The 60,948-nt window shown below is 35.0% G+C and overlaps 1 protein-coding gene and 1 long non-coding RNA gene across 3 annotated transcripts; one reads left to right on the forward strand and one right to left on the reverse strand.

The window, feature by feature from the left end:
- Nucleotides 1-28,951: 28,951 nt before the first annotated feature.
- On the reverse strand, nt 28,952-29,732 carry LOC118679851 (uncharacterized). The gene is made up of 2 exons (XR_004975353.2): nt 29,318-29,732; nt 28,952-29,192 (listed from the first exon to the last, which is right to left on the reverse strand). It is a non-coding gene; the product is annotated as an uncharacterized lncRNA (long non-coding RNA).
- Nucleotides 29,733-42,155: 12,423 nt separating this feature from the next.
- Nucleotides 42,156-46,501, forward strand: LOC106622733 (metallothionein-4). 2 transcript variants are annotated; one of them, XR_011394972.1, is made up of 3 exons: nt 42,156-42,645; nt 43,124-46,407; nt 46,487-46,501. XR_011394972.1 is itself a non-coding variant. In XM_014242001.3 (2 exons), the coding sequence occupies exons 1-2, from the start codon at nt 42,621-42,623 to the stop codon at nt 43,225-43,227; spliced, it is 129 nt and encodes a 42-aa protein (XP_014097476.1). In that variant the 5' UTR covers nt 42,193-42,620; the 3' UTR covers nt 43,228-43,335. The 2 variants fall into 2 exon arrangements, 1 of the variants encoding a protein (XP_014097476.1); XM_014242001.3 differs by lacking the exon at nt 46,487-46,501 and having other exon boundaries at nt 42,193-42,645; nt 43,124-43,335.
- The last annotated feature ends 14,447 nt before the right edge of the window (nt 46,502-60,948 follow it).

Consider the following 60,948-nt stretch of genomic DNA (forward strand, 5'->3'; position numbering starts at 1 on the left):
TCAATCGATATAAGCGGCTCCAAAATGAACTATAGCATAGATTTGGAAGTTTTGGAAGAGAACCGCATTTTGGTAACCAAGCCAAGGCCCAGTATCAGATAAGCGAATAAGTTTCACATAATGAGACGTCGTAACTTGACCACATAAATTGATGAAAACAACAGAGCTGACGACTTGTCTTTATCGATTCGAACGAGAGATTGTACATTGAATGCTCCAAATAACCCAGAGAATGTTTCAGTTCATGTTCAAAGAGATAGAAGGTAGCACAAAAGAGATGGAATGTGTTACCAAGTGATAGCGCAAGTAGATTTCTCCAAGACTTGCCAAAGCAAACGTCTCGGCTTACTATACTTGTATTAAATATCAAGAAAAAATTTTTTAGAGACACATCCAGTTTGAAATTAAAAAAAAAAACAAAAAAATCTGCTCAAATCGAATTTTGACAGGCCAAAAATTACCAAAATGTTGGTTAAAATTCAACTTGTTTTTAAAAACTTCGCCATTCTATCAATTCTTGACCGAAGGCCATTGCTTTGTAGCGACAATCTTTTTTTTATGACTCTTCAACAGAGAAAAAGAGATCACTACAGCAGTAGAGGATCTTTTTTGAGCGCCATCGGAGATCTTGTGTAACTCAAAAAAAGTTTATATTTTTTTTTCTAAAATTTTACTGCTTATTTTATTTTATTTTTGGATACAGTATTTTTTCAATTTTTGTTTAAATGCTGTCACATTACGTAGGTGTGCTTGTTAATTGTAGAACCAGTTTTAACATTGTTTTAGAAGAGCTTGCAACCTCTACAATAATAATCGGTGCGAAAAAGCATAATTCAAGGGAATAGGAAAACTTCTATTAATTTTCTTGGTGAAGAACACACTATGGTGAACATCTTAAATTATACTTTTTTATATCATAAATTACTGAATTCACAATTTTTCACAAACAACATTATAAACATTAAAGGTTTTAAAAAAACAACTAATCCAATTAAATGTAGAGACAGACTTTTTCAGAGTGTGGAATTTTTCTCTACATGCTCTCAGTGATGCTGTCCACCCATAAGCGCTATGTTGAGGTATAAAATGTTTTTGGTGAATCAAATATATTCATTATATTCAAAAGATGATAAAATTATCAAGCGTTTTTTTTCAAGAATTAAACTAAATTATTTTAATATTTTTCTATAAATTTGCTAAATAAAATGAGTAAAAGCTAAATCAGATTTAATTCAAAAAATTTTATTCTAACACTCCTGTTCATTAAAGTGAATGTCTTTTTCCATTTACACCGTACCGCATTTGTCCATATGAGGACACCACTAAAATATCTTAAACCAGTTTTCAACTACTTCTAAATACACTCGCAGTTAATTCCTATAAAACTATTGATGCGAAATAAACACACACACAGCAGATGCAAAGAGCCACAAAGCTAATGAGTGACCTCGACAGCTCAATTTTCAAGAATATCGATGAAAACAGTATCTAAATATTTTGCAATACCTATGCTAGAAACACAAACACGCACATACTTTACATATACCATGACAATATGTCTAAAATACACCAACACAAAGCAGAAAAAGTGACGGACACTTAGCACAGGACACACACCCACGCATATCAATTTGGCTGTCAAAAGGGACATTCACCCGAATAAGAGTGAAAAGGGTCGAACTTATGCATACATATACAATACATACACACAAGTATACTTGAATATCATGTTTGATAGAGTTGATGTCTGCGTTGATGTGAGGCGGAAGACTCAAGCCCATTTCGGAAATTTAGCTGTGACGCGGCATTTCATTGTTGGCTAAAATAGCGCACACACAAACTAACGAAAATGCCGCCAGCGCATAAATATTTAACAATATACTGTGTTTGTTTGTGTTACACCCTCCCTCCCTTGTTTGCATGTGTATCGACTTTGGTGTGACCCATTTTCGAAGCTTGTGAGCGTTTGTTATGAAATTGGCTTAACCGGTCGCTTGTGCAGTTTGTCAATCGATAGTTTGTTGTTGGTTTTGTATTTTGTGTTTGATTTTAGCGACAACTTTTAAATTTGCCAGCTTTTAACGGTGCAACTATGCGGCTTTACTTTTAAATCCTTTTATAACGCCCATCATAACGGCTTTGTTGTAGGCACCTTTTGTGTAGCCCTCATCGGGTTTTTAAGCTGTAAATGCATTAGTTTGTTATGGTATTTATCACAAGTTTTTGTTATTTGTGTGGTTTTAAAAAAAGTGTGTACAAAATGTGTTGACAGTGAAGGAATAGCGAAAATTGACGTAAACACGCGGTCAATAAATCTTATTTTGTGGTGTATGATGTATTACACTTAGATAGGATTAGACATGTCGACTTAAAAAATAAATCCTTTTAAACAAGACTTTAATTTATCTTTCATTAATTGCTAATTTTGATTTTATTTAGTTGTAATTTTAAGATATAAACCGGTTACTCGATCGTTATCAAATCAAGATTTTCATATCAATAGCTCTTATTGGTCTTAAATTAAAAGAACTGACAGAAATCCGTGTACTTGTTATAACGTGTGATAGAAGTAAAGGTACTTTTTTCAACAGCCTTTTTAGCGGCCGTAGCTGAGAGGGTACACGAAGATCGTGTAGAGTCGATTCGGCGCCGTTCCCACCAACTCTGACTGATGTTTGGAATGACTTGGCGCATCTTAAATTGAAGGCGTGCAAAATACAGCTTGTGCAAAAACTGATGCCGCTTGACCTTCTCAAGCGACATCGCTTTCGGGGCTCTTGAAAAGTTCCAATAAGATCCGACGTTTTTGAGCCAAAGTTTGTTCAGCATTGAGGCCCATTTCTTCTTGCTTAGAGGGAATATAAACAAGCAAAATTTCCGCATTTGGACAAAGAACAACCTGAAGAGATTTAATAGTTGCCAGTCCCTCCAGAAAAAAACGGGTTGGTGTGGTTTGTGGGCCGGTGGAATCATCGGCATCATCGTAACCAGCAATGGCAACCGTTATCGCTCCATGATAACAGACTATTTGCTGTCTTAAATTGCAGCTCGATCAGTTTTGGCTATGTCTTTTGGTTCACCGAAGGTATGATTACCGTGATGTTTTAGCCTCGGTATTGGAAAGGCTGGACAATGGACAAGATTTTTAGTCTTACCGCATGAATGCCTATTGGAAGGTGTCCAGTAAGAACTCCTACGATTGCGGCAAGATGAACTTTGCTCAATGCAAGCAGTTTAGTATATCCCCAGCGTTCTACTCTGGGCCAGAAGGAACTCGCAGTCACACAGGAGCTAAAACGCTCCAACTCGGTCCCATATCGATGTGAGCGGGGCAAGGTTGCCCCCTCTGGCTAACTTATGGAGTTGATATATTTTTGCACCCTGAATTGAGTTGATATACTCTTTGTACACGATGTTAGTAACACCCAGAAGGAAATGCCGGTAACCCTATAATATATTATATATAGCATGACGAGCTGGGTCGATTTAGTAATGTCCGTCTGTCCGTCTGTATATATAATATATACGCGAACTAGTCCCTCAGTTTTTGAAATACCGATTTGCACACGATTTTTCTCTCCAAGAAGCTGCTCATTTGTCGGAACTACCGATATCCGATCACTATAGCATATAGCTGTCATACAAACTGAACGATCGGGATCAAGTGCTTGTATGGAAAACATTTCCATTTGATGAGATATCTTCACCAAATTTGGCATGGATTATTGTTCAAGGAAAATGTGCAATATCCGAAGAAATTGTTCAAATCGAATCATTATAGCATAAAGCTGCCATACACACTGGCCGATGAAAATCAATTTTTTATACGGAATCTTTTGTATTTGTGAAGGCTTTTACAGCAGCAACCAAAGTTCAAATTTTTTTTATTTTGCTTTGCTTTGAATAGATTTAAAATTTCTCTATGATTTAATAATATGTTCTTGTTTAATATATAGTTGCTCTGCATTTTTGATTGATATTTTTTCGACTACAAACACTCATTTGAACTAATAAAATGTTGTATGATTTGTATATGGTAGAACTACCCATGTATATATTATCTCCTGTATTTAAACGAATGAAAACGAAATCGCCTTGGCAAAGCTTGAATTTACATATGTGGAATATATATACAGTCAATTTACCTAAATGTATCAACAACGCTCAACTAAACATATGTAAATGCTTACAAGTATAATAAGAACCAGCGAATCATAGCATGAAATATATATTATGCAAACACTCTCAGGTACGGAGCCAACTTCCGCATATACATATATATATATGTACATACATATATAGTATATTTAGTTATGTTTATGACAGCGTCATGGTGCTTGAAAGTGAAATGAGGACACGACTGTCATGCGGTCGATATGAAGACGCCATATTGACTACTACATTTTGAGTAAAAAGCCACTTTAGCCATTCACGCAGAAAAAGCAATTCAGTCGCACACATACACAAACGCAAACATAACAAGCCAAAATAAGCCCTCAGAAAAACACCATTATGACCACACCCACTAACACGCATTTACGGTCGCAGCATCAGACAGGAAGCACAGCAGAAAATGTAAACAATACCAAAGTCTCTGTGTGTATGTATGTGTGTTTGTGCATATGTTTGTTGCTTTCAATACAAAGCAGACAAGTAAAACAAACATTTAGTTCAGCCAAGATTGAACCCGCACAGTTTCAATGGCAATGCAATTTACTTTATGGACTTATCTCTTAAAAACAGCAATTTCACTAACATTTAAGCATAATTTTATTACATCACTCTTGTCATGTATGTGTGGTTCTGTGCGCGCTAAATGACCCGTTTGCTTGAAGGATCATTATGATTTTTTGTTGTTGTGCTTTATTAAGTACATCTGTATAAACGCAGATATTATTTTAGTAGATGCTTAAGTGTACGCTAAAGTTATTATTTTTAGTAAGGAAAAATATGCAAACATTTTTTCAGAACTATCTGAAATCTTTCTTTCTTTAATTTTGAGGACATTTTTGTTCCTCGCATGCCCGTAGGTAATTTTTCTGGGTAAAATTTTACCCAGACTGACCAATGCTTAATACAATTTTCATACACTTGATTTAAGAATCGGCTGTGAGCGCCTTCAGCACTTTCAACGAATTTTATCGGGATTTCGGCTCAGTTTTGGGGCGCTATTTGCTAGATTAATGCACAATTTCGAAGTTGTATTCATGAACCCACGTCTCGTTACCAATAATGATGCGTTTAATTAATATAGAGTTCTAGGTCTATGTTGTCAAGTATCTATTTTGCGACCTTTACTCGACGTCGTTTTTTAAAATACTAAGGTTTTTTAGTACGCGCCCGGCATTGACACGCTTCATACCCAAAACATTAACCAAAATGGTTGAGTCGATTCAAAAGATATGTTGAAATCCTCTGCTAACTCTCTGATGCCAGCAGCACAATCCAAGCACTGTTATTGTCATTAACAGAGGTGGATACACGACTGCCAAGAGACGAGTTTTTGATTACTTCACGACCTTCACTAAATGCTTTGTGACACTTACATACTTTGCCACCATGTTTGGAATAGCCAGCGAAAAACGTCCGAGATCCTATAAAGTATATAAATAAAAGTGATCAGCATGATGAGCTGAGTCGGTTTAGCCATGCCCGTCTGTTTGTCTGAATATATCTCGAGCCCCTCAGTTTTTCAGATATCGATCAAAAATTTTGCACACGTCGTTTTATCCCCAAAAAGCTGCTCATTTGTCAACACCGTCATTCGTAGACTATACTTACCATACAAACTGATTTTTTTTATTTAACAAGATATCTTAATTAATTTTGGCATAGATTATTGCCCAAGACAATGCTACAATCTTCGAACAACAACTGTTCAGATCGGACTACTTGGCATAAAGCTGACCGAGTTTTTGTATGGAAAGGTTTTTATTTTACAAGATATTTTCACAAAATTACGCATAGTTTGAAGTTTCACATTAATCAACTTAAATTTTTATAAGAATCGGTATTTTTTCATCACTTTGTTTCTTAAATTTTTTTAAATTCCATCAGAAGCTTTCCGTCCGCATTGTGTCAACGCTCCTCGAAATATTTACTCATTATGCACCTGCTAACCGAGAAATAACTCGCTGTAATTCTATAATTTCTATACAAACTACAAAAAATAATCGTTCGCCACATTCAATCTCGCTTTTGTTGCAAATTGTTATTGTTGCAAGGTATTTGTGTGGCATTCGCAATTGCAACGTGGCCAGACGATTTTTATGGCCGCCAGAGAAACCTCAAAATGCAAGTTCCATTTTATGCAGCAAAATACATATTCTTGCAAGGAAAATTGTTTCTTTATTGCGTTGTTATTGCTGCTATTGTTGTTGTTCTGATTATACCTTTTGTTACGGCTGTGAATATCCTTTGTACATTATTTTGTTGCTTTGCCATTAAATTACATATTCTTAGACATTATGGTCGTTGGATCTGTTGTTAACTTACGCAGCTGCGGTTGAAGTGTGGCAGACGGTTGCCAGATTGTGCTAAGTTTAAGGTCTCTGAAAATTAGAGAAAGGGAATGGAGGATGTAGTTTGCAGTGTTAGAAGTGAATTTGCTCTACTCGAATGAAAAATTGTCTTAAAAATTACTGAATGTTTTTAAAGAAATCTAATGTATAGTACACATTAGTCAAATCAATATCAAAATGTTGTCAAAAATCGCTTTGCATCAGCAATCTGACATAGCCACCGTCATAAATGCTACAGAAGTAATAGCGGCGCTTTTCAAAATACCGACTAAAGAAAACTCCAAATAATATTGTAATAAAAGGGAAATATTTTACAACATCGTCAACGATGCAATAAAATCGCTCATTAAACATAACCTCAAAAGCACATGCCGCACAAATCTGAAATAAAAATAACCACAAAACAAAAGCAACACAAAATAAAAATGAAAAGCGAAAATTGCAAATTGTGAACGGCGAACAGCGAAATACGTAATGTTTCAATGGGTAAAAAGGTAAAATGTGAACTGCAGTAATATTTGTAATCACATTCAGTCGCAGAGGTCGTAATAATCAAATCGTAAAAATAAACAAATCCATTTTCGCGGTTCACTGAGCAGACAAAAACAAAATCGACATTTCGCCAAAGCCAAAGCCGAACGCAAACGCGGCACAAAAGAGCAGGATTTACCCAGCTGAATGGCTGTATTACACACCTTTTTGCTTATTTTGTTTATTTCTTTTTTTTCGCACATAATTGTGGGTAGCAGAAGCCTGCTAAAACGATCCGATTCCTCCGAATGCAATCAGACGAAGCAACTCGTGTGGTGGCAAAGAATCTGCGAACAAGTGTCGGTATCATCATCAAAGGCATCATCAACGGCAGTAATAATAGTAAAATTCAGATACCAGTAGAAAAATCACATTGAAATCAGCGTGTGAGGTAGATGAAAATTTGAATGCGCCCATAAAACAATCAGATATTTTTATGGTTGCGAACGAATGGCATTGATTTGATGATCAGCTAAAGCGCATTCATTGTCCTTGAATATGAAGTTATGGAAAATACCTTCACGTAACCGAGGGAATTAAATGGTTTAGTTTATTTTAATGATTTTATTGTGTAGCGGGTTCAAATAACGACAAAGTTGAATTTCAAAATTAAAATAATTTTCCTTAATTATTGTGGCTAATTGATAGGAAAATACAAAACCCAGAGTCCGTTCGCATGATGGTCTACATCAACGGGACGGTTTCAGATTTTTATTCTGGCACGTAAGAGTGTTCCTCAAAAATGTTTCAGGAAATATTTTTTGCAGATACAATATCAAAAAAACAAGATTCAAAGTATTATTTATAAGAACACGCACTAATTAAATTCATTTGTCATTTCACGGCAGATACACTTTACAAAGTCAGATATACTGAAATACGTGATGTAAATTACACACGTAAACCGGGTATGAATCGTAAAACTTTGGAGCAGGAAACTTGATTTTCTCTACTGAATAGCTTGATCGAACTGAAAGACACCACAAATATTTTAACCGAAGTGAAAACTGAAAAGTTTCAAACTTTAAAGGTTCCTTTTAGCCAGTTTTAAGAAACTACCAAAACTTTTTTAATATTTCTGAGATTTAGAATCGATAACAAAATTGTTACGGTCTCTAAAGGGAATAGGGAGAAATTTAACAAGTACAAATATGGTCAATAATAAATTTATATTGAACTTTTGAAATAAACATCTGGATTAGTGTTCCATGAACACAGGTTTTAGGTGAGTAACGTTTTCCGCTTTCACACCTGTAATGTAAAATATCAATGACGACTTGATAAAAAACATACCCTTGTCTTGGACGATTGTTTCAATTAAAATATTTTATGAAATGAGATTTTTAGTTATTAAAACGTTGAATCGAAACGGTTCAGAAAGAACAACAAACAATTTGACGGGCCAATCTACAAGTGCAAATGGGTTTCGGCTACTAAAACGAAGCGACTAATTTTTTAATAAATGCCTGATGAGTGTATGACTCAAGATCAAATGTGATCCAGACAAATTTTTGGCGTCGTGAAGAAAGGCTCTAATTTACCTATGGAAATCAGACTTCACACGAATATAAATTATGTTGTATGGATCTAGGGAAAAAAAAGATTTATTGGTTCGTTTTGCAGTTGCAGTTGATACAGTTTATGTTGGCCAGACCGGGCTAAAGTTGGTCTTGAGTATATATTATATATGATATGTATATTAGGGTATTATTTTTCACTCCACCCTAATGTATATCAGTATATCTGTGAAGGGTTTAAAGTCCTAGCTGCTGCTTAGCATTTTTGCTTTCTGCACTTCCGCAGTTTGACAACTTAACGGGGTACTTTATGTCTTTAACGAAAAATTGGAATATATTGCTCAGTTATTTCTTTGTATTTTATTGATGACAGCGGAGTCATCTGTTTGTGGTTTAGATATAGATCTATCTATAGCTGCTATACAAACTAAACGATCGGAATGAAGTTCTTGTAAGGAACATTTTGTAATTGTGAAGATTATTATAGCTTCAGTGCAACCGAAGTTAACGGTTTTTCTTGCTTTTGACTCAACTCACTATTGTTGCTGTTTAAATGAGCTAAGCCTCGTATACTACACACCACTCTACCCGGCAAAAACTGGCACACCCTATTACACTTAGCAAAACGGTATTTTCTCATCCCCCTTACACCCAATTTGATTACTCACTTGGATGCCGTTCTGCAACCTCTCACGAGGTTGCTCCTGAGCAGCACCTTACTTTTCCATTTGTATCGATTCATCAGCACATTTTTCGAGATCACTCGTTCTGGATATACATCGACATACCTTTCTATAGCCTTATCTAGTTTAGGCCTAAATTTGTAAAATTAAGTAATAGTATAGATATTTGTATTTCAATCAAATTCGGACAGTTTGTTCAAAGTTACAAGTGCATTTCTTCATGCTATTTTATTCAGTGCATTAGTTCGTATATATTTATTCAACATCAGCTCAAAAACGTATAAACAAGTAAGTTACAGCTAAACTCAAACTAAAATTATTCTACTTTCAATAATATGCTTAAATATAAAAATTGTCATTAAATTTTAGTACATTCCTCAGCGCTTACAGTTATCTTTATATAGCTATCTTTACACACTAACGTTTAACAACTTTAAACCGTATGCCACTCGAGAGCCATAAACTTAATTGAAACGGTTAATTACATAAGCACTCAGAGGTGGCTAAATGTTTTGTAATCAAATCACTTAAATATGCGCATCAAGTGACATCAACATCAACAACAACAACTTATAGACATAAATTAACAACTCGTTCGAGAGTAGCTCACAAAGATGGAATGTGTTTATAATTTTATTAACACGCTCATTACCGCACTTCTTTAACCAAATAAGGGACTTGACTGCCAACCATTACACTTTTACGACCAGTCAACAAACACATGTGTGTTTTGGTGTATAAGTGTGCGTGTGGCCCACCGCCCAAAGAATGACCTCTTTAACAACTTTCATGCGATTATATTTCGGTTCACAAGTGAGATATATCCTTTTGTCATTTGACGCATTAAATGAAAATAAACTGCAGCTTAAAATGTTTACGACTCTTGATGAGCTGCTGATGCTGTCGATGTGCATGTTGAAGCACACTCCCACCACCGGCAACAACAGCACACCGTCAACCAAACGGGAGACGACACTAGCCGTGGCTGCGTCATAGACATCTATAAAAATGTATTATTTTGTGAGTACTGCGCGTCCATCTGTTTTGTTGTTGCTGTTATATGTATGGTGTGTTTTACAGTTAGTTTGTGTAAACAAAAGCCAGCGGCGCAAACACGCCAAGGCGGCAGACAGCAGGCGAACCAACTTTTTATAGTATTTTTATGTGTTTTTTATGTTTCATTCTAACCTCAATTTAATTGTTTATCCGGTGACAATCATTTTATTACACCAACACACCACCACACGCACACACACACACACAAACATCCACAAGCGTATGTTTTGCAAATGACGAGCGAATTTTACGATCCAAAGGAGCAAAGTCCGCACGCTCGTCTTCACCCCGTCGCTAGTCGCTGGTCGCATGCTGACTCGAGCGCACCACTCACTTTGAAGTGCCACTGTTACCACTCGCATTACTGGTGCTCGAGTTGTCAGTGTCGATGAGTGGTGTGCGTGTGTCACGCGTTTTGTGTCAACTGTCAAATTGACAGTTGTAAAAATTGACACATCCACATCCGGCGCGAGTGCCACACTACCAACACTAACAACAGTAAAACCAATACCAACTAAAACTACCGACCAACAACAACTAAGAGCATCCTATAATAACAATAATAATAATAAAAACACAAAACAACAACGAATTAGAGTTTATAGCTCCGCTGTGTGGTATAGCCGTACTTCCCGACTTTAACAACACCACCAACACCTCGATGAACATTTCACCGAAAAGTTCGTGGGCAAGTTGTAAAAATCTGGCTAAGTGTGTGCGAAAAACTACTAAAGCTCTTCATTTGCTCTTCCGGTGCAAATTTACGAGCGTAGCGCTATGTCAGCAGCTCAGAGCGATTGCCCTTCATTTTACGATTATGATGACGCTGATGATGCTGCTGATGGTGTCGTTGATGACTATGGCAATAGTTGTGTTTTGGCGTTAGCCCTATTTTTCGTTAAGAGAGTTGTCGTGGCTGTCACTCTTGTTGTTGTTGTGTTGTCTGTTTATGATGATGCTTGATGTTGGTTGTTTCAGGTTTTATGCCGCAGAGGATTTGTGCACTCTTGCTCGTAATGTCGACAGTGATGTGAATTTTAGTGTTGTTGCATGCTTGCGGAAAATTGATGCGCTTGGATTTCACATGCTCTTTTCATGGTATTTTTAATTTATTATAATATATTTTTACGATTGGTTTATTGGCATGCCATTCGGTTGTGGTGCGCTTGAGTTGCTTGATGGCAGGACCGAGATTGAATTATGAAGTATTTACCAAAAGATTGCACTTGAGATTACGGTATTAATTTTATGGTAATGGGTGCGATTTGTAGAATTCGATAATACAAAGGTGGTATGAAATTGTCGTTAAAGGATTTGCGCTGATACTTATGGATATGGCAATGTAGGAAAGGCTGTTTGCTGATGAAACCATAAAGATATGTTGTAATGCTTCGAAACGGCATGAATTATTTATAACAGTATTGAACATTAAATTTATTTGAAGATGCACTCCATGAGTTTTAGGTTGTGTAAACTTATTTAAACAGAAATAACAATAAATTAATTACTATACTCGTAAGTTCCACGATTCGATATATCAAACAAAGAATTACAATAAAAATTTGTCATTTAGTTTCTGTTTTATGGTGTTAGGTTTAGTCAGAGACAAGAAAAATTAAAATTTTAAATAGTTTTTTTTTTTTTGTTGGCCAGTAAATTATTATATTTTATAAAATTAAAAACATAGAATCATCAAGAAAAATATCGCCTTGATAGAAATTTGATAAAAATAATAACTTTAAAAGTAATGGCTATTTCTGTTGAGACTAATTTAAAACTGTTAGAGATTAATTTAAAATCAATCGGACAAAAAATAGTTTTAATAATAGATAATATAGTGCCTGAGCCGATGAAATACCTTCAGGTGGATAAGGTTTGTTATATGGGGTCTAGGGCAAGTTTGCATCCAATTTTATCCATTTTGGGCACAAAGATGCACCGTTATTAGAGACACACGCTCGCTCAATTTTATTAAGACTACTCGATATGCGCTATAAAGTCAGCCGGAAGTTCCAAAACCTTATTTGCAAGCGGGGCCACGCCCACTTTTAAAAATTTTGTAATTATAGGTGCTTCTTTTTAATGCAGTTTGTTAATGGCGTTTTGTGGGAAATGGTCCGATTCCACCCATCTGCAATACCAACCCTGCTTGGATGCCAAGACACATGTAATCGTTTGCGCAGATGGTCAGACGGACGGACAGTCACTCGAAACTCAACTCGTCCCGTCATCCTGATCATTTATATATTTATAACTCCATATATATCCCGATTAGTTGTAGGTGATTTCAACAACCGTTAGATAAACAAAGCTATTATACTCTGTAGCAACATGTTGCAAGAGTATAAGAACGACCTGGATGTTAAAACCAGGTGAAATCCGGATGTGCGGGGTGAAATGGAAGTACAATCAATATATTACAATTTAAATTTCTTATGATTCTTTACAGTATATAAATCAATTATATTGAGTCTATGTTATGCCATCTGATGCTAATAATCGAAATCGGACAAATACCAAAAAATTTAAAGTGACAACAGCTATAAATCTGTGACATATATTATATTATTGAAATTTAGAGAGCATCCCTTTCTCTAAATAATATTTCGTGATATCCAAAAGCGATAAAATCGAAAAAATACCACACCTAGCACCCATATACCTACTATAACGATTTTCAAACTTCCGGTTACTTTATACCGTATATATCGGTTAGATTGTGAGATATTTTAATGAAATATGATACTTGTCTAGTAATTATACGGCGTGACACTTCTACAACCGCTAGCCACCATTTACCAAATATACGAATTGTTTCAAAGTTAAAGTTTTGGCGTATAAGGTATTTCTATCATTTCCGTAAATGTTTGAAATCGGTCTACGCATCACCCCAACCCTCACATACTATATATATAATGTTTTTTGTTATGTTATATGAGAGTTTTCCTTCTCGAATTTGTACCTAGTTATTGTTTCGTGTAAAACAAGTGGAAGTGAAATGTTTGAACTTCTTTTTTTGTGGTTCGAACCAATTGAACCTTAAACACTATTCGCAAACATTTCCGCAGAAATTCTCTCAAAAACAAAAAAAAATGTTAAGTGAAATAGATATATTATATCAAGACTTATTCAAGATCACCACCAAATAAAACTGACCTATTAATCGGTCAACTGGTCATCTGGATGTTTGAAGCAATTTATTCTCAACAGATGCAAGCGGCTTCTTCAGTGATACGCGGTCAACGGCCATTAAAGTATCGTTTTTTCAGTAAAAATATATTCACTGTTGAATTAGTTTTTAATATGCGAAACGGCAAAATCTTTCAAGGACGCAAAAAATGTTATTCCAAGGATTCAACGTGGTCATCATCCAGCTGCTATTCTTTTCACTTATGTGAAAAAGAGGTTAAAACTGGGTTAAAAGTGTATCAGCAGGATATTTTAGAAGGCGTGGTAAGCAGTTTAACAATACTATAGACGTTGGAAAGCATAAGATCTTAATAATAATAATCTTTCTGGAAGAGATTTTGCTTCACCACACAAAGCAAAAACCACCAGCAGTAGCTTAAAGGCAATATTATTGCTTTCATAGCTGCAGAACTTAGTAAGCAAAAGTATGGAAGAAGGAAGAAGGCAATATTGTAAGTAAGGATGGGAATGTCTTGAAAACTATTTAGTATAATGAAAGAAGCGAAACAAGTTATAATTGAACAGGAGTTTTATAGGGCGATATTTCACGATAATTTGTATATCATTTTTTTTTTTATGGAATGGTGAAATTTTTTGATAACCACAATACTGAGTACAATAGCAAAAGAAAGGAGGAAATGATTATAGAATTAAATAATTTCGATTTTAATGATTACAACTAGAACTGAATTCATGACATCAATTATATACCATTGGCAGACCATTGCTTGAATTCACGCAGTCATACAATTTAACTTGAGATTAAAAAATATTTATACCAATTTTATTACAGCCTTTATCAGAATAAATTTATATTGAGTGACAATTTATCCCGTTTTTTATTATATGCAATATAAACAACGTTCAAACCAACTTCGTTCCAAGGACTCTCAAGCCATGTCATTTTTATTATGAATGCTAACCTTTAACAAATTTAATCAAGAAAACTCTTAGTCATTCAACAAAGTTATAATAGTAATTGGTTCTATTCAGGAGGCACAAAATTCCAAATGGATTTCGCTCAACATTAACAAGGCAAACCAATCGAAAAGTATGCGATTAGCAGGATTATGTATTATTTAAGCCTAAATGTGTACTCCATACCATAAACAGAAAACATCAAGCAGGGGAAATCAGAACTAAAATGTTCCCTTAGTGTTTGGAAAATATTTCCGAAAGCCAACATTGAATTCATGAAAATATGTGCTCATCTCCGAATAATAAAACAATTTTAATTAGCACAAGACTATAAAGAGAATCGTTGCATACATTTTGGGATCTAATTAGTTATGATGGAAATTCCAATGCGTAGCAAGTACTATGGCATTTCCTAAGTATGACAACAAGCGGAGGAGTGCTAGAGGGGAAGAACCCAGGCTTTACGCCTAAATCCAAATGTTAGCAAGGTATGAGAAAGCTGAAAATACCACAAACTCCTCCAAAGTCAGCTCGTAATGAAATTGACGCCAAATAAGCGCCTAAATGCATGCAAAACCATTTGCGACTATGAAGGCGCGAATCTAATTTCAATACTGCAAATAATGAGACTCTGCGAAAAACAAATTTCTACCACTAATACCACCCTTAGGCGAAAACAACTTGCCATTTCATGGCATAATGTCAATTTTAATAGACCGCGAAATAAATAGAGAAGGAGTGGATGGATGGAAAGAAAAGGCAAAATCTTACGTCACAGTAACTGTTTGGAGCCAATTAAAGTGTTTGTATCTAAACAGAAGGGTGCACAATTTGTAGCTAACGGTTGTTAAACAGTAAAAAGTGAATGCACGAAAGGATTAACAACAAAAAAGGCAGAGACTTAAACAAAAATCTAAGAGCATCAGAGTTTGCATAAAGTACAGCATTTGCTTAGTTGTTCCTTTATGTCTTTTGCTTATAAACCAATCAGCTTATTACCTGTTTGCTCTGTGCGTGTCATAAAATGTTTGCAGAATATGAGATAAAATGTCCGCCGTGGGCAATTCCAATGAAAAATGAGTTAATTAAGATGAAGATCTGCCAAGCACGTGGAGTGGAGTGAGGCTTGTGTGTTGTTGCTCCGCAAATACGAACATTACGAAGTCATTGAATGTGCGCGGCGAATGAAAAGTGAAACTTTGCGCAGATACACGAAAGGATTATGCAGCCAATCGCCCTTTCACTACCTTCAGCAAACATACACCGCATTTCAAATTTGTCTTAAAAGCGTTCACTTTCATTGCTGCGAACACGAAGCTTGGCATTATTTGCTTATGATTTTAATGCTGGTATTTAAGTTACGCACCAAAGTTTTAACGCAAGGATTTCGATTCTGACATGCCGATAAAGTTACACGCTTACGCTACAGCACGCTTACGCTGATGCAACGGTGTGGTATATTGAGTAGAGAGTTGGGCATGGGGTTTAACTTTTATTAAATCAAGTTAATAACTTTTCTGGCGGTAATAAAACTGTCACAAAGATAACATTAAGAAATTCTAAGCAGCTACAAAGCTGCATATTTATGTATGTTCAGTAACCTGGTCAATCTAGCGCTCAAATTCTACCGCTCTTCAGTTCAATATTCGTTTACGTCCAACACGGTGGAAGCGGCCGCCCTCTCATTGAACAGAATGTAGAAACATTCGTTGGTGCGGAAAATGTAATTAAAATTTAAATTACCTTTAAAACAAGATTTGTATATATTTGGGGCAAACAGTTAGCGAGATAAGCGTTTATTTTTCTTATTTTGTTGGGAGTTGCAATTAAGCTCTTCAAATGAATTACACAGCAATTGCGAAACTTTAAATGTAATTTTTGAATCGCTAGGTTAGCAGTAAAGATCAGTTGTGAATAGCAGTAGATCCTTATCTTTCTATAAAACAATAAAAACTCGTTAGACTGAAGTATTTCTCACTAAAAGCTCTTTGCTACAAAAAATTTCTTTAAAAAAAGCATTCGTAAGATCACTTGTTATCAGAACAACAGTCTTCCATAAAAAAATTTGATTTTTATCGGCAGTTTGTATGGCAGCTACCACCACTACTTATAACATAGGTCCGATTCGAACAATTTGCTCGCAGATTGTACCGTTGCCTTGGACAATAATTTATGCCAAATGTCGTGAAGACAAAATAAAAGAGTTTAACCATATTTTGATCTTGATCTTGGAAAATAAACGTGAAAATATATATAATAGATATCTCAAAAACTGAGGTACGATAAACGTATCTGCAGAAAGACGGACATGGCTAAACGACTCAGCTTGCCATGTTGATATTTATATAATATATATACTTATAGGGTCTCTGACTTTTTGGTTTGGGTGTTACAAACTTCTTGGCAAACTTATACCCTTATTACGGGTTTTAACTCCACTCGGTTGAATTAAAGTTGAACAAATTTAACTTCAGATCAACCTAAACCTAACTCTTTTTGGTATTACGATTCTCAACTATTTCCAATCGAAGGTTGATTGGTATTGCCAACCTAATAAATGAAGATTTGACAGATAATTAAACAGCTAAAAATTCTGATTTAAATAGCTTGAAATTATATATAAAATAGTTCTTTTTACCCCAATGTTTAACTACAACTGCTTGTTAGCAGTTGAATTGTTTTGTTACTCTAGTCAACCCCAGTGGCACAGAGTTGAAAAAGGTAATACCAAAAAGGTCAAAGTTTGACAAGACTTCAACCGAAATTCTTTTTTGACGGGCTGAGTGAAAAACCATAATAACGAATTTCAAAACTTCAACCAAAATGTAGTTGAATTGAAAACTGTAATATGGGCCTTAACATACTCTGTTCAGGTTAAAAAAAAGACCGTGGTCTAAACAAATGAAAAGAAGGCATTAGACTGAGCGTTTTCCTGCATACAAAACATTCTATAATAAGGCTATCAGTTTGATTATCGGTTCTCCATAAAATTGTATGGGAGAACTCAATCTGACAATAACACGCTACTATTCTATTACGGTCAGTTAAATATATACTGAATATTCTTGACTTCTAATGCCCGATATTTTACCGTAGGGATTAGTTCTTAGTTGCAAAATAAACATTAAAGCATTAAATTGACGAACTATCATTTAGATCCGAAATGAGATGTTCGAGCAACTAAATGCAGACAGCATTTTTTAATCGGAAGTGTTGGATTAATTCACACAAAGCGAATAACGACAGTAATCTCCACAGCCACTAAAAGCTGTAAACGAAATCCATTACATTGGAGAAATAGAAATTCGTGACAGAGTTAAATGTAGACCAATCGATTATATAGCGCCGACTGTCATGTAAACGGGATATCACAATGTTTGCGTTCCCGACTAAAAGAAACTCAGTTTCTTATATAGCTGAGGAGTACCAAACGGAGACCATAATCTTGAAGCAAACTGCAATATATTTTAGGAAATCCTTGCCTTTAAAAAAAAAAAAATTTTAATCTGGATTATTTCTTTTAAGCTTGAAGAAATTAAAATTCTCCTTAAATGAGAAAATATGGTTCTTAAAGCAGTCTCAAAGCTGTTGCACTCAATTGACGATCTTGGGATCACATTTAGTTACTACAATATTTTAAAGTCCTCTAAGTTTTTAGTTCCTAGGTTTCAAGTCTGGAAAACATATATTTTGGAAAATAGGCTCAAGTAGATCTTCGGACACTAGTTCGTTGGTTATACTTATATAGATAAACATTTGGGTGTGACCTATGGTTAACAGTTTTACTGACTACGACATTTAAACTCCACGCAAAGCTTTACTATACACAAAACGTTGTATACACATACACATGTAGATAAACATTTAGTACATATGTAATACACACCCACTAGCTCAGTGTCATTCATTCGTTACAGTTTTGTCGTTTCCGTTGTTTCATTACATTTCATTTCCGCTTTTTCTGCTTCTTCAACCTTTCACCCTCAATATGTACCCACTTTCTTTATCTGACTTCTCCTTCTTCTTCTTCTTCTTCTTCCAGCATGCTGTGCTTATCTTTCGCAATTTTCAACTAAGTACCGACCTCCTGCAACTGCTTATGTAGCATATCAGCCCATATCAGTTTGTCTGTCTGTCTGTCTATAATTTTTTCATATTTCCTAGACGTGTGTATGATTGTACCATATATATGAACCGAGGCATGTGTAAATGTTTTCATGTCATTAATCACACGATTTCATGAATACATCAACCACCAACAACCATCCATCGACACCAACATACCGACCAAGTTGTAGATATAAGAGCTACAACTAGATTCGCATACATTTCACAACGGCTGGAGATAACGCAAGAGCTACATATAAGAGCAACGACAGTCGTTTCAAATTATAACAACAAAATGAAACTACAAAATGACACAAAATCTTATTTTCCCCAATTCTCTTCCCGTTTGTCGATTTTTTCAGCCTCTTACGTAATTTTTACCATTGCTCCGTGTTACTTGTTCCTTTATTGCAAAAAAAAGCAAAACTGTCAAATGTCAATACCAAAAAGTGTGAGACATCGCATTAATGATGCTGGCAGTTATACTCTTCAAGTTGTAAGACACGCGAAGGAAGGGTGCGCAAGTGAGACTGGCAAGGAATGCAGTAAAATGCATAAAAAACTATGCGACAGTTCGAGCTCGCGTTGTAATTGCGTAGTGTCAGCAGAATGCGATGGAACTCAACCAAGTTCATCACTGAAAAAATACATTGTGGATACCATAATATGAGATATATGATTTCAACATTTTCCGAAGATATCCAAAGAAAATATCGCTGAAGAACTTGAATGTATAACTCTAATACTTATAAAACCATCTACATTTTAGAAGATAAGAAGAAACAATGGAGAAAGCAAGTCACTATTTTGAACGAAAGACGAACTACTGCATTAGATGTTTAGTGTGTACACTTTATTACAATATGGCTTGCTGAAGCATAGATAGCTTATATTTAGCTAATTGTTGGAGTTGCCTATCGTAACTTGCTCTCGATTTCGACTATTCGTCGATTATTAGAAGAAATTCCTGATTATTCAGCAGCACACATGAAAGGCCTTTAAACATGATTGGCAGAACTAAGTTCTGTACTATTTAAATACTTATAGCAACTAGTTTTCAAGATAATCTAAGCTCAGTCTACACAGCTAGATAGCTTACTCTAATGCTTTACTTTTAGGGATGTCTTGAAGCACGAGTTTAATTATTAATGAATCATCCAATTTTGACAGCGACGCCTTAAAGCCTTCATCTATCATTTTGGGATGTAAAATTTTATTTATTAATTGGTTAATCGCACTCTTAGTAGTTTTTAACAAAAACGTTATATGGGGAGTGGGCGGGGAATTCTTACACTAATATTTTCGGTTACTTAGACAAATGATAGATGCAGTTGTGTAACGATTTCAATACTGTTGACTCCACCTTTCGCATCTCACAATAAAAGTTGTTATTAGCAGAGAAAATCTTTATATTGTTCGTATTCCTATTTTTGAGATAATCTTAAGGAAACTAAGGAAAGCGTAATTAAAACAAAGATGTTCAGAAACATTTCCGTAATTTTTCCAGATACTTCTTCAAATAGTCAATATAGAGAGAGCTTGTGTTATAAGTAAAATTGAAAATTTATCGCGACCTTCAGGAAATTTGTTGGCAACATTTAAAATTGTATTAACTAACCTTAAAGAAGATTCATAGTTAACGTCTGCGCTACAACTGATCGCTTTTTCTATATTCCACCGTTTACATGGATTACGAAATTTAGTCTGCCAAAAACAACATAGTAATCGCTTCAAACAACAAAAACCTCCATTGTAGCTGAAAATTCCTTCAAAACAAAAACAAATCAACCTCTATTTGGTATAAAGGAATCACAACTCTATCCTCACACTTGCACACCGTATCACACCACTTTTTCTGTTGTCGTACCAGCACATGTGTCCGTCCATTCATATCTCGGAAAATAAATCGCAACTGATGCTTTCTAATTCCGTTTATTCTGCGGCATTCAACATTCTGTCAAGCGGGCACAACCCACATTATGCGATTTTTGGTCTTTTCGACTTTTGTTTATAACCCGACGGCTACATTGTTGCTGCTGCCGTTGTTATTGTTATTTTATATTTCGTATAAGTTCTGGCATACAAGAATCAAGTCTGCTGTAAATTACGCCTCATTCAACGCTATCGTTTCGCATTGTAGTGAAACGAAACCCTTCAGTCACTTCCTTGCGAAGGCTTCATCATCTTTCACCCTCAACAAGCAACGGTCGACAAATATTCCGTCTGTCATTTGTGTTGCTCGAATGAGGGATTGCTATCTGCGTGTTATTCATTTGCCACATTGCCCGAAGAGGCATAGCAAAGCACAAAATTCACGAAAAGTAGATAGTATTAGACACACAGATACTCACATATACTCATATAAGTAGTGGCTTGTATGCATGCCTTTTACCCCCTCACCGCCACTTGTGCTGTAATGTGGTGTTTTTCTAAATTTCAATTCATCGCCTGCATTAAACGACCGCCAGCGTCGGCGCTGCCACCAACATCAACGACATTTTTGTTTCATTACATTTGATGTTGGTCCTTGGTGTTGCTTTCATAGTCGACTTTTAGGCGTAGCGGCGGCTAAATGAGTGGAACTCTTTAGATAAGAAGTTACATTTATGTCAGCCGGCAGTGGACTAATACGACATACTTTTGTTGTTGTTGCTCTAGTGCGACTGCTTATGATTATTCCGTTGTTGTTGTATTTGTTGTTTTTGTTGATATGTTTGCATTGCACGTATTATTTGACATTAGATTATTTTCATGACAAATTACTTCGAATTATTCAAACAAACAAACGCACACAGACACACACATATATCCATACAAACATATATATAGAATGCGTATTTACATATATTTAGCGTATATATGTATATATATTAAAAGGCTTACATGCATATATAAGCTCACTACCCGCATTAGTGCCAGCTAAACGCATACTTAGAAGCGAGAAGCTTTCAAATAAGCGAAAATTTCGTAGTACCCAAAGCCGTAAAATCCGTTATATAGGCAATGTTGCAGCGAAGAAAGCATTTCCTTACACATATTTTGCTTTCAAACCAAAATTTTTGCATTTTATTGTTCGCACAATACAGTTTGGCATCATTTACATGTTTTAATGCGTTTACACACATTTTTACAGTTTTTTATGCAGTCAACGGCAGAAACTTTCATCAGCTTTCGACTTAATTAAACATTAATTTCAACTTTTGCCACCACGACGTGCGCGACTTATTTCCGCCAACAACGCGCTGTCTGCCACCTGCTTGAGTTCCTTATTGCATACGACGGCGGTCCGATAAGAACCTAAGCTAACTATTGCAAGAGAAATTTAGTAGTAGCATATTCTCGTATAGGGCTACTGTAAAAATTTGGGTTGCATCGTGGCATTGTTTTAGCCGAGTGTGGAAGAGGTTGTGTCCGCGAACTTTAAGAAAGCGAAAAAAATCTATATCAGGCGGTAATTCGATTGTTGATGTTGAATGCTAGAGACGGTGAATGTTCTCCTTCGATAGCGAATGTCAAATTAGCCGCACGACGGGTCTTAATGAGCGACGCTCAGTTGCTTCAAATGTGGAGACAACGTCATAAAAGTTTACCATCCATTATGCGCGAGCTAGTTCAGACAATACGAATCTCAAAAGACTGCATGGGTCTTATCCTGCACGACATGTTGGACATGCGATAGTTGTGCTTAGACCACTTCACAGTACTGATATTCTAAGCGCAATCCGAAGCAATTCCTATGACGTTTTAGTGTTTGGTGAAACATAAACGCACTGGTACACAACAGAGACCAAGGAACACTCCAAATGGTGGACCGCATACGGCTAACCTAACCCAAAGAAGGCGCAGGCTGCCCTAACGGAAAAGTGATGATCTGCGACTTGAAAGGTGTGATGTTTCGATGAAATATGCACGTACTGGTATACAGCAAGACTAAGGAACGGTCGAAATGGTGCACTTCATGCGGCTTACCTGCTGTCCTAATAGAAAGGTGATTGTCACCTTCTTCTGGGATTTTTAATGTGTGATCTACATCAACTATTCTACATGCAGAGGGACAATATTCAATACCAAATTTGCAAGTGCATTTCCATCATTGGCCCCTAACGACTACTTTTTGTTACCCAACTTGAAAAAGTCACACGACTAATAGAAATTTTAATGACGAGATTATCGCCGCCACGTAGACCTACATTCCAAATCTCCAGAAAATATATTTGGCGCCACTGAGTAAAGTGTATCAAGCTAAAAGGCGTCCATATCGTAAGAAAACCAGAAACCAAGATATCCACAGTTTTTCAAAAATTTTCTTTTTCTTTTATCTGTGCAAGTAAAATAGTTATCGGACCGCCCTTGTACAGACTTTTGTTCGATGTGCGCATTTGGCTATTTCTTAATTATGCGCACAAAAGTTTTTAGCAACTTTTGTGTTTAACCCGTAAAAGTCATATGTGAAATTAAAAAACAAAAAACTCGTGTATGCTTTTATGAGTATTACCCACGGTGTACCCGTTACTATTTTGACTGTTTTACAGCAAGTTTATTACTCACAATTTTGTTGTTTTCGTGGGCAAAAGTTTTGAAGATTTCATTCCTGTTTTCTTTGTTGTACTTTTTTAGCTCGACTAGCTGTCTACTTAGTACAATAAGAGCAGCAGAGGCAAACTCGTATTTTGTTGAAAATATATTGGATACACTGGAGTATGAATATTTATTCCCTGCACTGTTGCAGACACAGATGAGTTTCGAACTTTCCGTAAGCCGCCAAACAAACGCGTGTGCTGACGTTTTTATGCAGCAATAGTTATGTTATGTTATGTAAGTCATACGTAGTCAACACTTTTCCTCACACATATCAAAGGTAAATTGAAAAACTTTCGTACATATTTCCACGTTTTTACAGGGTGCTATTTATTTATGAAGTTTCAGATATTTGTTCGCGTATGTTTACACCGGAATCTTTTGAAAGACCCGTTGTATATGAAGTATTTTATTCATTAGGAAAGCTTAAGTAATATTTTTCGAACTATTTTTTCCCCATTCCGCCATACCGATATATTTATCTACTGATTTGGTGTTCACGGAATTTAAAATTGGAACCAGAGTTAGGATATAAATTATGCCTATATTAAGAGAAGCAAAAAAAGCAGGGAAATGGCATAGTTTTTTTTTACTAAATGATTCAATAATAGATATGTGGCCTTTAAACTGATAAAATTAGCTGTTTGCCGGATACTTAAACTTTCGTAAACAACATTTGGAAAGAAGTGCCGAAGACCAGCATAAATGATTTAAATTCAAATAATTTTACTAGCATCAAAGCTCTCCGTGAACTAGAGTCCTACAAGTATACGTATTTTTATTGAAGACTGTCACTAGGATAAGATTTGGTTCGAGGCTTTTTTTTTCTAGGGTTGCCTTTCAAAATATTCTCCATTAAGATCTATACACTATTCATGCAATATTGAATGTATTCTGGTCCCACTATTCCTATAGTTCTCTCAATCTCAGGATAGGTCAAATGCCGATCTTGCAATAGCAGTTAGCGCACATCATCAATAGTTTTCGGAACACAACTGATTTTGGACGACCTGCACGAAATTCGTCTTGGAGTCATCTACGACCTCAATTGAAGTCACCATACCATCGATAAACACTGGTGCTTGATGGAGCTTCATCGCAAAATCTAGAATTAAGTTCATCGATGCACTGTTGCCGCGTTAATCCACGTCGAAGTTGTAAAAAATTATAGTGAGAAAATGTTCGCGGTTCAATTCCATTTTTTGGCCGAGATGAATAGTTTAAGTTACTATAAACAATCAAATAGCGCTCATATTAAAATGTTCTGAGTATGTATAACATAGAAAATGTCAAACTTTACGAAAAAATTGTTAGATGTCAGATTGCAACACTAAGGTTGCCAAATCCTGAAATATAAAAGGTAACCTACGTATAGACTTTTTAAGCGATTGCAAAAAGAACACAGAGCTGTATTCAGATTTACTGGAAAGTATTCTGCAGCACTGAGAGTTCATATAATTACCGAAAAAATATGTTGATTGTTTAGAAAACTTCAAAGCGAATCACAACCAAATAAGCTAAACTCGATTATTTAGTAATAGTTAATTAATTGAAAATTGTACATGCGACTGAAATGGATTGCGCTCAATAGCAGAGAGGAAACTCTCCCCAGTGCACCTAAAAAAATGTTAGTTGTTTGAATATGTGTGAAAGGTCGTATCTGTAGTATTTTTCAAAAATCCATTTACAACGAAGCTGTTTTCTTCGTTACAAGTTTAGAAAATTCTAAGTTTTTAATCAAACTCTCTGAACTTTGTAAAATAATCGAGTTTGAGCTGGTGCAATAAGGAGCTTTCGTTTTTACCGTTTATTATATTGTCACCCGCCTACAAGAGTGTAGCTTAAGTTGCAGTCTCAACTATGCAAGGTAAATAAAATTGATCTTGACTTCCTCTAAAAACAAGTGATCAGCAAAGGTAAACGAGGTACCAAATTTAACGAAGTTTTATTCAATCATTTGGACTATGGGTTAATAAATCACTGCTAGTTTCGTATAATACTATTTGATGGAAATGCACGGGTTTCAGTGTTTAAAAACACCTATGATTTGATCTTCACTCTTCGGAGTTCCAAAGAGCACGCGAACCTATATACAGCAAGACATCGCGAAATCAACTCTTCTTTTTCAATAATATTGTATGTACTTATTGTATTATTTCGAGATTATTACACTATTACAAGACTATTACTCTTGGAGTAACATGAAGAGCTGGAATAATGAGATCTATGCGCATATAATTATATTTACCAAATTGTAAATAAATAAAACTAACAGTATATAAAGTGCAAAACAAAGTGCATAGTCATTTACTTGTATATCTAGAAGCATATGTAAGTATATGTGATATAACACCAACTGTGTCAATTCCGGGCAGGTGAAGCGAGGAAATGAAAACTAAAAATGCATAATTTCAAAAATTTCGTACAAACTAGTTTCATTTCCGCACACAACAACGAAACTCAAGCAACAAAATAAAAATACCAAATAAGTGAAATATGTAAAAAAAAAGAAATAAACACTTTAAACACACACACATTGTAGTTGTTGCACAGTAGAATTTAATGCGGCAACTTTATAGCAAAACAAAATGCATAGAATTTTCTAAAATTTGTGCCGAAACTTTTGCCGCTGCAGGTAACTGTCAAAATTGATTTTACTTAGCACACTTGCACTCGCCTCTCTGAGTGCACGCCTGCCATGGCTGAAATTAATACCGTAATTGTGAATGTTGCTTTTATGTAGGCTATGTTATGTTATGCTATATATGAGTACAGTTGTTTGCGCCGCTGAACTTCCTCGCGTGTGCATAAATAAGAACAACTTTTTGGCCTACGCTGCTGGAGCCAAAAATTCACAGGTGGCAGCGCTTTCGTGCGGCCAACAAACAGAAATTCCAAATTGCATGTATGTATGTATGTATGTAAGTGCGGGTGGTTATAGTATACCGCTACTGCACACTCTACCTAGAAAAGTGGCTAGAACTGTGCGATGAGCCACACACCAACTAGCTTGGCTTATGCAACTTTGCCTAATTAAAAATCACAAACCGTTAGTGACAGCATTCATTGCAGACGTTCCGCTCCGGCGCTGATGCGGAGGAGTGGTTAGTGGAATTGAGCCAACGTTGCGGCTAAATTTCAATTTTTATTTCAATTATAATTTTTCAGCTGCTCAGCGTAAAAAAAACTTAATGGATTTCTTCTCGCTCTCTAAGAAAGGATTATGGTCTCGAACTACGAAGTTGGCTGGCATTGGTGTGTTTTACTGTAAAATTTTGTAAGTTAGCTGCACAACTTTCTTGTAGAAGTCAATCAAATACTTTTTTCAGCATAGTAAGTTTCAACTACAGTCTGCTTTGCCATCATTCCTTTCGGCGCTCGTAGAACTGTCATAATTTTTGGTTCTTCAAAATTTCGTTGGATGGAAATTTTGTTCGTAGTTTGTAACAGTCATTTTGTTCTTCATTTCATTATTGTTTTTGTTTTCTTTTCCACATCCATTGAGCTGTTATGCTGCATTCGGTTTATTAAGAACTTTTCGCCGAAAAAGCCAATTAAGTTGTCAGTCAAAGAGTTGTGAAAATTTTAATTTTTCTAATTATCGCTAGAATGTTTAACCCGAAAGCCACATGTTGCAGAGCTAGATGACGCTATATTCAAATAACTTTTTCGTGTTTGGCAGTATAGAACATAGATATTGATATACACTCTGTTGCAAAATTATAAGTATAATAAAATTATGGATGTCAAGTCTAACCGGTAAGTTTTTTGAAAAAAAAATTTCAGCTATTCAACTTGTATATTGTCAACTCTAATAAATCGGAAACAGTTTTAATAACATAGCTGTACAACAACAACAACAACAAAGATGTCAACGCAGGATACGACAAAATATGTTTCGTACTTTCTACCCTTGGTAACATTAAAGCGTCTCACCAAACAGCATAGAGAACCTTAAAATACTGTATGAACCTAAGAGAGGACAAAATGAATCAACTGCCACTTCTGCTACTCCGCACCAAGACCGCATGGAGGAATTTATACGAGCGCAACACCTCAACCAATTCAGCCTCCGTAAGCGATATTGTTATTTCATGAAAATTACAAAACTGGCAATGAAAATGTACTTCCATATGATATTTTTGAATGAAAAGAGTTTAACTTTGATTGCCCAGGAGGCTTTAATGGATACTGGCATGATATTCGAAAATAACCGCTTCAAGTTTCAAAACGAAATTTTTGCGGAGAGAGCGTAATTATTCCGGGAGCGATGGCCTACACGAAAAAGTTATAACTGCAGTTTCGTTCTCAGTGAATGAATAGCCATGATTACATAGCATTTTTCAAAGCAATCTTGTTCTCCTCTTAACTTTCAACAAAGAAAAAATTTAATATTTCAAGTAAGTAGGCAAACTAACTATTGGATGATCTAAGGACCGACGTGCTCGCAAAAATCATTTAAATTGAGAAGATCTGGGGGACATCAGTTGGACTTTTATTTGCTAAACCAAAAAAAAAATAATAACTTAACATAACGCTTTTCCCTAAGCATTTTAAATAAAAAATTATTAACGACATTTCTTTCTAGAGCATTGAAATTAAAAAAAAATCATAAAAGCCCGCAAAACAGAAGTAGTAGTGATCTTACAGTTATGCAACAAGTACAGGTTGGTTAAAAAGATTCTGCGCTCGAAATGAAAAAATATTGTTTTTGATACAAAATATATTTGTTATTCAATATAAGCTCCCTTAACTTAAATACACTTATTTCAATGATCCTGCAATAATTTTATGTCATCCCTCTAATGACTTTCCAGAAGTTCTGCAAAGTATCCGTCTACGACTGTAATAGTTTCTTCATTCGACGAAAAACGACGAAAAACAAGAACTTGATTCCGAACGTTCAATTTGTAAAATCAACATGCTCATAAAATATGTATACATTTTATAGGGTCTCCGATGTTTACTTCTGGGTGTTAAAAACTTCGTCGTAAACTCAATATACCCTGTTCAGGGTATAAAAATTTACAGCTGATAATGCTATTTTTTGGTAATTTTGACTCAAATGAACACTACTATCATCAGGAAAATATATATCTCAGGCATCAGTAAAGCTATATTTTCGGTAAAAAAAAAATTAGCTATTAGCTATATATTCGGTATCTGCGGTCTTCAACAGTTATGGTCCGATTTCAACAATTTTTAGCGTGAGATGGAATACCTCAAAGGCGCCATTTAAGCAAAATCTTGTTTCAATAACGTCGTTGACTCTGAAATTAAATTTAAAATTGTTATATATGGGAAATCGGTGTGGTTGTCGTCCGATGCCGTTCATTTTCGCTCTTTAGTATAAGAACAATATGGTTAAAATTGAAATTGAATAGTGACTGAGAAATACGACTTCAACTAGAAATGCACGTGAGAGTTCACATTGTCCAATTTTGATACCAGCTTTTATAAAGCACTCTGTACCATCTCTGGTGTAAAATTTAATGCAATTTTATTATTATTCATTGCAATTAACAACACAACAATTTCGAATTTGATGTCGGCATCAAAATGACAAATTGGTCGTATAAATGTAGTTCACCAGAAGCAACCATGTTTACTTCAAACATTAAACTTTCTGTTTCTGTTTCTTTCTCTCATTCAGCATTATTTAATACAAGGGAAGAGCTAGGGTAAATGTTTGTAAACAATTAGCAATCTGTTGCTTATGTCTCTATGTAATGCTTTTCATGAACTTTTTTTTAATGTTTAGAGTTTCGGTAGTCGATACGTGTTAGCGTTCTTCTAGGTTAATCCAAAAACATGTACTATATGTATAAGCGTTATGATATCATAGAAAATACATGTTTTTAATAAATAAATACAATATACAATACGTTTATTTTTTAGCTTGAGCTAATTCTTAACACAGAAATATTCCGAAATTTGGCATATAACTTAATTGAGCCCAATTTGAAAGGATATCATTCACTTTTTGCTAGCGCAACATGTCTTCCTGATGCCAACAGTACAGCAACGGTTGCCACTCGGCGTGCAGATCTGGCAACATTTGACGCAGGTTTTGCAAATGTTACATTTCGAAGCTGAAAAAATGTTAGGAATTTGTGTAAAAATGTCAGGCATATATTGTATTAAACATGTATTGTATTAAAAACAGTGGAATTTGTTTCAAGACTTATTTTTTTGCAAGTATTTAGAAATTACTTACCGTTAATACACTGCTGACAGACCATTTTGTACTTAAAAGATTTTGTTCACTGACTATGTTTTCGTATATTGTTTAATCAAAATGTGATGAGTGACTGCTGTGCGATGATAATACAAAACTCTTTTATACAACAGGTGCGCGCACCAATTAGCTTAATAATGTTAATTCAAATTGGGAATGTTTTTGCAATGACGTGCGCAAATTAATTACGATATTTGTAGTCTTATCAATAGGTAAGCACTTTAATACGCATTTTGCGCTCAGCTCTATGGTATGGTATTATTTTACTTCAGCGATAACAAAAACAAAACACGTTTTCTCTTAACAGTTGGGAATAATTATTTAGGTAATCGCACTTTCTTTTATCTATAATGAATCGTGGTAGACATAGTCACACACTTTCCTATATTTAACACTTCCAATAAAAACCAGACAGTATGTATAATATATAGTTTTTTATTCGAGAGCATTAGGATTTATCGATATATCGATCACTTGATATTTTATAATTATAATTTTTTAATAAAAATCAACATAACACTCAAAATGGATTATAAAACATATAATGGAAATTATAATTACCTGAATTATTTTTATCAGAATAATAAGCACTAATTTCAATACTTGGGTGTTTTCAATAATTGCAGTGAAGAATTTAGTGTACTCGTATTCATGATGAAATTGCTATTGTTGTTAGAGCTACTACTCACACTGCTACTCAGAAATTGGGTTAGGTCGCCGAAATGACAGCCCTGGTAATATACAATGATTGCTCAAGCCCGGTCTAAGTTATTTATGATACTCTTTTTATATACATAAAATAACCATATCCATATGTTACGCACTGAATATCTTCGGGAAACCAAAGAAAAATTCCAGGGCTAACCGGGCATCTCGACAAGCAATTTATGATTACTAAAAATCTGTATTGCTAAAAACATGCTGTATTGGAGACTGCACATTGCTAAGGTTTAGCAATTGATGTCTCAATATATTTGATTCCATCCATTGCTAGCATTAACTGTAGAAAATGTCATTTTGGAGGTTTGACAGAGCTGTTTTAATTTTCACACACATATTGAAGAGTCAACATGTACAAGCATAGTTTCAGTATAATGATGCCAGCAAAGCTGACATGCTAATGCCCCGTGTTTTACGTTTTGTTGCGTAAGCTGCAATTTAGCAAAATATAACTTTTAAACAAAGATGGAAAATAGTATTATATATATACATACCGAAACCATTCGGGAATGATTATTTTATAATAGCAAATGCTCACATAAGAACATTGCCAAACACAATGGCAATGTATTTGACAGATGGTGAGCAATGTACATTGCCTGAGAAGATGCGGCGTAAGACAAGTGCTAACCAAAAGTCAGTCAGTTCTAGGGCCATACATCGATTATAGCAATATTATTATACATCATTTCACGAATCATTTTGAAGTTTTCTTCAGAGGTAAGGCCTTATCTCGGCGATTATAACGATTCAATATCATTAAATTTCATTCCAGAAAACGTTCGCTTGAGGTTTGCCATCGTTTTAATTAATTTGTGATCCTGATGAAACAGCACTTGCTTCTTTTTGAAATTGGTCGTTTCGCGACCTCAAAGCTATATAATAGTCCTTTTTGATAGTTTTTTCTCTTTCAAGGTAGTCGAATACCATTACTTATCAAAGCACTCTTTGATATCAGTTGCACAACGTTACTCATAATGTTATGTTTCACGACCCAATTTTTAGGCAACTGTGAAATCGAGGGTAGGTCCAACTATAAAACATACGGAACCCTACAGTGGCCACCTTTAACTTTTTTTAGCTTACCTGTAACGGCGAATTAAACTGGAAAGATACTAGAAACTTACTTTTCTTAATTCCCGAAATCCAAAATACAAAGAAAATGCCTCTATTATAAATCACATTCGCGTCTTACATTCCTTGACATAATGGTCTGCATATTTTTGGTTCACTTTCTCAAAGAATAAAAATTGCAAATATGTGGCAAATGTAATTGGAAATTACAGTTGTACGAGTACAAGTAATGGACGCCATTCTTTTACTTTAACAATCGCAGCACAGTTTTCGCGTCAGCCTCAATGTTCGGTTGGTCTCTTCCTTTAAAACGACAAATACAGAGAAAAATACACAATTTATACCATCTCCTCTGCTCTTCAAAACCATAGCCTGCGTTCGTGGCCCATGCTTTACGCAACGCGTTTTCATTCGTGTAAATCTGTAGACACTGGCGCAAGTTGTTAGACCTCCACAAGCGTACTCACATACTGTAAGTATGTGCGCTAGAGTTACGATGTTTGGAAGCAACGCTGTGCAAAAGAGAATTTAGCGCGCAGTGTCATGCCGTGCCGCCTGGACCACCACCAACAATACAGCGCACAGCGGCAATTTTATTTCGCATTAAGAGATTAAAATCGAAATTAAAAATTTAAATTAAACGTTTGCGCGCAAAATCATTTCAATCCTCGAAAATGTATGCTGTGTGGGAGACGCCAACGGCAGCTGCCGACTGGCTGAAGCGACGCTGGTCATGGTGTAAATTACATGACATTCTTGATATGGCAAAATGCTTTTTTATCCACTTTTTAAATAGTATATGAATAGTTTCAGCAGAAGTAATGGTTAATTAAAGTATAACGGTGGAAAAAATTATTGTATTTACGAGAGTGTTTTTAGGTGAAGATATTTAAAAGACAAACTTAAAGCAGCGAAGAAACCATGAAAGGTAGAAATATTTATATAAAGTGTCCTGATAATACAAATAAAACATATGGATACGAATACTTAAGACCCAGACGCGTGATGAGACAGGTTGTGATGGGAGCAAAGCGATTACTTTAGCTCGTCAACTATATGAATTTTATATGTCTCGTGTTTTCTTCAGACACCTTATTTGTGCTCCCCTAAGAATCATCCAGAAAAACTATCTAACCGAATCCATGTAAGGATTTCACACTTTAGTAAACAATAAAAACGTTTACGATTTTGAAAACCATATCATGCCTCTCCAGTAATTCCAATATCGCTTAAGCATGTAACTATTGAAGAAATGCATAAAACTATCTACAAATTAAATAATGCCTCAGTGGAAATAGAACTGTCCTCCAAGCTCTCTGTTAAGTTTACTAAAAATGCCTTTCTCTACTTACATTCTATAATAATTAGAGCCAGATCTAATGTACCGCTTTTAAATTAAGCTACTTTTAAGCAAGGCATCGAAAAATTCAATCTACGAAATACTTTTTATATGTTTTGATCGGGTCTTTAGTTTCTTCAACGAACTTCTTTTCATAGCTTCAAGAGGCTTGTACTCCGAAGAACATATTTGCATTTTGGCAAGAGCAAAAGTTACAAAGACCCAATACGAACAAAAAAAATTGCCTGAGCATTGATTTTTTTCTGGGTTTTGTAAGCAAATACTTGATTTGTAACTTCTACTTAGTTTTTTTTTTGAAAATTAGTCGAATGTTTATGAAAAAAATCATAATCTATACTTAAAATGATTGTTGAGCAGAGGTGCTTTGCACTATGATCTCATTAATAGGTTTTCCCTCAGGTACTTGTTTTTTCGATAAAAATAGACAGCGCTTTGAAAAGGTCTCGATATCGGTGTCTTTTATCGAAAACATAAAAATTCGAGAATAAATTACAATATTTTCGAAATAAAAAATAATCACAACAACAGACACTCGTACAGACAAGTATTTCAAAATAAGCAGAAAAAAATTACTTGGTATAATTCCAGTGGTTCAGTCTATTCACACTAGGGTATATGCCAATAGATAAGGCCGTAACGATGTTAAAATTTTCTAACGATGTAAAAATTTTTTATCAATTCTTGGTTATGATTCTGATCAAGCAGAAACCAAGAGCGTCCCGCAGATACAAAATATTAAATTGCGACTTCGGGTTTTGATGTGCAAAAAAAATAATGGATCTAACATCTGAATACTTCTTTTAACAATTTAATGCGTCCCTCTTCCAACTTGTCTCTCTGACAAACAACTGCCTTAATAATACCCTAAAAAGGGTTTATTAAGTTCGCCACGATGTTAGTAACACCCGAAAGGAAGCGCCAGAGACCCTATCAATGATCAGCGTGATTTAGCCATGTTTGTCTGTCCGTCCGTCTCTCCGACTGTATATATACGAACTAGTCTCTTAGTTTTTGAGATTTTGGTCTGAAATTTTGTGCCCGTTCTTTTCTCCCCAAGAAATTACTATTTGTCGAAACGTTCGATATCGTACCACTATAGCTTATAGCTGCCATACGAACTGAACGATCATAATCAATTGCTTGTATCGTATCATTTGACGAGATATCACGTCATAGGTAATTGCCTAAAACGATGATGCAATCTCCGAAAAAATTGTTCAGATGAGATCACTATAGCATATACATATGTAGAGGTCATACAAACTGACCGATGAAAGTTCTTGTAATGAATATTTGGTATTTGGCTTCAGTGCAACCGAAGTTAAAGTTTGTTCTTATTTTTGATTTGCTTTGAAAGGACGATTGGAAAAACCTTGAATGGAAAAACTGTTCCATGTGAGTAATAAAAGGCGAACTCAACCGGACTCGTCCGTTATAACTGCGACAGAAATCTCAACTTGAAAATAATTGAATTGATACTAAGTCAATATTTTGGGTTGGACCTTACGATAGGTCTAATTTTCGAGTAGATCAACTAAACAGTAGTCTTAATTAACAACTTAAACCGCCCAGCCAAACTTCTTTTAGGAAGAAAATGAAGCAACTTGCCAACCAAACCAAGCGATGAACCGTTAAAGATAACAAATATTATTCCTGGTGCACATACTTATATATTTGACGCACTGACAGCCCTATCACCTTTTCCTGAGAAATTTCGTGCATTTTAATTACGAAAACACCGCCCATTGTTGTTAATATTTTTTGAAACACCCATTATTCCTGCACAACCAGCTATGATTATTTTGACTTTTTTCTAGCATTAGTTGTAGCATTAAACTCTCATTTTTTTTTTTGGTATTTTTTCACTTTCCAAAGATTTAACATTAATTTCACAAAAAATAAACAAATTTCACAAACATATAAAAACCATGTATATATGTAGGTATACAATATACTTTACATTGTTTTGAAATGAATTTTTTGTTTTAATTTGAAATTCAAAACCTTTCCATTGTTCTGCAGTCGAGCTTTTGTTTGGCTTTTAACAACAAAACAACACAAAATAACAGAAAACGCTAGACAAAACAATTGGCGCATGAGCAGATGCATGCGGGAGGTGTCGACTGAAATAGCGGTAATCGTATCATACTAGTATCAGTATCAGTCCTATCCTGTTCAACACCCTGTACATGGCTATTGTGCACGGTAGCCGGAACGAATTGTGCGGACGACTAACGGATGGATGGACTGGCAGGCTACATCTGCTTATTTTTGCTCGCTTCCATATTGTTTCACGTTTTGCTCGGTTTTGTTTTGTTTTCATTGGATAAATTTGTTGTATTTGTTATGGCGTCTATTGTTCGCTATTATCGTATACTATTTATTTATAGTACATATACATATGCTTATACAAATATATACAGCTATATGTATGTACATACCGACATAGTTCCATTACTTTGTTTTGCTGTTGCTGTTTAATTAAACGCAGACTATTTTTAGAAGAGTTTTTCTCTCTTAATTGGAAGAATGAGTTTGTTATTATTATCTCGTTCTGCTTTGAATATAGAGTAGTATGCACTTGAAAAAATAAATTACTATATACAATATTACTTTTGTATACTGGAAAGAGGAAAAAACAGAAGAAATTTAAAGTGGTATTATTTAGGAAATAGGCGTGGTTACTGTGCGATTTCGCTCATTTTTACATGGGAATGTCAAAATAATCTTCTGTACCAAATTTTAAAATTTGCTCCTATAAAGCCTTTTTGTGTCATCTCGGATGTCAAATTTAAGGTGTCTGATGCATTTCCTTATTGATTTAACGCAGTTTTAGTAGTTTGTAACAAAACCGTTATTGCGATTCTTTGAACCAAACTACGATTTTGTATCGGCTTAGTTATGGCAATTTATAGGTTTTCAATTAATGGCGCTTGGTGGGCGTGGCCGACATACCCCGTACGTGGTCCGATTACGTCCATCTACCTACTTTTTTCCCAAAGTTTCATCAATATATCACTCTCGAATTTTCATATTTCACCTAAAGAAAATGTGTCTAACTACCCTAAAAACAATTTAATGCAAAAATAATCGATTTCTTTTTACTTTATACTTTCCAACGAAATACTTAATAGACCTACAAATATTATGTTTACTTTTGGACATCTAAACATCTTTGATCATTCACATTACGACGATTTTTTTCCAGTGTATTCGTATATCTAGGCATTTGAATTTATTTTATATTTTGATCTACAATACCCACACACAGATTAGCAGACATATAAACTAACACAAATGCACCGGTAGGAGCATGGCTCATGCATAGCTATTGTTTCGAGTTAACGCACAGATTAGGCTTTTCATTATAGGCGCTCACAACAGCTTTTGTATGCCATTTTACTCATTTTCATATAAAAGCAGCACACACAGACAAATACATACAAGCATTTAAAAATTGGAAACCAGAGAAAATAGTTAGTAAAAACTACGGCTGTGCTGGCATACGTACATATATTCTATGTATGTATGGTATGCCATAATAAAAGTGTACGTACTCTTATTGGTTGCTATTGTTGTTGTGTACTGTTTGTTCGCAACAAAAATTGTTTAAGTAGCTTAAGGCGGGTAGCAAGTTAATCATAGTCATAATATACTAAGCAAGTGGACTAATGGAGCTTTAAATGGAAATAGTTTGACTGAGACTTAAAGTTACGTATACGCGGTGGCAGCAATGAGCAAATGGGTGTGATATTAATGTTGCGTATACGCAGTGGAAGTGAAGCAAGGTTTAGAGCTGTAAAACAGCTGGATGAATAACTGAAATTACAGAAAATAATTTGTTCAGCTCCAATATGGCATAGAAGATAATAAATTTATGCGCAGATAGAAGCAGAGGTTCATTTTCGTTTTATACAAATTAAGACTGAACTATGTATTTATTTTATTTCTTTTTAAAAATAATTTGTGGATTTTTGGATATGGACAAGTTAAATATTTATTTTAAAAACATTTCCAAGCAAACATTTTTTTTATGGCATTTGTACACTCAGAAGTTGGATATTTCTGTTTTTACGAATTCAATACTCATTATTCTTATAAACAGTGCATGGATTGCAATCAAATTTGTTATCTTATTCACTTATGTATATAATAAGTCGTAGACTCACTTAGTCTCGTTATTATATTTTGCCTCGGGTACGAGGTATTAAGTAAAAATCAACGTACTTAACTAAAATGCGATAAGATAAATTTAATATAGTGCGTATAGAATTTAAAGTTACACCACATTATGTTTAGGAATACGTGTTCATTTATTGACCAACCTAAACGGTTTAAAGGCAAGTCGTGGCTAGGTCTGGACTGATTGCATTACTCAAGTACACTAAATTTAATATATTTGGCACATAAGAAAAAAGTCAACCTAGCAATTTCATAAGCGAGAATAACAAAAATAATTATATGGGAGTTGGATTATTTTGTGGACACACGATTTCTCATATTTTCTGCATTTACCATTACTAAAATTGTGGCAAGTTTGGTTCACAAAGGTTTTTGAGGTATGTAAATTAAGCACGTTTAATATGTGTTAAACTGCAGACGCCCTTTTATTCTTCGATGAGCCATTTAAAGTGGCTTTACGGTTGTTCGTGAACGTGAAAATGGTCCAACTTACACTGCTTTTGAGCCTTTGTTTTATCGATACACAGTGTCGCACTCAATCTGATCGGTTCTGACGCCTATAACGAAAAGGTATTGCTAAATTTGTGTTCGAGCCGATCGTTGTCGGCACGAGGTTGTAGTTCAGAATTGGAGCTTATTGAAAGGATGTAATACACGGATGATTACAATTCAATACTAATCGGATGTGCATTATATTCTGCTATATATTTGCTTAATATTCTTAATACAATATACATACTAGCTATATATAGAGTGAGACAGATATTTACCTAAACTATTCAAACCCCGTTCAATATTCCAGCAGCATTTATACCATTTGCTGATAATTTAAACTTGGCTGCAGTTTCTAATTTCCGGCCAAATAAATGAACTTTCGTTATTGGCAACTTTCACTTTTACTCAACTTGCATGTGCAGTGCCACACACACACAAACATGAACACACCAAGCATGTTTTGGCTTTTAAATTTGTAACCGTAGTTGTTGTTGGCCTCAAAATGCGCCATTTTCACTCGCAGCAGACACACAATTTCCAAAGCGTTTTAGGTGCACAGGCACACACACACACACACATACATATACACACAAAGACACCCAGTGCACGCAAGTAGCGGAAATTGTAATTGTGCCACCATAGAAGTGGCCGCCCACCGCAAACTACCTATTATGTTGGCATAATGTGCAGCCAAATGGCTTAGTGCCCAAATGAAAATTGGTAGTTTTGAGGCGTTCGGGTTTAGCCCATAAAAGCCGGCGGCCAACGACCAGAAAAGAAGTAAGGCAGTCAACAGTGGTTCGGTGGTAAGCAGACGAAACATAAAATTTATGCACTGTTTATGCGTTTTTCAATGAGTTTGTATATGTGCGCTGCCATTTCCATGTTCCACATCGTATTTAACGCGGCAAAGAGGGAGGGGCATGCCCTACGCGCCAGTATGCATAAGCGTGAGCGCCACGAATGCCGCGACTGGGTAGTTGAAGTGTGGTAATTTTGCTCATAAACATTTTGTTGTAGACGCCGCTGCGATTTGCCTTACCACCAATACCATTGTTGTTATTATTATGAAGGTAGTTTGCATGCGCACACATACATACATACAAATGCCATTCCGTATATGTGAATTTGCACACGCTCGCGTTAACGACACTATTGAGAGCAATTCCCGTTATAGTAGTCGTCGCCGCATGGAAATGCGCAAAAAAGAATTGAAAAGTGCGTGTCTACAACAGCTCCACATACACACATACATATAGAGGAACAGAACTTTGCTCAGTGAGCGCAACTTTTCCTTTTGATATCCGTTCACAACCTTCAAAGTTCCGTTATATGTTGAATGTATGTGCGTTTTACCGTTATTATGTGCGATGTTTGGGGAATTTCTTGAACAGAAATTGAAATTGAAATTGTCGCGGAAATAAAAATTTGCATATTTTAAGTAGCATTGATTTTCGCGCGTGACTTTCCGCACGCTTAACGCGCCGGCGATTGGCTGTCAACAGGGGAGTTCTAACTTTGGCTCACCGACAATTTCGCGCCAACGAGCATGTAATTATTTTTCAATGTGTAGCAATGCCGGGGCCCTCAACAGGGCGGCGGAGACATAAGGTTGTCATTTAAATTATTTCATAGAGTTGTGAACATTGTGGGAACACTTTTGAGAGCAGCGAAGCATTTAACAAGCAAATTATAATGCGACACGGAAGGATGCAAGTCTTTTTTGGATATTTGTAGATATTAATTTTTCTTTTTGAGAGTAAAATAGATACGTTATCTGGAAAGGTAAATTGTTTTAAAAGACCCCGTTGGCTCAGCGCTCTAGTATCGACTGAGACTATAGCTCAAATGAAGCGAAAAGTTTTTGTAGTACACATGCAGGAGCTAAACAAGCCCTTGATTTGGAAACGCCTTTCATGCAAATCAGCGAATCGGAGGCGCATGTAGAAACATCCAGTTCCCGATTCAGGGGCACCCCTCATGTATGTGCGGACATTATTTAGAGAAAACTGGTTCACGAAATGTGTTAAAATTTTGAGGATATATTTAAATGTACATAATTAATAAATACATGCAAAAACTAAAAAAAAAACATGTACTTTTAGCGAGTTTTTTGGTATTTCTCAAGTTACTTAGAAAGAAAATAACAATTTTCATCTGGATTAAAAACAGAAATGAAAAAAGATTATGAATCTGTGAATTGCGATTGCTAACGAAAAAATCTCGTTTAAAACAAGTAAAGAAGGCCAAGATGTAGTGTAAGCGAACATTTCATACTCTTGCAACTTCCAAGGATCAAAGCCGGTGAAGTACCTTCAGGTTTATGCTAAACTGTATTATATTAATAAATGTTGCCAAAAGGCTCAACTTTATTGTTCGACAAAATGATGAATGAATTAAAATCAAATTTGGTATCATATTAACTTATTTTGAAGATCATAGACTCATTTAGTTTTATTACTATATATTTTCCCGTAAGCGAAAATTATACTAAAATCATTGGGGGCATAGAAATGTTAGGGCTGATTGCATTCATTTTTGTCATTGCTCACATTGAGCACTTATTTTTAAGCAATTTTATAAATATATAAATATAAACCATATATATGGAGTAAAGGCAATACAGTTTTTTTTTATCCATTTTAGGCACAAAGAAATACTGTTATTAGGAAAACACGCTGTCTCTATTTGTTAAAATAACTGGCATATTGGCCGATATATATGGTATAAAGACAATTGTATGTTCGAAAATATTTATATTAGTTATATGGAGACTAAAGGACCTATTGATACGATTTAAACCATTTTTGACACAAAGGTACATTATTATCAAAGAAAAATGGAAAAAGAGAAATAGATCTTCCGGACGGGAAGTAGTCTACAAATTTAGAGACAACTCTTATTTGCGATGGTAAAACTAAAAAACTTAGGAAATATTTTATGTGTCTACGTCATCATGCTAGACCAGGACATATGTATATTCATTCTCAGCTTAGCAACACAGCAAAACCTTCGTAAATTATTTGTGGATCAAAGACATAATATATGTATTTTATAGTATTGCAACCTATTGCTACAGAGTATAATAGTTTTGTTTACCTAACGGTTGCTTGTATCACCTAAAAATAATAGAGATAGATATAGGGTTATATATATATAAGCCGCAAATTAAGATCCAAAACTGTAATTTGGTGCAAGTGATCGAGGTAGCCAGGGAAAACTGTGGACTAAAAATTCTTTAAAACTGGGCGTCGCTCCGCCCCTAAAATGGTTAAATGTACATATCTTCCAAACCGCGTAAAATATATCAACCTAAATTTCTGGTAATAAGTCATTTTATCTCTTCAAAATCTATAAAAGTGGGTAAAATCGGATAATAACCACGCCCACTCCCCATATAACTCACTGAATAAATGAGCCAGAAACATTAAATTTCATAACCAGGATGGTAGAGAAGGGCCTTTCAGGATCTCGTGTGAAAATTGGACAAGGGGCGTGGCACCGCCCACCTTTAGTTGAAATCCTATATCTCAGGAACTACTCGACCGATTGCAACCAAATTTGGTGTATGAGGTTACCCAAACATTCTTATTAGACACTGCAAAAAATCCTATTTAATTTTCATATTTGAGCGCTTTTTTGTCTCGGCAGAGTATCTGAACTTTATTAACTTCATAGCCCTTGCAGAAGAATTAAATATTTACGATTGATAACGTCAAATTAGTCAAAATTAGGATCAGCTATAATTTTACCATCAATATAATTATGCCATGCAAAATAACATCCACAATCACTTGTACTTACCACTGTTCTCTATATTTTTCACGCTACTCTCTATATGAACGTTGTGTATATTTAAGTTATGCACCAAATGGAGGGTCCAATAAGTTTTAAACAAATTTTCATTTTTCATAAGAAACACTCCCGGATTAAAAAAACGCCTTTAATAATTTTCAAATATATAACTATTTCAAAGAGTTGGCAACCTTGCTAAATGATATTGGTATTTTTAATAAAAAGTTAAGGAGGCCACATAAGGGAATCAGCCAAAATTTGGAAAAAGAACTTGGCGCCGTACACTAATAGACGAAATTCTATAAGTCAGTAACAGTTCGGTCCATTTAATTCAAATTTAGTGCGTATCGCTATTAAAAATATTTATCTACAGTCTAAAAATAACCAAAATCGAACTGCAACCGTTTTAGATTCCATCAGATTATTTACTTTATTATAATAAAGTTATAGGAATAAAACTTGGCACAAATAGTATATTCAAGGTGTATCTATCATCTAGTGGTCGAAATCGGACTATAGTTTTTCAAAACCAAAACAACTAATGAGACAAAATGTTTTGGATTTCAAGTTTTTACCATATATATAGGTCGATGTGTTTTATGAAGTTAAGCGTACGTGTTTTCTTGATAACAATGTAGCGTCAAAAATTTTAAAAAATATTAACATCGGTCCGCACCATGATCTAGCCCCCCTATACTCAATTTTAAAACTTTCTTCACTGTTTCTATTCTATTCACCTTACCACCTTCGGAAACAACTTTGATTTTTGCATATTGCGAGAGCATAAAATGTTCGAGTACATTCGAACTTTGACCTTCTTTATTTTTTATACACAAGCATCATCTCAGACTACTCATAAGCTTTATATTTATATATTTCCCTAATTTCACATCTATGTCGCTTCCAAACAAACCTTTTTTTTGCTGCACAGTGTGGTGAAATTCAACTCAGTCTCAGAGAGACGCTAGTAAATAGTAATTTAGTCACATAAATGAATTTATCCATCACAACTGTAGTATATCTACCGCTTAATCAGCATAACGTCACGTATTATCGCTGTTTAATCATAACAAGTGGTATCTTTCACTATGTAACTGTTTATTTATCTTATCAGTTATCAGTGAATGTAAAAGTACCAACAACCACACGGCACCACATAAACTCTAACATATTTTCATTTAGCCCATAAAATACAAGTTGAGCACAACAAATTCTTATCACCGGCAATTAGCGGAGTGCAAAATATAAATATTAATAGTAAAATATACTATAGCTTTATTAGTGTAATATTGCGGTATTCGCCGAAGCGTCGGTGCACAAGGCGAAATGAGCCAGCTCAACAAATAAGCTTAAAAGGGCTCGCCTGATAAACAAATTGTGCCAAATGTGACAGTAAAGTGCAAAAACGTACAATGCTTAAGTTGGGTGGAGAATGCAGAAATATTGCGCACTGCACGCTCGCAAGAGGCGTTACTCACATAAGTGCTAGTGCTTACATTCGTTTTTATATGTTTACACGCGACGCATTTGTATATGCAATGCTTATAAAGTCGATCGTTTGTAATTGGAAGTATAGTTTGAGAAAGTGAATCATAAAGACAGCTTCGGACAAATAAATTTTTAAAAAGAATTTACTGAATATTTTACTGTATAAAAATGGGTTGTCCAGCGTGTTCTAAAGGTATGTGAACGGAACAAAAGTAAATACGTAATATTAGAGTAGTTTATTTTAGAATCTTGTGTATATATAATATAGAAATTACAAAGGCACAAAAATCAAAAAGACTTACTAAAGTTGTATTTTCAATATTATTGTACAATTTTACTGCGCAATATTTTTCAATGCTTTATTTTAAGTAAATAAAAGAAAACCACGATTACCAAATATTTTAAATAAATTGATCAATATTATTGGATATTAAACTATAATATTTAAGCTGCTATTTTTATATAACATTTGGAAAGTCTAAATTTGGCTTACATAAGCTTGAAATTATATTATATATTTATGGATAAATATTATTGAAGATTTAATCTTTCTTCATTGTAAGATTTAGCAAAAGAGAGATTAGGCAAATTTTAGCGCTTTGTACTTGTAGGCTTATTGGATGACGGCAAATATAAATAAAAATCTAATTTTTCTATCTTTTATTCACCAGATTGCAAATGCACTGCAGCTAAGTGCGGAGATGGCTGTCCCTGCGATCAGCAATGCAAATGCAATTGCAAGAGCGGTGCCAAGGACAATTGCTGCAAGAAATAAATTCGATGGAGTTGCGAACTTTAAAAATAAATGTCAACTAGTAATGGAAAATTGAATAATTGACCTTCAGACTGGAGATGAATAAAACAAAAACAACAACATTGTAAAGTTTATAGTTTTCTTAGTACACTTAAAAAAAACATATGCCAAATTCAAATTATATTCATAGCTATAACCGGCTACGTAACCCCAAAAGGAAGTGAAGAAATTTCCGCTTCTCGAAATAGAGAGCAGCGAGCATATTGAAAGAATCAGATACAGACTTCAAGTGAATATGCGCTTTTGCAAATTTATTTACAAGTGCATGCTTATGCGCTTTGACAATTTATAGACCTGTAAATTTATTTAGATTGCTTTGCTGTAAACACACCCAATGTCACTACAATGCAAAGCGCCACAAATGCAGTTGATGTGATAGACGCACTCACTACAAGTATATGCAGCTCTGTGGAGATGAGCTGATGCAGTTGTCGAGAGCGTCTTTGTCGCCAGTGCTGATGACAGAATTTCTTACAAACACACACGCATGCCTGTTTGCCACTACTGTGCCTCGCCAGCATGCCTGGGCATAATAAAAATTGTCCATTGATTTATTTACGAGCTCAACGCCTGCGAAGTGTCCTTTGCAAGCAAGCTTTTGCAACGCTTTTATTTATTCATTTTAATATTTTCTTCTTCGCTTCGTAAGCTTTAGATCGCCTGCGAACGGCAGCTCAACAGTCGGCATATGTGTCTTTAAATAAAGTGCTTGCGTTCCCTTACACTCGCTGCAAGCTGTCGTTGAAAGTCTGCTGCTTCTGTATATTCATTTGTCCTCCTTTTCTGTCGCAGTCGTTCCTGCCTCTGTTTGCGCCATTTATGTTACTATCTTTCGGTTGTTTGGCCTTTGCCGTTATTCCATTACCACTTGCTGTGTCCCATACACTCAAGCATGCATTTGCTTACAATCAAGCCGCATCACTTTGTATCTTCCTTCTGCATCATTCACTTACCATTAGCCTCTGTTTGTCCCTATAACCCCACACAGCGCCATCTGCTGTTTGTACTCAATCTAAAGCATTTGGTGCCTGTCAACTTCTTTTTCCTTTCGCTTTAGAGTTTTAAATGAAAATTTCATTTGAATATTTATGAAGGCTTATAGTGGCAGGATGCAGCAACCCTTTTCTCTAAGCAGTTCGGGCATTGCAAAGGACATCAAGTGGTTTGCAAATTGAAAAAGTGCGGTCAAAGTGTGTTATTCTTGAAATGACTTAAGAAAATGTGGTTGTAGAAAATTGAATATAAGAATTACAATAATATTTACGGTCAAACAATATATGCTAAATATAAAGCAACAAACTCTAGTAAGCTGCATTTTAAAAATAAATGTCTCAAAAATATGTTAATATCGTAATCCAAAAACTTAGATTAACAAAACTTAATGAATGCTTAAATTCGGGTCAAAGTCGTGACACGACTACAATCACGCAGAAAAGCGAAAACCTTTAAATTGGGTATAAGGATGGGACATATTCCATTCACATTTGTCACTTGATTATAAGAAATTCAAATGATTTTAATTACAATAAAATGGCACACATATTAACCGATGTATTCGACATAAAAAGAACCAACTATTTCCCTTTTTGCCGTCTGGCTTGCGTTTTTGCCCTTATCGAAAAAAAAACTGTAAAATATAGCTATTTTCTTTTTGCTAGTGTCCATCTTTGACGCACGCTCAAACAAAACTGAATGAACCAATCACGAAACTCTCAGAAAAGCTTTTTTAGTACGAAATGTCATCTTTCTAACGCCATCCAGCCGAACTCAATCGGACTTATACAACGCGAGACACAGATAAATAACGCCATCTATTGGATAAAGAATGGATTTCTTTTTACTACACCTGATATTTACAGGGGCCTAGGAAAAAAACTAACCTAATTTTTGTACCAGGCTGTCAGGCTTGGGGCTTAAAAATGTATGGTCCGATTTCGATCACTATTAGCATAAAGATGTGAAGATGTGATTTTACTATGTAGAAACTTGGTTCTAATTGTGTATGGCTAATTTATGTAATGCTTATGACGTTTGCTTTCTTAGAATATAATATCTCTAACCTAGACCTGCTTGAAAAAGATAAAAAATATGGATACAAAATTAAGTTTCTTTAAATAAAGTTATAATATAAGTTTCTTTAGCGATATAATTTTTTTAACGTAGATGATTCAGTTTCTTGTAATGATTAATGAACGTAAGAAGAACAGGGCATAGTTCAGAAAAAACTTTAGTGTGCGCCTAGTCTTAGGCTTTTTGAGTTGATCGAATAGACGTCAAATACCTACAATGAACGTACTCAGATAAGGATGTACCTAGAAAGCATACGGCAATTCTAAGTCGATAGACATATATGTATATTTGAAAGTAGTGGCTTATAGATAGAAAAATAATGGTGGTATAAATTTTTTGGGTTATTAAGGCTCAATGCCTTATTTGGATCCAGTTTAAATATTCTTCTAGGAAGTACGCGCAATAGATGAGGTGACTATAAGATCATATTTTAAGAGAATATCCATATTTCATCGGTATTTTGTATAAAGTACTACGAAATACTAGAAACACCTTAAAGTCCTTAATTCTAAATCAAGTGAAAAAATTTACCTATTATTTCAGGATACATTTTAAAAAAAATTTACTTTCCACTTTTCAAAATCCTGTTTATTATAAATCTTTAAATTCTATCCAGCTTTTTTCAGGAGAAACAAACACAATAAAAGCCTAAAAGCTTCGAAATTCGTAGAACAATGGTGTGGGGACAATGCAACAGAAATGTGAACAGCAAGTAATTTTCATTGTCACGTGGCAGTAATTACCGGTGTAGATGGCACACATCCAAAGTGACTAGCCTCCGCGCACACGGACATATGCACCCATGCAAACAAAGCAAAAGCGCACAAATGCAAAATGTGAAACATGGAAAAACAGAGGCACAGCGTGAGTGCGCCAAATGCGCCCCGATGCCCGCCCAGGTAGATTTTGCACTGTCAATGAACAGTTATACATGTTGTACATACATATACAAGTACAATGGTGCGGAGCTGATCGGATCGGTTGACTATGCTGTCGCACACAATTTCAGTTCATTGATTTTTAACGCGTCGCCATTATTCACGCAAAGTACCTTGCATAGTTATAGTGACGGTAAAGATGTTTTAAATTAGAAATAATATTTTGACATAAAATCAAATTAAAATTTACAAAAATATCACCAAATTTTTAGACAAAGCTGCCGGAAAAGTGAACATTAACTGGAAAACATTGTTAAGATCCTCATTTAAAAAATATGTGAACAGGATCCGCCTTAACACTGAAACATATAAATGAATATAAAGCTTGTAGAACACATCAAATATATTTTGGACCGCAAAATTTGTTTCTTGTTTATTTTTGTAACTTGGTAAATGGCTGATATCTCGCTAAACAAATATTTTTCTACTCTGAACAGGGTATATTGAGTTTGCCGCGAAGTTTTTTAAACACAGAAGGAAACGTCGGAGATCCTATAAGATGTATATATAAATTATCATCGTGACAAGTTGAGTCGATTTAGTCATGTCCGTCTGTCTGTCTGTATATACGCGAACTTATCCCTAAATTTTTGAGACATCGATTTGAAATTTTATACACGTCCTTTTCTCCCCAAAAAGCTGCTCATTTTTCATAACAATATCAGCATATAGCTGCCATACAAACTGGTCGAAGCAAATCAGGCCCTCGTATAGATCAGATATAGCATATAGCCGCCATACAAACTTCACAATTTCTTAAAAGGTAATATGGAGTTAGGACAATTTCTGGCTGTGTCTTATACTATTTAATAACTAGAAGAAAAATGATTTTGAATATTGCAAAAATTATTTTAAATACTTCATGATTTTTAGATATTCAAAATAGCTCTCACACAATATTTGAATTACAATATTGCAGAAATGATATCACTGTTTTCTGATAAGGGAGTTTAGTACATAATTTTTTAATAATAACCCAAAGATTACCCTTCTCCCGCCAAACCGACGCGAGGGGCGCAATCCGCATACGTGTGGAATTAACCGAGTCAGAAAAGGCAAGAGAGTTTTTTAAGTGTTGAGATCTAAAACTGCTCAGCTACAGAAACAAAAATTTCAACAGCTAAGATCTAAAGTTACAATATAATAAATTGTTACATTTTCATTTATTAAGAGAAAACAATAAAGTCTTTTTAATTTTGAAAAGTGAGTCAGATAAGTCAAATGTGCTGGAATGCGAATTAAAATCATGACATATACGGCGGAATGGCTCGTTTAGTTTGATTTGATTTTCACATCACACGGAACAATTGTATATCTAACTCAAATACAATATAACATAATAAAATATATAATAAAACTCATTGTAATATAGAAATTATATCAACAATATTTTTGAATGAAATTTGTCAACTAGGTGGCAACCCTTCTCAAATATATATCCGACTAAAAATTTTCGTTCGAACTCGTACCGTAATCTTTTGCTGATAATATATTTACTTATTTAACATTTTTTTAAAACAAACCACCTTTCAAGTTCAACTGCAAATCTTCACAAATCTCTGTTTCACATGAGAAGTGAGTATGATGTACTTTTTGCATCCCTCTATTACTTTGATTAGTTAAATATTTTCTTTTACTCATTAAGGGGCACACGCAATGTGAAATTAAAGAAAAACACAATTTGCACAAATCATTAAAGATAACATACTAAAATGTTTAATCGGTATCTCAAATAGTTTTTAAGTTACAGTTTTCTTAAGTGTAGCCACTCAGTTCAATCAACTCGCATCAGTTTAACTTTAAACAGATTTTTCTCCTCAAAACTAAATCACGGTCATTGTACGGACAATATCTTCTAGCAGAGATTTTTTTTTCGTTTCATACACGAAGAAGGCCGGAATCACTGCAGTGGTGGAGGACCGTCTAAGATTGCGTGTTACTATGTTTTCATCAACAATTTTACTGTGTATTCCTAAGTTCCCAAAAATTGCCTTTTTTTAGGCTGTCACACTTGCTGTTTCCTATAAATTATGTATATTATATATAATATTATATAAATTATTATATGTTTTTTTTAGTTCATAAGCGACTATAAACCGCTTTTTATATACATATGTACATTTTTCTTAATCCTAATCCTAATTATATGGACGAAACTGCAGATTTTAAACCGCTTTTTATATAACAATACCAACGCACATATGAAGGCATTCGATGACGCATATAACTGTGTGTGTAATGCGCGCTAATGCAAATGCGCACGCCGCCAGTATGTAGCATACAACAACATCAACACTTATGGACCATCACGGTTGTTGCTATTTCGGTTGTTGTTATATCATGAAAGTGTGACATAGCTGATTTGTTGTTTTACAAATCTCTATAGGCATATAGAGCACACAAAAGCATACATATGTACATATATGCATAAGTGCTGTGTTGCATGCAACGAGCAGTGAGTTTGTTTACTGGTAACGCCAGCAAGTCGAACTGTCATTATAAAATGTGCTCTTCATCCTTCGACAGACGCTTAACAATCTAGTTCTTTTTGTTGCTGAATGCAATCGTTTGTTGTTGTTGTTATTGTTTGGTTTTTGCTATTGTTGTAATTGCTTTTGTTACCACCTTAACATTTTCAGATAATAATTGTATAGATGCTGCCTGTGCGCACTTGCGCTTACATGCACATAGCTACGCTGTCAACGCTGGCGGAAGCCGCAGGAAGGCGGACATCCGTTCGACAGCGGGTGGCAATGATACAATAGCAACAACAATAACACCAACAACAACTGCAGCAACAATTACCAACAAAGTTTTTATCGCAATCATGCAGTCGCACAACAACCTCCTTAACTGCCCCTGCTTCCCAACACCAAACGCCGCCACAGTCACCAACTACACCACAAAGCTGCCGATATTCAAATTGTGGCCAGCTAGCCGCGCAGAAGCTTATGTCTGTGTGTTTGCATGCATGTATGTACGTACATATATGGGTGTGTATAGTGGGTATATTGTGTTGAGGTGAAAGGACTTCACTTTCGCGCCACAATCGAATTGCGGTTACCAATGCCCGCATTTGCGCATAATACGCACAATTGCACGCGCATACAACAATACATAACATTTTGTTGTTGTCTGTGAGTTGGTTCGCGCCGTGGCAGTACGTTAAGTGACAAAATTGTTATTTTCACTTGCGGCCAATAGCGGATATATGAATATTTACTCGCACAAATGTCACATAAAAAAATAAGCACACACCTTTATGCATACGAGTTCGGTCCGATAGGTGGCTTAATAGGCTACTTGCAAAATAACATAGTGAGAACAAAAAGCGCTTAGACGCTGTATAAGGTGACATTAAAAATGGTAAGTCACACCCAGGTGCCCCGAAAATAGAGACCACATAAGATATCGTGGTGAAAGTCTACGATCTCGTATTGGCAGACTGCCGATTGAAGGTGCAAGAGATAGCTGAGATAGTAGGAATCTCAAAGAAATGCCTGGATTATACCATGTATGAAATATTGGGCCTGAGAAAGCTCGGCGCGAAGGTTGCCAGCTTAGTTCACTCCGAACGCAACCTAGAGATCACTTCACAGCAGTATTTAACGCTCTGAAGGCGCACTTCTAAATATCTTATGCATCGATTCTTGACGACCGTCGACAAAACCTGTACCCATTGCTGCACACCAGAGACCAAAGAACAGTGGAAGAAAAATCGTCTCCGTTTACTGGGATTCGTAAGTTGTCATCGACATCTAGAATGACAATACAGTCACGGGACTCTACTATCCTGGTTTTTGAGCCAATTCGATAGCAAATTTCAGAAAAATGCCTCCATGACTACAATCGAATTGAGGTCGAATTTAGTCCATCAAAATCCCATGCTTGAAAAAATCCCTTACCAGGAAATAGTTTAATGGCAATTAAGGAGCTACCACAGCCTACTTTGCAAACTTTCAGAAAACGAATTTTTCAGACGACTTAGAGCTCCGCTGAGTAAATTGTAACAAGCTAAAAAGAAAAATAAATCGCCTTTATTCTAAGATTTTTATTTTTCATTTGTAGGCTAAACACTTATCGGCCGATCCTCGTACATATGCAAGCATACCAGCAAATATTTTAAAATGAATATATATATATGCACGTGAAAAAATTTTGATTTAATGCATTTTTGATTATACATTACCGGCTGTGGTGTGAGTAGACCTCGAGCATTGCGCTCCAGACAGGAAACACATTTTTCCGAGTGGAATATTTATTTAAAATAAATAAGCGTGAAATTTAACAAATTTCAATTGCTGGAATTCACATGCGAGTCGAGAAAATTTTGAACATTTAAACACAGCTTTAAAGTGTGCACTTAGTTCTTTGATATTTCTCTTCGCACTCACTTAACATTTCGAGCTATGCGTCATTCTTTTGTGTCGTTCATTTTCTTTATTTTCCTTTTATTTCGTACGAAGTGTCACTGACAAGCGAGTTTCTGCATTTGATGGATGATTGAATGGATGAATGAGTAAACTTTTTAACCTTCAATAATGTTACCGAAATAATACAAAGTCATTTGGCAGTGGCCTTGTATGCCGCAGAGCGCTCGGTGGGGTGTATTGATTATCCGTTTGCAGTGAATTAAATAATATACATAAATTGCCAGTTAGTTATAAACCGTGTGCAAATTTAAGTTGACTTAAATACTCATTAAATAACAAGGAATCTAATATTTTTGCAACAAATAATAAAATCTGAACTTTTACTTAAACTTAAAGTTGATCTTAGTTAAAAAGAAAAATTTTAATCGAAATCGTTATTTTTGTACCAAAACTGCAATTATATCTCTAGCTTAACTATGAGGGAATATTGGTAGCTAAAACCAGTTTAATTATTTTTAAAAATACTCTACTCACTCTCCCATTCATTTGAACTATTTTCGAAGCACTTTTACCAATCTGATAGATATATTTGCTCTATTTTCGATTTCGAAATGCTCGTTATATTTAAAAGTAGTTTTTGATAAGAGGCTAAAGAGAAAACTTTACGGATTAAAATCGAGATTTTAAGATGGACATTCGTACAACTTTGTGTTTTGGTTGGCCAAAAATCCGTTAATTAGTGTTGCGGTGTAAAGACTAAACTAGTCTAAATGGCGCAGAAATACTAAGTAAAACGTGTGCTTTTGATTAGATTTAAATTATGTAGAATTACCTGGTTCCAAAATTGTATATTAAATTACTACGGACGAAACTTGGTTGTACCAAAGTGATCGTTCTAAGGAGATTGTCAAACTATATATCTATTACGTATCTTATACGATCGAGGAACAATATATCGTAGCACTTCGTGAATTTTTCTTAAATAATCAAGCAGCCTCAAAGAAATTACTTATACCACATCTGTAGCTGATTGGATTGTATTGCCATCGCTTTATTACTCTCACTAGTCTTGTGATATTCCGGCAGATCTTATCAGCTACTTACCCTTCTTCGAGAGTATATTATAGTGTCGCATAGAAGATATTAACCGAATTGTGATCAAAATCGACTAAAATGACCTTAGAAATCAAATCCTCTTCCAATATCTGAAAATTGGTTCCAGATTAAAGGAACTACTATCCCAATACAGCTCTAAATAATTTCGAAGAACCGATAAAGTTTGAAAAATTATAAAAAACCGAAAATAATTTTCAAATAACAAAAAAACAAATTCAAAAGGAATAAAAGCATTTATAAAGGAAAAAAAAGAAAAAAGGCTTGCTGTTTTAACCACTTGAATCATGTTATGTGGCATATTGAAACATTTGTGTTGTATTTTATTCAAAAGCTACCAAAAGATATGGACAATTGACTAGTGCAGAAGCTATTGAAAATGATAAAAAAGAAAAAAATACATAGTAGGTTGAAACGCATCGAAAACAAAAGATAAAAAATAAACGGGTGATTTGCGGTCTGGAATAGTAGGTGGTTGAATTATTTAGGGTTGAAACCTGGTTATAACAGGCAATGTTGTAGGTAGACCTATAACTTTTTTTAAGTATATATACTTTTCAACATAACTTCAAAATTTAAGCGAAATATTCCAATAACCAAGTTTTTTGGATTTCTATGTTTATTTTGTACAAATAGTTTTTCTGTCACGAAATTTTGTGTAAACTTACCTCTTTATGTCCCAAGCACAGTGTATTTTTATACTCTTCCAATATATGGCTAGAGAGTATAATAGTTTTTTTCGCCTAATGGTTGTTTGTATCACCTAAAAATAGTCGAGTTCGATATAGGGTTCTATATAATAATATAAATGATCAGTATGACGCGACGAGTTAAAATCCGAGTGACTGTCTCTTTGTCCGTTCGTACGTACGTAAAAGCGATAATTAGAGTAAAATTGAGATATCTTAATGAAATTTGGTACATGTGTTCCTTGGTAAAAAAAGTGAGGACCAGTTCGTAGATGAACCACTGCCACGCTCACAAAATGCTATTAAGCGAAAACTTATAAAGTGCCATAACTAAGCATTTAATTAGGATACAAAACTGTAATTTGGCAAAGGGGATCGTACTAGCAAGAGGCTCCTGTTGGCTAAAAATTTTTAAAAAATGGGCGTGGCCCCACCGTCTTTAAACGTTTCATGCATGTATATCCTACTTAGGACATAATAACCAAATTCGCTGTCGACAAATTCCTTACGGGTGCTTAAGCTGTAAAAATGGATGAAATCGATCGTTTTTTTAAAAACTACTAAAAGCGTGATTAATCAAGAGACTTTTAATTTTACACCCGAGATGATACAAGACGGCTTTCAAGGAGCAGGTGTCAAAATAAGACAATGGGACCTACTATACCGATAACGACCAATATTATGTTTTTGTATGTAATCTTATCTTGACATTCTTATATTCCAGTGCGATAAGCAAAATCGGACCAGAACCACGCCTACTTCCCATATAATACGATTTTAAATACCATCTGATTCTATACTTTCCAGTTTGCAAATTAAGCACGAGTGAATGTTTTGATTGTTGAGTTCAATGTTCCTATAGCGAACGTTTTATCAAAAACATCGGTTAATCTGTGAGATATATTATTGAAATCCGGAGCGAATCTTTTACTAATAACAGTACTACAAAGATTTTCGAACTTCCGATTAACTTTATACTGCATATATCGGCCAATATGTGAGTTATCTTAGTGAAAAGCGAGCGTGTTTTACTAATAAAAATGTTTGTTTGTGCCTAAAATAGATAAAATCGGGTTAAAACTTGAACTAGTCCCTATATAACTAATATCACGATTTTCGAACATCCGGCTGACTTTATTCGATATACCATTTATTCAGTTGGGTCCATTAAACCCTTAGACCCCATGCACCTAATATACAAATTTCAAACGTCCGGGTGGCCTTATACCATATATACGAATTATACCTACTCCAATATACCGCGTGCTCGTTTTTCTAACAAGTCTTTAACGAATATATCGTTCAGTGTGCGAATTATATATATAAAATTGCTTGAAAATAAGTTCTTAAGCATACTTGAAAAGTGTCCAAATTAATGGAATCAGCTCGTCCTTTTCTCGGGCCCCAATATGGCATATACAATAATTTACGACTTTCCACCTGACTTGAAACCATACAGATCGGTCAAAATGTGTGAAATTTTAATAAAGTTAAATGAACAAGTTTCCTTGAAAATATCTGGTTTACCACTGAATATGAATGGAACTGGTCTAGATCTTGGTTTAAACCACATATCCTTAATATAATGAATTTCTATCCTTTCGTTGACTTTTGTCACTTCAACCCATATATTAAATTTAGCCTCTTCGCTTGAGTTTATAACTATATATTATATATGGTACATGACCTTCAATATTAGTTAATAAGATACTAAATTTGATTGTTATCCATTCATAATTTCGTCGAAAAATGTCTTTCATCCTTGTCAGTTGCAAGAGTAAAAAATGTTCGGTTAGCACTTCCTTACTTGTTTTTACTTAAATTATTTTCTAAAATCGAGTGGTTTCAAATTATGTCATTTATACATTAAAATTCGAAAATCTCGCTTAAATGTGGCAACAGTCTTTAATTGAACTTTAGAAAGCTCATTCAATGAAAATTTTTGCAAAATTTACAATCTCCTTGACGACTTGACAGAAGCCCACTTATGGCCTATTACATTAGCAATTCGTATTACCGCAATACGCATTTTAGAAACCTAAAATAACTGCTTATTTATGAGAATTGCCATATAAAACACACCACAAGGGGTCACAATGTAATACAACCAAAGTGTACCTAGCCCTCTTCCCCGACAAATGCCAACGCACTAAGGAGAGGTCACAATTAGAAATTAAAGGTTAAAATTACCAACTACAAGACCATAAACTTATTAAAATACACACATGAGTAAAGCAATTGCACACAACCACACAAACACGGTACTATCTATATATGAAAGGCAAAAGTTGATTACCGAAGAAGATGAGCCAACGATTGTGGAGAGCGAGTGCATATGAAATAGCCATAGATGAAGCAAACCGGAAAGAGGAAATTTCTTAGTACTCATGTTAGTGTAGGTATTCGTATATGCCGTTAATATTCGTGTATGTTCGCTTATGCGCTTACGGTGTAACACGAAAATGGCTGGTATGTGGGCGGTCGATTCGAATATGTTGCTAGTTTGCTAGACTACTCGAATATTTGCTAGCGGGTATTTGGTATAGGTATGTGTTGTGCATGTTGTTGCTTGTGTGATATGCAAGTGGCATACGAAATGAGCCCACAAGGTGTCGTAAAGCAATCAACAAACGAGCCAAAGATTGCCATTGCGGTTACATTTCGCATATATAATTATGGGTTAAGGCGCTCTCAAGTTGACTAGATAATGGTACCGTGCACGCCCATTTCGTGCTTGAGTATAACTACACACTTGCAACACGCACACATGGTAATTATGTTTATAGATATGTATGAGCAACACATAAAATAGAAATTAACGAATGAAAGTAGTTCGAGCTCGAGTCAATTTCGACAACTTTCGGCATCAAATAGGCGAAAAAATCGTTTGACCAGGCTAAAAGTGGAAACGAAACATGCACCGAAATGGTAATTAAGTGCTAAATAAACAACAACAATTATACGAGTGAGTAAAAAAAATCGACAAAAAAAAGTAATAATGCCAGAGAATGTCATTCAAAGCTAAGCACACTGTGCTATCTGCCACACATGCTTAACAGCTATAGGTGGATACATGGTGCCATCACCGCTTCTTTGCTCTTACGTTACATCTAAGCTATCTTTAGCTGCGCCAGACTTTTTTTCCACGGCAAACAAGCATTTTACTCATCTTTACTACTTGCCACACTGGTACATATGAGTATATATCGCCCATATAGCTACTCCAACCGCTTAACAGAACATAATGTTAGACCATGATAAATGAATTGAGGCTGCTTAATTACTCCCCAAACTGTCGTATAGGCATTTTCAATGTTATGTGCAACTGGACCGCACTCAACCGTTGCAAAGTGAATCGAAGTCTGTCGAGCTACGAACTTTTGTACACATATGTAGCAAGATAATACGTTCATTTACTTACATACATATCTGCATATAATATGTTACATAACTACTTCTGCTTGTAGTGGTCTACAACATGCCAAAAAGCAGCTACACGGACCGGTCTCTTGTGACTTCGCATTGTCCCGTTGCACCTTAATATTGGTTGCCCATTACCGACTTTGGCATAACCAAATGGTTTTCACTAGCATTTCTTGTATCGGTCAGTTAAGTCTGTGTACCATAGCGTATATAAAGGTATTGACGTGGTATTTACAAGACACTAATAATATATATATGCATACAAAACATGTTTCTAAGTACGAGTATAATTAACGAAATGTACAAGTAAATAAACATGTTTTAAAATACTTAAACACAACTGTTTTAGGAAGTTTTTTTTCTTACATTTGTATATCACATTAACCCAAAAAATCAAAAGAACTGCATTAATTGTACATTTTGATGCGTTAAATATTATTTATATCCATTCAATTTGTAAGATTGACTTATATTTGATTCCGCCCGAACTTAGTGCTTTTTAACGTGATCTATCTTTATGACATATTAAATGTCTATATTGCACATAAAGAATTGGCAACAATGAGAAGTGGTCCCAATTAAGGAACTAATCATTGTTAAAGTTTTGTTCTTGGCCAAATTATTTCAATCGCGATTTCTATTCGATGCTTTTTTCTGCAAAAAATAGCACATTTCGGTAGGAACGACGGGCGCCAATTTTCAACCACAATTCCTTCATTTGTTTTTACGAGAAACGTCTCCTACGATCTCACTACTCACACTAAATACTTTCTCGATAAAGCCGACTCTCCTAAACAACGTTTCAATGATAATAGATAAGTTCGAGACATCAAAAAAGCCAGGACGATTACCATCATCAGGTACTGTACCAAAACTGATCTACTGATCTAGAATGTCTGTGTGCTGACGAAAGTTACCGCTGTACTTGGACTTCTTTGATCATGCTGACGTCGTTGGACCGATAATTCAACTCATTAACGTAACAGAATCTTTCGCTTGAATATCACATCGGATATTTTCATCACCCACATTTCTATTTCATATAATAGCTCGCTAATGATGAGACATTTTTTAAGTGTAAGCTTTGTTTTATGAGAAAGAACATTTTACATTTCTCTTGCTATACTATTGCAACATGTTGCTACAGAATAAAGTAGTTTTGTTCACTTAACGGTTGTTTGTATCACCTAAACCTAATCGGGATAGATATAGAGTTATACGTAAATAAGTGCTTAGGATGACAAGATGAGTTATATTTATAGGAGCCGGTGTCAAAATTGGATGGTGGGCGTGGCACCGCTTCAACCGATTTCAACGAAATTCGAACTATTCTGATTATCCTATGTTGCAGTGCGAAAATGGGAGAAATCGGACTACAACCACGCCTACTTCCCATATCTTAAAATGCCATCTGATTCTTTTACTTTCCTGTATACAAATCAAGCACCAATGAATATAAAGAGAAAACTTTGCACAAATAGTGCCTTTAAGATATGTTCAAGCCCCAGATTTGGAAAATGTGGACCCCAGTGCCTATGGCTTGCTCAGCTCAATACCTCCCTTAGTCCCCCATTTTCAAACTTCCGTTTGACTTTATACCGTATATATCGGTCATTATGCCCATGTCAAAGGGTAATGCAACAAGAGACCTTTATCTACCCCAATATACTGTGTATAGTGATTTCCGACTTCCAGCTAACTTTAAAGTGATCAGGTTGGTCAAAATGTGTGATATTTTAATAAAATTAAACCGAAAACTTTTCTCAAATAATATAAAATTATATTAATGGCTTAGCACTGAGTATGAATGGAGTTGGTCTAGACCTTGATATAAACATAACATCCCTAATATAATGAATACCCTGTTCAGGGTATAATTAACCAACTACTGTAACTTTTAGACAACGCTCGTAAGAAAAATAAAATAAAGATTATTCTAATATTGAACTTTGGTCAGCAGCCTACACTAAATTTTAAACATTTCTTAATTATGTGCGCCGCCGATAGCAAAAGATATTGATTAAGCGGGCTAAACTACCAAAGCAATTCCAATAATTACCAATTGCCACACGAAAAGATAATCCGAGTAATTTCCAAGTAACTTTCCGATTTCCCAAATGCCAATGCAATTTATAGCAGAACCACCTTAAGTTCCTCTCTATCAGCTATTAATACAAACTTTCGTAAAACTTTTTGCGCAGTTGTAAATAAGCTACGTTGGAGCTTCCCCCAAAAATGTAATATTACAGTCGAGCTCATTTAGCGTTCATTTACTTTACTCTGCTTTACAAAAGCCTTTTTTGTGCAGAAACCTTTATCATGGTTCATCATAACCGCATCACTGAGGACGGCGACAAATGTAAACACAAAACAATTTGATTTTCATAAAAAGAGAAGGAGACGTTTAGAGGAATTTATCGTCAGTGAAAGTATGCAAGGGCCCTCTAGCTAGCAAGTGAATGAAGGGAAGGACGATGTAGCAAAAGCGCTGCAAAGGACCTCAGCTGTTTAGTCACATCTTGAGCTTATTAAACTAAAATCCTCGCAGCCTGCAGTTTTAAATTGCGCTACAACAACAAAAACAATTCACTGGAATACAACAAATGGGTGCGCTTTGTAACAGTACAAGGAGATGTTTTGGGGAAATACATACATAGGTATATTTATAAGTATGTTTATGTCGCGTAGGGCGGAATTGTTATAAGCATTGCTGTTAGCTTTTATTAATATAACTTGTAAGAATTATACCCTTCACGCAAGTCGGAAGAAAATAATTGTACGCATACTGTTGTCAAAATATTGAGTTGTTTTGAGCCATTTAAGAAGTATTTCCTAAGCTGGATTCGATTGAACGCCTCAGATTTGACACTTGTCTACTCACTATGTTTGAACTAAAGTATTAAAAACGTCACATAAGTGCTACCTCTTTTCGATTATGCCAGTATTTTGACATATGGAGGCCAGTTGTTTGTTCGATTCGCCACTTTTCACGTTTTAAATTAACTGTTGAACTATTAATCGTGCTTTAATATCAAAAATAAGGTTTAGAGAGTTTTTCAATGTAATTTTGTTTATTATTTTAGTTAAAGATAACTTATTTCCCTTAAATCAAACTGAATGATGGATATGTGGTTAATACGTGGATGCTGTTGGCGCCAAACAATAAACTACATTATTCTATGGGAAGATATGGCAAGGATGATGAGTGTCAATAATTGGTGATATGATTAAAAATCGATAAGACTTGTAAGGTTTAACCTTAGAAATAGGATCCCTGTGTGAATGTCAAAAAATAATTTGGAGATTTTCTTGTTATAAGCTAACTGTCTTTGGCGGAAAAGAAACGAAAATTTTTAGGTATTTAGAAGAAAACTACTTTATCATTTTCTTTTTTAATTTTAAAGGTATATTTATACATATTTTAGGAATAAACAGTACCATTTTTGAAGAAAAAACTAAATATTTGTTGAGTTACACGCGATGTATAACCTCGAAAAAACAATAAGATGATCCACTGCTGCAGTGATTCCGGCCTTCTCCAAAAAAAAGCTCTATCAAATTTGAAAAATGTAGTTTTTAGAAAAAGCCATTAAAGTTGATTTTACTGAGCGGCTACACTTTAGAAGGCTATAACTGTAAATCTATTTGAGATATCGACTTAAAATTTTAGTATATTATTTTTAAAGATCTAACCTATAGAAATCTATGTTTTGGGTTTTTATCATAAACTCTGATTGGTAATGAAACATATAGTATGTAAGAAAATTTATCTTCAGCTTATATTTGTAAAGGGTGTCCCATAATTAACGCAAGATTGGAATTAAATTGAAAACTCAGATTTTAGTATTTCGATTGTAACTTTTTTTTGAATCATAAAGTACAAAGGATAGGGTTATTTATTAAATTACACAGTGGGCAAATGGCCTCCACGGCTTTCCATACACATACCCATTCGTTTGTCGAAATTTTCCATGACTATTCTGCATAAATGGCTGAATTTCATTGATGCAACGTTGGATATCCTCTTTTAAAACACGCGTGGTTATGGGCTTGTTGCAATTGACATTTAAAATAACCCCATAAAAATAAATCTAATCGTGTTAAACCACACGATCTAGGGGATTCAATTAATCTTTTCACAGATGACCAAGTTAAAGCACTATTCCGACCATATTTTGTATTACATTTTCGAACTGCGGCCAAAAAGCTATTTTTATTTTTGAAATATTTTTCATATTGTAAACTGTAAGCTGTCGATTTGTAGAGTTGTCAAGACTTTAGTACATAAATGGCGGCAAATTTATAGCTTGCGTTAATTTTAGAACACACTGTTTATATTTGTATGTGTATGTTTTTCTAAATAAAAGTTAATAAAAACAGATAATAAATTGTTGATTTGTGAAATTCTTCAGTCAATCGAATTGTATGGTAGTTCTCGTTGGATCTATATACCATCTGACTATCGATTTGACCCGATCTAGTCCATTTAGACTGTGAACGTAAGCGCTTCTTTCTGGATTGGAAAAACCTTTTGTGGCATTCGCGTACAATTTTATTACTATTTTTAATTATTGTATATTTAACATTTTTAATATTATATATAATCTATGAAACTTTTGCTATAACACGATGGAGAATATAGAATAAAGCTCGCCAGTCGAGAGCTTTGCGTAGAAGCCGTACGATTATTAAGAAAAACCGTTAACTTCGGTTGCGCCGAAGCTATAATACCCTTCACAAAAACAAAGATCCCTTACAAGAACTTGATTCCGAACGTTCAATTTGTATGGCAGCTATATGATATAGTGATCTGATCTGATCAATTTCTGTGGAGAATAATTTGTTGCCTTAAGCAATAACTCGTGCCTAATTTCGTGAAGATACCTCGTCAAATAAAAAAATGTTCCATGCAAGCACTTTACTCAAGTGGTTCAGTTAATATCGATATCTCAAAAACTGAGGGATTAGTTCGCGTATATACAGACGGACAGACGAACGGACGGACAGACAGACGAACATGGCTAAATCAACTCAGCTCGTCACGGTGATCATTTATATATATACTTTATATGGTCT

The sequence above is a fragment of the Bactrocera oleae genome, chromosome 2, assembly GCF_042242935.1.
Source record: "Bactrocera oleae isolate idBacOlea1 chromosome 2, idBacOlea1, whole genome shotgun sequence".
Lineage (NCBI taxonomy): Eukaryota > Metazoa > Arthropoda > Insecta > Diptera > Tephritidae > Bactrocera > Bactrocera oleae.

Excerpts from the sequence above, each read along its gene's own strand:
- LOC106622733 (XM_014242001.3), top strand. The coding sequence starts at position 42,621 with ATGGGTTGTCCAGCGTGTTCTAAAG. Across the intron at positions 42,646-43,123 it reads TTGTCCAGCGTGTTCTAAAG|ATTGCAAATGCACTGCAGCT; the intron begins GTATGTGAACGG and ends TTTATTCACCAG.